General features: G+C 29.9%; 7 protein-coding genes and 1 pseudogene across 10 annotated transcripts; 5 read left to right on the top strand and 3 right to left on the bottom strand.

The window, feature by feature from the left end:
- Positions 1-23,519: 23,519 nt before the first annotated feature.
- LOC115695548 (floral homeotic protein DEFICIENS-like) lies at positions 23,520-24,401 on the bottom strand. The gene has a single exon (XM_030622606.1). It carries the CDS (start codon positions 24,399-24,401, stop codon positions 23,520-23,522), a length of 882 nt encoding a protein of 293 aa, XP_030478466.1.
- A 5,450-nt stretch (positions 24,402-29,851) lies between these two features.
- Positions 29,852-32,032, top strand: LOC133039425 (uncharacterized). The gene is made up of 4 exons (XM_061118327.1): positions 29,852-29,879; positions 29,921-30,015; positions 30,110-30,193; positions 30,685-32,032. Exons 1-4 carry the CDS (start codon positions 29,852-29,854, stop codon positions 30,988-30,990), a joined length of 513 nt encoding a protein of 170 aa, XP_060974310.1. The 3' UTR covers positions 30,991-32,032.
- LOC115695549 (pentatricopeptide repeat-containing protein At3g22670, mitochondrial-like) lies at positions 31,063-32,032 on the top strand (annotated as a pseudogene).
- Positions 32,033-33,063: 1,031 nt separating this feature from the next.
- LOC115695550 (homeobox-leucine zipper protein HAT14-like) lies at positions 33,064-33,634 on the top strand. Its single transcript, XM_030622607.2, has 2 exons — positions 33,064-33,307; positions 33,414-33,634. Exons 1-2 carry the CDS (start codon positions 33,110-33,112, stop codon positions 33,495-33,497), a joined length of 282 nt encoding a protein of 93 aa, XP_030478467.2. The 5' UTR covers positions 33,064-33,109; the 3' UTR covers positions 33,498-33,634.
- Positions 33,635-38,835: 5,201 nt separating this feature from the next.
- LOC115725283 (DUF724 domain-containing protein 6) lies at positions 38,836-41,829 on the top strand. Its single transcript, XM_030654742.2, has 6 exons — positions 38,836-39,363; positions 39,858-40,286; positions 40,378-40,561; positions 40,659-40,756; positions 40,950-41,025; positions 41,100-41,829. Exons 1-6 carry the CDS (start codon positions 38,983-38,985, stop codon positions 41,648-41,650), a joined length of 1,719 nt encoding a protein of 572 aa, XP_030510602.2. The 5' UTR covers positions 38,836-38,982; the 3' UTR covers positions 41,651-41,829.
- Positions 41,830-41,837: 8 nt separating this feature from the next.
- LOC115725284 (beta-fructofuranosidase, insoluble isoenzyme 1) lies at positions 41,838-47,514 on the bottom strand. Its single transcript, XM_030654743.2, has 8 exons — positions 47,328-47,514; positions 46,486-46,494; positions 46,177-46,398; positions 44,664-45,301; positions 43,888-44,046; positions 43,541-43,779; positions 43,135-43,225; positions 41,838-43,058 (listed from the first exon to the last, which is right to left on the bottom strand). The coding sequence occupies exons 1-8, from the start codon at positions 47,497-47,499 to the stop codon at positions 42,876-42,878; spliced, it is 1,713 nt and encodes a 570-aa protein (XP_030510603.2). The 5' UTR covers positions 47,500-47,514; the 3' UTR covers positions 41,838-42,875.
- Positions 47,515-48,487: 973 nt separating this feature from the next.
- LOC115725287 (uncharacterized) lies at positions 48,488-51,958 on the top strand. Of its 4 annotated transcripts, none has more exons than XM_061117630.1 (8): positions 48,488-48,763; positions 48,925-48,937; positions 49,714-49,907; positions 49,991-50,112; positions 50,268-50,409; positions 50,506-50,555; positions 50,642-50,840; positions 51,291-51,958. In XM_061117630.1, exons 3-8 carry the CDS (start codon positions 49,847-49,849, stop codon positions 51,395-51,397), a joined length of 681 nt encoding a protein of 226 aa, XP_060973613.1. In that variant the 5' UTR covers positions 48,488-48,763; positions 48,925-48,937; positions 49,714-49,846; the 3' UTR covers positions 51,398-51,958. The 4 variants fall into 4 exon arrangements, with proteins under 4 accessions (XP_060973613.1, XP_060973612.1, XP_030510608.2 ...); XM_061117629.1 differs by having other exon boundaries at positions 49,708-49,907; XM_030654748.2 differs by having other exon boundaries at positions 48,922-48,937.
- A 3,637-nt stretch (positions 51,959-55,595) lies between these two features.
- On the bottom strand, positions 55,596-56,377 carry LOC115725290 (protein CHLOROPLAST VESICULATION). Its single transcript, XM_030654755.2, has 2 exons — positions 56,203-56,377; positions 55,596-56,106 (listed from the first exon to the last, which is right to left on the bottom strand). Exons 1-2 carry the CDS (start codon positions 56,286-56,288, stop codon positions 55,725-55,727), a joined length of 468 nt encoding a protein of 155 aa, XP_030510615.2. The 5' UTR covers positions 56,289-56,377; the 3' UTR covers positions 55,596-55,724.
- Between the last annotated feature and the right edge of the window lie 15,712 nt (positions 56,378-72,089).

Below are 72,089 nucleotides of genomic sequence, written 5' to 3'. Positions count from 1 at the left end.
AAATTGACTTTTGTACAAAGTTACCTAATGCTTGAACAACCTCAAGCTTTGAGATCTAAACACATTTAGATCTCAAACACAAGAAACACACAGCTGATCTACCTTCAGCAAAGAATCTGAACTCCCTTCAGATCAAGCAGATTCAAACTCCATCTTCAACCTCAGGAAGATCTCTCAAATTTCAATCTGCACATACAAGAAACAAAAACAAAAAAATGTTGCCCTAGCAGAGCAAGAATCAAGAAGAAGATTCTAACAGAAGACAGTTAGTTAGCACAACGGTTCTGACCGAATTTATATACTAAAGATAATAAACCAGACTAACTAACCAACCAGCAAAGTACAGCTGGCACAACCTAACAAACTTGCAGAAAGCTGACATGGCACTAAAATGACATTAGTGAAAACAGATGCAACTAACTACAGAACAGATGTTAGAGAAAACAAATACTGAACAAAAGCAATATCTAATTTGCCACATAAAACATGACACTTACAGAGTCTTACCTGATCGATTTTGTGACAGGAAGCTCCAAATCGTTGTATCTCACCATTGTTGATAGTGGATATCAAGCTAGATCTCTGAGATGAGCTTGACAGAGACGTAGCCCAGTTTTTTGGGTGAACTCTGAAACAAATTCTCTGGTGTTTTCTCTCCCTCACTTTGTTTTTCATTTTGCTAAACCTAAATCTATGTGTGTGTGGGTTTGATTCTGGGTTTCAGACTTGGAATCGAGCAAGTTCTTGAAGAGAACTTGCTCTACTAGGGTTTCGACTTGTGAGATTGGGAGGTTGAGTGTTTGAGTGTTAGGGTTTCTAGACCCTAACTCTGAGAACGGAAGGACACAAGATTGAGTGTCGTGTTGGTCATACGGTGTCGTTTAAGTCTAAAGTATAAAGTAGACTTGTAAAGGTCGATTTTGACCTTTGATACTGATATTAATACTCTTGTTGGTGTAGGGCAATTTGGTAAAAATCCTACAAATACCAATATATATTCTTTTGTTGTATTTATTATATATGAAAATATATAAAAACAACAATTTGAGGGCCCTCATAATCTCCATGTGCCACCGTCACCAGTCTAAGGTGGCCAACCACCTTCATCTTTTTTTCGAATATCAAGCTCTTCTCCTTTGGCCACTCATTCGTGGATCATGTCGTTCGCTCATATCTATTTTTGATAGTATGATATTTATTTTTCTATATAAAAAAAAATTAAAATAATATTCAAAATATATTATTAAATATTTTTTTTAATTAAGGATCAAAACCAAAAACACATAACACTACTACAAAAATGGGTTTTCTCGACGTTTTTAAATAGTCGTTTAAAGTATTTCCGTCGGTTTCTATAACCGTCGCCTATACAATCGTCGTAAAACGGGCATAATAGGTAGGAACCGTCGCTAATGTGGGTTTCCCGACGGTTTAAAACGTCGCCTATAATTGGATATAGGCAACGGTTTATAACTGTGCCTTATACAATAGGCGACAGTTTAAAACCGTTGCCTATAATATAGGGCACGATTTAAAACCCTCGCCTATACCCTGTTATAGGCGACGGTTTTAAACCATCGGAAATGTAAAAAAAAAAAAAATACAGATTTTTCTGTCATAATGGTAGAAAAATCTATATTTTCTTCCATTAGCTTTATAATTTTACCTAAATTAAAATAGAACAACTAATTAATTTTGTTACAATAACAACTAACTTTAAAACACATTAAATTTATACAATAACAAAATAAATATATATAATAAATAAAAAAGTATATAAATAAATAAATGTATTTATACCGAGCTTGGAGAAAGAGAAAGAGAGAGAGGGAGATAGACGGGAGGTGGTGGTGGTCCGACGTATGAAACGAAGATGAGAGGGACATCGACGGGAGGTGGTGGTGGTCCGACGTACGCGACGAAGGGTAGAGGGAGACCGACGGGAGGTTGGGTGGGTGGAGATCGATGGACGAGAGAGACAAGAAGAAATAGAGATCGAGAGAGGGAGGAAGACGGCGAGAGAGGAGGGCGATGGTGCGAAGGCGTGGGTGGGGTTTTGGAGAGTTAAGATTTGTTGGGTTTTATGCCCTAAATAAAACTCATTTCAATATAATCAGATTTACTTATTAATATAGATCAGAAATAACATTTAATGTTGCATGGTTCACATGATTTATTTCATGATTATATGTACATAATGTATAAATTCATCTGAAACCCTTTTCACATACTTGATCCTGTTTATTGTGCCGTCAACACATTGGAAAGTAAACATGACTATGTGAATAAAGTTTCCTAGATTTATCAGACATAGGGTTTTACTGATATGATAATCTACAACAGAGTTTACTTGCATTTGGAGAAGTGCTATGTTCTTTCCAGAGCATTGGTTAAAGTAAAGCTCAGGTTGGATGCATGGAGTATGCATCGGAAGGGACCGATATTGAACTTTGACTTAGATTTATTAAACTTACCGTAATATCTATTCAAGTCAATATCGCCTAGTTGATCCTAGATCAAATGTTCTTAATCCTGTTATGATTAGGCTCAATCTTGAAAGGCTATTCGTGTTCTTTGATTTGTTAGTTAAGCCTACTTTTAGGTCAGGGTGATACGTACATTTTGGGAACACAGTAGTGCAATTGAGTGGGAGCGCTAGCATAAACATGGAATCTATAGCTTCTATCTGGCGAATAGTAAGCAAAGGATGATCTCCTTCGAGCTTGACCAAACGAACATAAATGGTGGAGTACTCATTTCACATAAGCTGAAATATCATTTATACGGGGTCAAGTGTTTTAAGGAATAAATACATTGTAGGGTGTAACGGTAATTTAATCCCTTTTACAGTGTAGATCATTCATATAGAGGATCATTGATCACATTAGGATTATAACAATGGATAACTAATGATGTGTCTATATGGTGGAACATATAGAGCATTCTATATACTGAGAGTGCAATTCTAAGTTCTATGCGTGGATTCAACGAAGAATTAATAAGTTAGTGAATTTTAGTGCTAAATTCTTGATCTACTTATTGGAAGCTCGGTTATATAGACCCATGGTCCCCCCACTAGTTGAGATAATATTGCTTGTAAGACTCATGTAATTGGTTTTGATTAATCAATTATAATTCTCAAATTAGACTATGTCTATTTGTGAATTTTTCACTAAGTAAGGGCAAAATTGTAAAGAAAGAGTTTATAGGGGCATATTTGTTAATTATGATACTTTGTATGGTTCAATTAATAAATATGATAAATGACAATATTATTTAATAATTATTTATAGTTATTAAATAGTTAGAATTGGCATTTAAATGGTTGAATTAGGAAATTGGCATTTTTGAGAAAATCAGATACAAAAGGTGTTAAAATTGCAAAATTGCAAAAGCAAGGCCCAATCCATTAAAGGTATGGTCGGCCACCTATTGAGTGTATTTTAAATTGATTTTTTCATTATTTTAATGTCATATAATTCAAATCTAACCCTAGTGGAATGCTATAAATAGATAGTAAAGGCTTCAGGAAAAAGAGACTTTCTTCTGACACTTCTTCTGATTCAGAAAAACTGAGCCTTCTCTCTCCCTATCTTTGGCTGACCCTTCTCTTTCTTCTTCCCTCTTCAATTTCGAAAATCTTAGTGTGAGAGTAGTGCCCACACACAGCAAGTGATACCTCAATCATAGTGAGGAAGATCGTGAAGAAAGACTTTCAGCAAGAAGGAGTTTCAGCGTCAAAGATTCAGAGAAAGAGATCCAGGTTCAGATATTGATAATGCTCTGCTACAGAAAGGAATCAAGGGCTAGGTATCTGAACGGAAGGAGTCATTATATTCCGCTGCACCCAATGTAAGGTTTCTTAAACTTTATATGTGTTTAATTTCATTGTTTTAGAAAGTTCATATTTAGGATGTTAATAAACATACTTGTGAGTAGATCTAAGATCCTGGTAAAATAATTTCCAACAACTGGCCTCAGAGCCATGGTAATTGATTTACTTGCAAGAAATTTGGACTTTAAAACGATTGTTTGTATGTTCTTTGGATGGTATCATGTTGTATTGAGTGTTATTTGATGATTGATTGATGTTTGTGAAATTTTCGTGAAAAATAATTGCGATTTTATCTCTGGAATTATTCTTATTGGATAGTATGGAAAAAATTAAGCAAGTTAGCCTTTTACAGAACTTAATTTGGATTTTATTTGAATTAGTTATGATTTTTTGAAGATTTGAAAAAATCGGGGCTGTGCTGATATTTTCCTGCGATCGCAAATCTGTCCGTACAGTTTCAAATTTTTTTGTTTTTCTTCGATTTTTCATGCTTTTTCATGGAATTAACTTCCAATTTTTTTGTATAGTTTTGTATTTATACTATTACTATTCCTAATTCAATTCTAATTATCATTTTGAATTAATTTAATATTTTTTAAATTTAATTCAAGATATTAGTGTAATTTGAATTTGAATGGAATTAGTATCTATCTTCTTGCTTAAAAAAATCTATCTTATTTTTAAATTTGATTATATCTTATTTTTTTTTAAATTTAAGGTCAGATTTTATAAGATATTTATAAAATCTTTTAAGATATTTTTAAGATATCTTATCTTTTAAGATATTTTTAATTATATCTTATCTTTTAAGATTTTTTTTAAATTAAATCTTTTTAGATATTTTGACCTTATTTAAGTTTAAAATAAGATATTTATAATCATGTAATTTTAAATAGATGTAAGATATTTTGCTAACTTTTAAATTTTGTTATTTTATTTATTTAAATTAAATTTAAAATCTGAAAAGATATTTCATTTATCTTTTCTAATTTTTATTTAATTTTTATTTTTAAAATAACATTTAATTTTTAAAAGTAGTTAGCAAATTTTGAAATGATATTTAGGTTGGTTGAAACCTAATTTTTCAAAAAGTGGGTTTAATTTTAAATATTTTTTTTTAAATTTTGAAATTTAAATTTTATTTCCGAAATTAAATTTTTTTTTAAAATTTATTTTATTTTTCGAATATTAAAATATATTTTTAATTATTTATTTTTCGAAATTATTTATTTAAAATTAAATAAATCCTACTTCCAACTATCCAGCTAACCTTGTTGCAGGAGTATGTGGTTTTAGCTTGTATGTAAGTTTTTAAAACCTATTATTACTTGATTGCAAATAGCCATGGTTACCAATTGCCAGATCTAATGATCTGATGGCTCCCTTGGTCAAGATAATAATTTGTAACAGGTATATTTACAATCTTCTTTCATCTGTGTATCACCTAGCAACATGATAGGACCCATCCAAAGTGTGCCTGTGTGAGCCTGTGTGTTTAATTTTATTATAGATGCATATAGGTTAATGTTGCTAAAATAAATTATCATAGTTCTTGATAGAATTTATTTAGGCCCATTTAGTTTTTGGGCCTATTCAATTAATAACAGTTGTTCTTATTAAGGTTAAATTCCTCTCTTTTGGGCCTTGTGTGAGAGTTGGGAGCCATAGAAGTGGGTACGACATACTGAACCCAGCACCCCCTCACATGAACCACCCCAATTGTGAAGGCCCATTTGCCTGATTTGAACAACTGTACTAGGTTAATTAAACTAGTTTAACCTAATAAAATTGATTAGCAACATAATTAATTTCATTTATTTTGAAATTAATTTAAGAAAATTATAGTTTAAAGAATTTTTTATTCTAAGCTAAACTATATGTATTTTCTTGTATTTAATTAAATATAGAATTATAACCATCTAGATTCTTTCTGGAACTTAATTTAAATTTTTTCATTAAATATTCTTATTTAAGTTGATATTTAGTTATCTACAACTAACCAACTTAAATCTGAATATCTTTTGAATTTTAAATTTCAAAATTAAGTTGAGGAATTTTAGGCATTGGTTATTAAGATTCTTTAGATATTTTTTAAGTTAATATCTTTTCGAATATTAACTTAAAATGGAATATTTTCAAATTAAGTGGTTACAACTTAATTTTTGATATTTAATTAAATTTAAATTTGAAAAATATTTAAGTTCTAGATTTTTTCTAATACAACTTAAATTAGATATTTTTTCAAATTTTTTTGGAAAAGATACTTAGTCAAATAAGATATTTTCTAGATAGTTATTTCTAGACTACTTATTATTTCTAATATTAAATAGGAAAATATTATACATTGTGAAATTAATTATTTATATATAATTAATTTTGGTACAATTTATTTTAAGTATATTTTTCCTAGTATTAAACTAGAAATTAATAATTAAGCCTTCTCTACACTTAATTATTTATTTCTTGAATTTAATACATTTAATTAATTTGAAAATTAAATATCTAAGTTGATTTTTATCATCATACTTAAATATTTCTTTTTCATGACATTTAATTAAATAGAAAATTATTTTTAGTTGAAATTTGTTTTTTCAACTAAATTTAAATAATTTTCAAAATATATTTTTTCTTTATTTTATTAATCAATTTTCGAAATTGCATTTCTTAAATGCTAGAATTTCGAATTTTATCTTGAAAAATAGATTAAGTTGTAAATTAATTATTTATTTTAATTAATTCTTGGATCAACTTAAATCAATGATTTTTTTCATTTATTGATTAATTTAAAATAAATTGAATTAAAGTATATTATTAGAAATTGAATTAATTAGTCAAAGGAAAATCTAGATAGGTGATATTTTTGCTTGAAGTATTTTTCTAGTGTATTTAATTAAATAGAAAATTAATATTTAAGTTGATTTTCATCATCATACTTAAATATTTAAATTTTTCTTATATATTTAATTAAATAGGAAAATTATATTTTTTGTTGTAAATTAATTTTATTAATTAATTTTGGGCCAACATTAAATTAGAATAATTTTTTCCAGGATTTATTTTTTATTTTAATATGCATTTTTCGAAAATTGTATTCTTATATGCTTTAATTTTTCGAAATGCAATATATATTTATAGAAAATTAAATTTGAGTTGTAAATTAATTTAAATTAATTTTGTAACAACTTAAATTGAATATTTTTCTAAATATTTATTGGAAATTATTACTAAGATGGAAATAATTCATATTATTTCATATCCACCTAAGTAAAATTTATAAATATTAAATTAAAATTTATATTTAGAATTTTTCATTCTAAATTGGAAATTTTAATCAAATGAATATATATTTAAAATAAATAGAATAAATAAAGAGAATAAAAGAAAATACAACTTTTTTTTAAATAATGAGCTTTATTATCAAGAGACATTCGATCTCCATTGTGGGTTTTACACCGCGTTTGCTTTAGTGAGTAATCCTCCCTAATGGAAGAACGTTCATTAGCAATTTCGCACCGTTTAACCTCGCATGATAAGTAGTTTGTAAGTGTTTTGTATGGTATGGATCACCCTAATGGTGGCGACCATACTTGACTTGCAAATTATGAAACAATGGTGGAAGCTCATAAGATAGAATTGCCTTGACTCTCGCCTAAACGGGACAACGCTGAATTCCAATCTTGATCGAATAAAAGGTTGCTAGAATGTTTAACATTTTAGACGAGCTGACAACTCTATTCAATGAATGGTAGCTTTGACTCTCGCCTAAACGGGACACTGATATCAGTTTGTTGAAAATCTTGGAAATTATTAAGGATTGTAAGTTTTAGTATTTTCACTTGTCATTCCTACTTGCTATATGTTTATAATTTCTGAATTGTGTATGAATTTATATTGAACCATGTTATTTTCTGTTATTAAATTGTAGTTTAATTTCGAATCTTCATTGTTGGTCTAACTTGGCTTGTTTATCTAATGAGATAAATCCCGAGTGGATTTTCACCATTAGACATACATAATAGTATTAGATCTCGAAAGATAAATATTGTATATGCGACATCTAGCTGTTCATCAATTGATGACACCTTAGACTAGTATGTTTACGATATGAAACAAGAAGATTGTATAAATAAGATTACTTTGACTTTCGCTAATCGAAGCATCGTTGGATTCTTATTTTAAACGAAATTATTCTAATTCCTCTTAGCTTATTCATTTCGAATTAGCTCAATAACATATCATTGGATGAATGGTCTATAAATCATTTCATGTCATTCTATATTTTCTCTTAAGAAATTAAATGACGCATATGATTATAATCCCAAAATTCTATTCCCAATTGATATAAATCCTCAACCTTAGAAATCTCCTACTTGTATGGGCAAATCTGACTTAGATTTTGTATTAGTAGTGCTGGTCCAAGATAGAATTACTCATTATTTTTTGTATAAATTTAAGTCTTTGACTTTAATTTTAGAATCCAAACAGAAATTTTCTTATATTTCTATTTCCAGAATACAATACAGTTACACTTTCTCAAGTGTTTAATATCCATCTTCTATTAATGGATTAAAACTGTATGGAATATGAGTTAGGTATTCTGTGACCAGGATCCACTTGCAGTATTCTAAGAACTCTTTGATGTAACTAAACCTATGTCATCAATAGACACTACCATTTTTTTTTATTTATGGCATTTGTATCTTGTTCATAGTGGATTTGACAAGATCAATCTCTGCAAAGAGTTAATATGCCTATATCCACTGAAAGTAGTTCATCTCATTCGCAGATGGATGTACATTCAGGGGTGGATATGAGTTTTTCGTTGTATTCTTAAAACGATAACTCTAGATTATACCTTTTAGCAAAGAAATTTGAAATGTTTGAAAAATTTCATTAATTTCTAGCAATGGTTAAAACCATTAAGGTAAGTGGTTAAAGATCTTGCGAACTGATAGGGGTGGAGAAATAGTTAGTAGATATGCAGTTCAAAGATCATTAAATTGATTTTTGAATTATATCCAAACTTACCTCCCCAAAAATTTCGAGTTGCATGTTGATGATTAGTTACTAGTCGTTGCCTAATTCCTTCTATGGTAATACAATTTCAGAATGATGTAATGGTTGTATACTTAATGTAAATCATTACTAGATTCATGGATGACGTAATCAAAATCTTAAGAAAAGCTAGAACTGTTAACCATGGTTTGTTAGCTATTCTAAGTGATTAGGGGTGGACCATCCCATTGTCAATAGATAAGAAAGTGTTTGTTCAAACAAATACTACTTTTTTAAGAAAATGACTAAGTCTGAAAACAAGTAGCAAATAAAGGAGATATTTAATTCTTGATTCCAAAAAGTGTTCTATCATCTTATATAACATATGATGATCCCACTGCCTCTGTTGTCTTGTCACAACCAAAGAGGTTAATACCATTTAGTTTTCTTCGACATAATTCACGGTACCTTGTCGTAGTGGGAGAGTTTCTAGGAACTCACCTTCTTATGACTTGGGAGACACTAGTGATTAAAATCCATTGTGAGTTTAAACAAGTAATGGATTGTCAAGATAAGAAACTAAGAAGAAAGCCAATAGAACTATGGTTTAATCCATTCACATGGAATAACCTAAAGTTTTCTACTACAAGGACATAAAAGGAAATTTTCGTTTATAAGTCTATTCAATAGACTTAACAAAACTTCCTGTTCCTAGTATTATAGGTTTGAGTTTATCTAAACCTATGGCTTGTGGTATACCTGGTAATTACTTACTCTAATGCAAGCAACTTACTTTAGTAAGATGCTGAAGCATTTTCTTTCTAATGGCAATCTATAGAAGCTTCACAACTTCTTAGGCATAGATTTTATTTATCTAAGGAAAAGTCTCAACTATTCCAGAAAAGATAAAGCCATGAAAGAATTTCTTATATCAACAGTGAGAGGTCTTAGATATGCTTTTGTATGCCTTAGACCAGACACCTGCTGTTGAGTGGGAGTAATGAGTAGGTATCAGATTAATCCAGGAGAAGAACATTGGAAGAAAATCAAGTAAATCTTAAGATAAAGAAGAGGAACTATATATTAGTCTATAAGGGTGTGTTTAAAACTCTTAGACTACACCATATCAGATTTCAAAATTTGCCTTTGTGCTAGTAAATCTTTCTGATAAGATGGTGGTTACTCTGGGGGTGGAATAGTGATTTTGGAGAAGTGTAAAAACCTATCTGAAGTCGCTAGGTCTACCAGAGAGAGACTGAATGTTAAAGTTGCAGGAAAGGTACTTATTCAGTCAAAGGAAAGTTCTATACATCTTTGGCACCATTCCAAATTGCCTTAAACTACTAGTGTTAATTTCCTGATTAACCAAAAGTAGTTGCCAAAGGTATAGAATCCAGTATCCCAAGAGAGTAGACATATAGAGAGGAATTTCACATTATCAATGATTTTGTGATTAAAGGAAGAGTAATGGTGGAGAAAAGGTTGTGTATAATTCAACCTTTCAGATCCTATTACGAGGAGTTTACTACTTGGGGCAAGGGGGCCCAACTTGGGTCTTGGGGGGGCCCCGCCCCCAAACTTGGGTCTTGGTGGGGGGGTCACCTAACGATGGTGGTTGTCACCCCCCTCTCAAGTTGGGTCTTGGGGGTCACCTAACTATGATGGTTGGGGTGACAACCACCCAAGTTGAGGGGCTCATATATTTTCAGGGCTGGCCCTGTTGATGCCCTTCTTTTCTAATGTCTTTATTTCTATCTTTTGTCTTCTTTATTGCGATTCTCTACTATTATTATTAGTAGCAGAAGTTTTTGTGTCTTACATAAAACTCATGATTGCATAGGGTAAGAGATAGGCTTTCTTATATAATGTATTAATTTTATTATTTTATTAATTTTATAGTAAAATCACAATAAATTAAGGTTGCGCATATAAATCTAATTGATTTTTTTAAGAAAAAAATAAATATGATTGATTTATTACTATAATTATTAAAAATGTAGTTATGAATAATAAATATATTATTTATATCTTATTATATACTATGACAGCATAAAAAAATTCGTATAACCATTGATATGTATCCTTTTTTTTTACATTAATGACACTATAATATATAATATTAAATAAGGTGTTTTATTGGAGTTTACTATTTTATTATTTTTTTTTTTGTCTTTTATAATAAATGTGGGTTAATCTGTAAAATAAAATAAATTATTTGGAGAAATGTCAAATATCTATATATATATCTATATATATATATCTCTTTACCTAAATTTTAACGACGATGACGTGTTAAGAGTAGCACCGCGTGGCACAAAAATACTCGGACTAAATTAATGAAGAAGGTGTAAAGTCATGGCTGTTGAGATGCCCCTCAATTTGGGTGGTTGTCCCCCGGGTTTAAGGAGGGCCCAACTTGGGTCTTGTACCCCCCCCAACAAACTTGGGTCTTGGGGGGGAACCAACTTGGGTGACACCCCCCAACTTAGGTCTTGCCCCCCCCCCCCCCCCAAAACTTGGGTGGTTGTCACCCCTCCCCCAAACTTGGGTCTTGGTGGGGGGGTCACCTAACGATGGTGGTTGTCACCCCCCTCTCAAGTTGGGTCTTGGGGGAGTCACCTAACTATGATGGTTAGGGGTGACAACCATCCAAGTTGAGGGGCTCATATATTTTCAGGGTCGGTCCTGTTGATGCCCTTCTTTTCTAATTTCTTTATTTCTGTCTTTTGTGTTCTTTATTGTGATTCTCTACTATTATTATTAGTAGCAGAAGTTTTTGTGTCTTATATAAAAGTCATAATTCTCCCATGTATATAAGCAATATTCTCAACTTTCTCATATCAATTTGAAAAAAGAAACATGAATAATAATAATAATAATAATAATAATAATAATAATAATAATAATAATATTAATAATAATATTGTTGAAGAAGATGAAGTATGTAACACAGAGCTTCATCCTAATGGACTCAAGGATTTTTTTTAAAAAAATAATAAGGAAATGGTCTTTGTTAAAACCAAAATAAATAAAGATTTTTTTTAAAAAAATAATAAATAAGGAAACTTGAATATTTGTTATTTGAGAGAATTTGAGTATAACAAATATGTAATTATTTGTAATATCGATTGTTAGTGTAATAAATATTATAATAAATTACATTTATTATATTCTATAAATAAAAAGATAGTAATTGATTAAAATTCAATCTCTTAATATTATTATATATTCTCCCATATATATATAAGCAATATACTCAACTTTCTCATATCAATTTAAAGAAAGAAGCATGAATAATAATAATAATATTGTTGAAGAAGATGAAGTATGTAACACAGAGCTTCAATTGGGCATTGGATTAGTGTACAGTGCCACACAGAAGAAGATGGAGAAAAAATCTTTAACTTGCTTTGACCTTTTTCCAAAAGAAAAAGATGATTTCTTTGAGGACCACAACCCACGAAACGACGACGTTTACAAGCCTAATAATAATAGTGGTAGTTGAAAAAGTTGAAGCTCACCAAAGACCAATTACAAGCCTAATAATAACAATTTCCTTAGTTAATGCACGAATACGCTTATTTAAGAAAAAAAAAAAAAAAGTCCCAAAGAAAAAATGAAAGAAATGGGTTAGGCTCAATATATTAAGGGAAATTTACAAAAATACTGAAATTTGGGGTAACTCTTACAAAAATACTGTCATATGGAAAAGTTTACAAAAATACTGTATTTTTATAAAACACCAGTAGAACACAAAATAGAATAACTCAAAACACCAGTAGAACAACAAAAAAATACCAGTAGAACACCAGTGAAAACTTAACACGGTATACTGCAATATGATACTTAGAAAAAAACACAGTAAAAAAGTAAAAAATACCGCCTGACAGTATTTTTGTAAAAAAAATAGCAAAAATTAGTATACCATGTAAATTTTCCTATATTAACTCACTTAAAATAAAATAAAATGAATTTACAAAAAAAAAACCATAAAATTGGCTCTCCCAAGCAAATAACAACTATCAAAATCCTTTAAATAACTCATAATTAAGCAAAGTTTCCAATACCATATTAAGAAAATATGGTCACTTATTACATCATAGAACATATCATAAACCAAAAGTAAAAAAAAAAAAAACTACATAATAAAGACTAATTAAACATAATTAAATTCCCTAATGAAGATCATCAATTATCACATAGGACCAAATCTCATATTAGAGTCAAATTGATTGTAAGACCATTCAGTACTGTCAACCACTGAGCTAGGCATCAATGGTTGCAATGGTTGGCTCATCACATTCTCATCATTTTGTTGTAGCTCCCCTACTCCTCCAAATTCCAACATATTGTTATTGTTACTACCATTAATTTTCAAATCATAATATTGACCATGTTGATCACCTTGATCTTCTTAAAAAAGATTAGTACCATTACCCTTATAGTACTTATCAAATACATAATCATTAGAGTTCAATAGACTAGTGAAAGAGCCATTGTTGTTATGATAATTCATGTCAAATAGAGGAGCTTTTGAAGAAGAAGAAGTCATCTGATGTTGTTGTAGTAGCATTTGAAGCTTGATATCATTGTGAGAAGAAAGCAAATGTCTCATTCTCAAATTCAATTGTTTCATTTTGTTATCCAATTCAGAAGCAAACTCACAAAGTTGGTCACCATTAAGTTTTTCTTGGTTACTACCATTACCAAGAACAATACCCTTTGATTTTCCTTGAGTTTGACATAATTTCTCAATCTCCTTGTTGACTTTGTTGATTCTTTCCTTTAAGAAATCAATCAAGTTTTGGAGTCTTTTTGAAGATGGTTTTTGAGTAGTTTTGGCAATTTTGTAATCATTGATTAGAGACCTTACTTTGTGAGGATCCTTAGGCCATGTGGCTATAGGATTATTTGAAGGTTGGTTGGTTGAATCTTTGATTATTAAGCAAACTTTAACATCACAAAGTGTGCTTAACTTTTAAGCCTTCTTGATTAGACTACTCTTTCTCTTTGAAAATGTTACTCTTCTTGCTCTCTCATTTGGTATCAATTTCAATGGTAATGTTCTACGTGTCATCTTTACTTATTTTTCTATAATGCTGAGACTAAATTAATGAAAAAGGTGTAAAGTCATGACTGTTGAGATGCCCCCTCAATTTAGGTGGTTGTTGTCCCCCCCCCCCCACAACACCCCCCAACTTGGGTTTTGGGGGGGGGGGGGGGGGGGGGTGCCCAAGACCCAAACTTGGGTCTTGCCCCCCCCCCACAAACTTAGGTCTTGGGAGGGGGGACCAACTTGGGCGGTTGTCACCCCCCCCCCCCCAACGTGGGTCTTGGGGGGGCCCCCCCAACTTGGGTGGTTGTCATCCCCCCCAACTGGGGTTTTAGGGGGGGCCCAACTTGGGTATTTGGGGGGCCCCGCCCCCAAACTTGGGTCTTGGTGGGGGGGTCACCTAACGATGGTGGTTGTCACTTGCCTCTGAATTTACGGGCGCTCTTGGAATTTCCGTCTCCGCATTCTCGGAAAGGTGCTTTTTTTTACTCTTAAAAAGACCTTTGAAGATCTTATTAAGAGCTCCTTTAATTTCTTTTAAAGCTCCTTTCTTCTTTTGGCCTCTTGGCCTTTGAACATCAGTAAACTCAAAGCTTGGTGATGTGGCTGCATATATATATGTATCTCTAAGAAAACCTAAAAAATAATTATATAAGAGCTAATATGATTTTTTTTTTAATTTATAACAACAGAAACATATGTATTAAGACATAATTTAAATGTGCTTAAATTTTATATATGATAGCAAACAGAAATTTATATATTACTCAGTTTGAAAATATCTAAGAAAATCTTTGTAATATAATATTAAGAAAATTTATAACAACAGAAACATATATATATATTATAATAAAATCTTTATTATTACATTTTTATCCAAAATGAATTTCTTCTATTTTGGTCATCATCTTCACTCTCAAGATTCCTAGGAATAACAAATTCAAAGATATTCCTAGGTGTAACAAATTCGAAACTCTCTTCTTCTTCTGTTATATTATCGGGGATAGGATGATTAGGTTCATTAGCAAAATGATCAGACTAATAATCGTGATCACTTGCCTCTGAATTTACGGGCGCTCCTGGATTTTCCGTCTCCGCATTCTCGGAAAGGTGCTTTTTTTTACTCTTAAAAAGACCTTTGAAGATCTTATTAAGAGCTCCTTTAATTTCTTTTAAAGCTCCTTTCTTCTTTTGGCCTCTTGGCCTTTGAACATCAGTAAACTCAAAGCTTGGTGATGTGGCTGCATATCTCACGCTTTGAGATCTTGGTATATCAGAAAAAGACGACCTCCTTGTACTCAAAGTTGTTGGTATATCAGAAAAAGACGACCTCCTTGTACTCAAAGTTCTTTTGGAGGGGGGCCCAAGACCCAAGTTTGGGTCTTGCCTCCCCCCCCCCCCCACAAACTTGGGTCTTGGGAGGGGGGGGACCAACTTGGGCGGTTGTCACCCCCCCCCCCCAACTTGGGTCTTGGGGGGGCCCCCCCAACTTGGGTGGTTGTCATCCCCCCCAACTGGGGTTTTAGGGGGGGCCCAACTTGGGTCTTGGGGGGGCCCCGCCCCCAAACTTGGGTCTTGGTGGGGGGGTCACCTAAAGACGACCTCCTTGTACTTACAGTTGTTGGTATATCAGAAAATGACGACCTCCTTGTACTTAGAGTCATCCTCCTTAGATCAGAAAATGAAGCTCTAGTCATGCTTAGACTTCTCTTTACATCAGAGAATGAAGATCGACTCATATTGGTGATCTGTAAATATTATTTGAAATTAGAAGTAGAAAAATTGAGATAAAAAAAAAATAGAGAGAGAGAGAAAGAGTGTGTTATTGCTCGGTTAGGGCAAAGGCAGAGGTTTGATTGTCTGAGAGTTTGTGTTGATCTATCTGTTCCAATCAGTCTTTAACGGCTTGGTATTCTCTCTCCTTCTTGGCCTTGGACACTTGGAGAAGGAAGGTTGTTGTGTGTTGCGTAGTGAACTTGTTGTCGAGGGCTTAATATCGTCGCGTTAGAGCTAGCTGTGGAGGTATGCAGTTACTGGTTCGAATGAGTTTGTGTTGATCTGTCCTCTCTCCTCTAAACTATATATGGGCCCCTCAACTTGGCTGCATATCTCACGTTTTGAGATCTTGGTATATCAGAAAAAGACGACCTCCTTGTACTCAAAGTTGTTGGTATATCAGAAAAAGACGACCTCCTTGTACTAAAAGTTCTTTTGGAGGGGGGGGGGGCCCAAGACCCAAGTTTGGGTCTTGCCCCCCCCCCCCCACAAACTTGGGTCTTGGGAGGGGGGGGGGACCAACTTGGGCGGTTGTCACCCCCCCCCCCCCAACTTGGGTCTTGGGGGGGCCCCCCCAACTTGGGTGGTTGTCATCCCCCCCAACTGGGTTTTAGGGGGGGCCCAACTTGGGTCTTGGGGGGGCCCCGCCCCCAAACTTGGGTCTTGGGGGGGCCCAACTGAGTAGAGGAGTGTAGGAGGCGAATGAGTTTGTAGAGTTTTGGAATGAGTAGAGGAGTGTAGGAGGCGAATGAGTTTGTAGAGTTTTGGAATGAGTAGAGGAGTGTAGGAGGCGAATGAGTTTGTAGAGTTTTGGAATGAGTAGAGGAGTGTAGGAGGCGAATGAGTTTGTAGAGTTTTGGAATGAGTAGAGGAGTGTAGGAGGCGAATGAGTTTGTAGAGTTTTGGAATGAGTAGAGGAGTGTAGGAGGCGAATGAGTTTGTAGAGTTTTGGAATGAGTAGAGGAGTGTAGGAGGCGAATGAATTTGTAGAGTTTGTATTTACTTCGAATGAGTTGTATATAAGTAGGTATATCATAATTTTTTTGAAATATTATTTTTTTTTTAGTTTTTTTTTAAAAGAAAAACAATAGTAAAAGTGAGCATTAATTAAAATGCTTTAAATGTATTCCTAATCAATTAGGAATTGACTAACATTGCTGGGTAGATATATAAATTAAAGACAACATATACAAAATATATAATATTAATTAATGCATCATTAATTAATTTTATATATAATAATTAAATACTTATTTTTTTTTATATATAAAAGTAATTAATTATTGAAGAACAAATAAAAAAAAAATAAAAAAATTTCTCTCGGTGGACAAAAGAAATATAAAAGCTCAGAGCATCATATATTTAATTTATAACTTAGGGTGATTTTACAATACACCCCCGAGATGTATTGATGCACCTTTAACTTATTTCGGCATTCAGAAAAAAAATTTAATCTAATTTTTTTTCATATTCACGTACGTTATAGCTATTTAAGATATCCTACAAATTTTTGGAAAATTCGGAATAATTTACAATATAGAAAATAATGTTCAAACAGTCGATTTTGAATGAGTTTGTATTTACTTCGAATGAGTTGTATATAAGTAGGCAGAGGTTTCTTTTCGTTTTCCCAATACAAACTCCTATAACTTATATACACTCCTCTCTCCTCTCTCCTCTCTACCTACTTTCATAAAGAGTGTATATATGTTTTTGCCATCTATAATTGTATGAAAACTCTTTCCTTGTTTCCTCGTTGTTGTTATTTTGCCCTTTAATTTAATTGTTCGTTTCTCCTCTTAGAGTTTCTTTGCTTACAATAAAGTTTAACTGATATATTACAGGTTTATAAAAAAACGACAGTTTTTCAAGAAAACAACAATTTTTCGTAATAAACGACATTTTTTAAAGAAAACGACATCATTTCGGAGAAATAACATGTTTTCGGAAAACGATAATTGAGGGGGGGGGGGACAACCACCTAAATTGAGGGGCATCTTAACAGTCATGACTTTACACATTCTTTATTAATTTAGTCCCGGTATTACTCTTCACACGTAATCGTCGTGAAAATTTTGGTAAAGAGATATATATATAGATAGATATTGGACATTTCTCCAAATAATTTATTTTATTTTACAGATTAACCCACATTTATTGTAAAAGACAAAAAAAAAAATAATAAAATAGTAAATAATAGGATATAAATAATATTTTTATTATTCATAACTACATTTTTAATAATTATAGTAATAAATCAATCATATTTATTTTTTTCTTAAAAAAATCAATTAGACATAAATGCGCAACCTTAATTTATTGTGATTTTACTATAGAATTAATAAAATAATAAAATCAATACATTATATAAGAAAGCATCTCTTCTTACCCTATGCAATCATGACTTCTATGTAAGACACAAAAACTTCTGCTACTAATAATAATAGTAGAGAATCACAACAAAGAAGACAAAAGATAGAAATAAAGAAATTAGAAAAGAAGGGCATCAACAGGGCCGGCCCTGAAAATATATGAGCCCCTCAACTTGGGTGGTTGTCACCCCCAACCATCATAGTTAGGTGACCCCCCAAGACCCAACTTGAGAGCGGGGTGACAACCACCATCGTTAGGTGACCCCCCCACCAAGACCCAAGTTTGGGGGCGGGGCCCCCCCAAGACCCAAGTTGGGCCCCCCCTAAAACCCCAGTTGGGGGGGATGACAACCACCCAAGTTGGGGGGGCCCCCCCAAGACCCAAGTTGGGGGGGGCCCCTCAAGACCCAAGTTGGGGGGGGGGTGACAACCGCCCAAGTTGCTTGGGTCTTGGGCCCCCCCCCCCCCCCAACCCCCAAAAGAACTTTGAGTACAAGGAGGTCGTCTTTTTCTGATATACCAACAACTTTGAGTACAAGGAGGTCGTCTTTTTCTGATATGATTGTAGTTTTGAGGACGGAGTTCGAGGTTGAATGGTTGATGAGTCGGTAATCGAGCTTTTTTGTTCATCAATGTTTTTTTTTTTTCTAAGAATGGTTTGGATGGTGAAAATCTTTTGAGTTATAGTTTTATAGGTTTCCTTGTTAGTCGATTACACACACGCGATTGAAAATGATGCAATTCCGTGGATAATAGAGGAGCACGGCGCGTGATGGGATGGTTTTGCAAGTTTCATGTTTGCAATTCTGTCATTGTTTTTTTTAAATTCTCGGTAGGGATGATGACGTGGAACGTTAATAAAAAGCTATTAAATTAATTAACGGTAATATTAATAATAGATTGTATTTTAGGTATATAAATGAAAATTTCCCTAAATGTTTTGTGGCCGGAAAAAATTTCGAAGGACCTAACCTCAATAAATGTTTTCTTTTCCTATGTATATTTATTATTAGACATTAAAGCATTTTGATAACTTTACATGCACCTATATATATATACAGGGCCGGCCCTGAAAATATATGGGCCCAAGACAGATTAAATTTTGGGGCCCTTAAAAATATATAAAAAAAAAAATCAAAAAAAGAGTGTTATGGGATTTGAACCCATGACCTTAAACATTATGCCATCCACCTCAACCAACTAAGCTATGAATTTTTGTTGCTTATATTACACTTAAATTTTACTTAAATAAAAGCCTAATAAATTTTTTTTTTTTTATTTTGGGCCCCCGAAAAGTGTGGGCCCTAGGCACGGGCCTAGCCCACCTATGCCTAGGGCCGGCCCTGTATATCAGAAAAATACGACCTCCTTGTACTTTGATATAACTATTGGACAATTTTTTCTTTTTCTTTGAAAAATTATATTACTTTGATATATATATATATATATATATATGTATCAAGTTCTTCTCTAATAATTTTTTTGCAACAAAGTTATTAATAATTTTTTCTACTTTGAAATTCTATATTAATTTTATTTTTATTTAGTTTTTAATTACAAAGTATATTAAAATGATAAATTTCTATCTCTTTCCATAAAATTTATATATATATATATATATATATTATAATAGACATATATATATGTATCTCTAAGAAAACCTAAAAAATAATTATATAAGAGCTAATATGATTTTTTTTAATTTTATTTTTATAAATTTTCATAATGAATAATTAAAATTTTATTATATTTCTCTCCTTCAATCATGAGCTTTAAATTTTTATTATGTTAACTGTTTTGTAATAAATTACATACATTTATATTAATTTTAGCGATGCCTTTTGATTTTTTTAATTTACACTGTATAATTAATATATTGAAGATAATATTTTAGCATTTTTTTTTATTAATTTTAATCATTTAACTTTATAAAAAAACATCACAATACATTTATATTAATTTTTTATAAATTACACCATATAATTAATATATTGAAAATGATATATGTAGTATGTATTTTTTAATTAATTTTAATTATTTAACTTTCTAAAAAATTATTAATTTAAAATTTTTTTTTGGTTATTGATAAACTAATTTTGAATTATTAATATTTAATTTTAAGTTGTCTTCTAATCGATCTATTTATCTGTATATTTTTTATATCTACATATAAATCTGAAAGAAAAATAAGTGTGGTGACTTCATCTCCTTCTAATTTTCTACTTTACCTAATTTACGGTTTTTTTATAATTTTTTTCATTTAATAATATTATAAAAAAGTATATAACAACCCGATTAAATATATACTCGGATCTTACTACTTCTTCATTTATACAATTAAATAAATCAATATCACCCTTACATATTGCACTTCCACTGAAATCAATGAGAAATTTATTAACTACTATTTATATTTCTTTGTCCATTAAATTCCTACAATTTTTTCTTTTTTTCAATTATTTATTTTCTAATAAATACTTTTCAACTTTTAATCATGTAAAGTAGTATGTATATAAATAGAGAACAACACAAATCAATCTCATATTAAAAGTAAATATTATTGATCACTATTTTTTATTTTTTATATATATAAACAATTCTCTCTTATATATTTTTTAAATAGATTTTCATTTTATTTGAAGGTCTGCTATAAAAATACACATAGAGATTCATTCAATTGTGGTGCTCCTTTAATAATGAAATAATATATATATATATAAAATTAGTGATTTTTTTGTTATATTTATGTACTTTTTATATTCAAAATATTTTTAGTATTAAGTTGTAATTCTATTATTTTTATGTGTAATAAAAAAAAGTTATATTTTGCTGTCCTAACAAAAAAAATATACTTTTAGTGTGAATAAATTTTTTTAAATTATTATACATGCTGCACGAAGTGCGGCTTTGTTCACTAGTTATAATATAATGTGGAGAATAGTTGATAATTAGATATTTTTCTTATATTTTTTTAAAAAATAAAAATAAATAAGTTGATAATTAATAAATAAATATAAAGAATTTAATAATTAATAAGAAAATAAGTTGACAATGAACAAAACTTGTGGAGAATAGTTAGAAAACATGTCATTTTCAATATAGCAATTCCTCTAAACTTATATAGTTATTATATATTTTACATATTTTACATATTTTCTATGTTTAACTGTATCTTGGAGGTTTATTTGCAACACTATATTGATATTTACTTTATTGTTGGGAGTTGGATTCTGAAATAGTGTGGCTTTTGTTAACTACGCAAGTTTAATTATAAATATATGTTACTAGTATGTCATAGAGTCATATTAACGACTGTGTCCAATTAAAATGTGATATTTAACTTTTATTAATCCAATACTACTATTTCCATCAAAACGTGGCTCATCCAAATAATCTCATTTGCTATACATGCATTAAGGAAACCAATGCATGTAGATCTTTACTTTTAGCATTTCAAAAATAACACATCTCACCGATTCAGACCTTTTTTCTCAATTCACTTTTTGTCAAATGTAGTTTATAACTATATCAAATGACTGAAAATCAATAGTTATTTTCTTACACCTCTTTATTTTTTTTTTTTACATTATTTTTAAAAACAAATGTTCGAATAAATATCCATTACCATTTTTATTTTTATTTAATATACAATAATCAAATATGCATATCTATAATTAAATCATGTGATATGACATTACCATTTTGAATCACAAGTAAGATCATCTTTAATACAAAATTTTAGATATTTTATTAATTTTGATAAAAAAAAAATAAATATTATATTTAATATAATATTTATAATTATACTCTACATAATAACAATTTAAGAGTAATTGTTATTATGTAGAGTATAATGTTCAGATGTCGCAAAATGTTCAGATGTCGACACAAGGACAGCAATATCAGAATACATCGCAGACGATGCCGACACAACCATGGGAGCAGACATCTCAAATGATGCCGACACATCTAGGACAACAGACTTCTCAAATGATGCCGACACAACAAGGGCAGCAGACATCTCAGATGTTGCCGACACAACAAGGGCACCAGACATCTCAAATGATGCCGACACTACATGGGCAACAGACATCTCAGATGATGACAAGTTCGCAAATGCCGCCATACTACCCACAGATGCCGGATGTTCCTGGGTCGGATGTTACTGGAGATGCTAGTGATGAGGACGATGCTACTACAAACTTCTTTTAGATTATTTATTTTAATTTTACGAACTATCGACCACTAATTTATATTTAGGTATGCAGTACTGTAATGTTTGTGACTCACTTTTTATTGCAATATTAGTGACTCTAAATATTTACTTTTAGTTAAATGATTTCATATCTTAATTAATTAAATAATTTTATATATTAATTAATTAATTAAATAATTTTTATATAATTAAAAAAATATAAATTTAAAATAATTATTTAATTTAATAATTTTAATATAATATTATATATTAATAATTAATGAGAAATAATTGTAATATAATTATTTATTTTTTAAAAAAAAAAGTTCTTCAATAACGACATTATCGTCATTGATAATAGTATCAATAACGACAATGTCGTTGCTGATGTACTCAGGTTTAAAAAAAAAAATATTATTCCCAACGACAATGTCGTTGTTGATAATTTTTATTCCCAACGACTTTAAAAGTCGTTGTTGATAATTATTTTTACCGACGAACTATTCCCAACGACTTTTTACCAACGAAATGTCCTCATTGATGAGGAATACTAACGAAAATAGGGGTTTTTACCAACGAAATTTGTCCTCATTAATACTCAATTTTTCTTGTAGTGTTGAAGAAAGAAGCATGAATAATAATAATAATAATAATAATAATAATAATAATAATAATAATAATAATAATAATAATAATATTGTTGAAGAAGATGAAGTATGTAACACAGAGCTTCAATTGGGCATTGGATTAGTATACAGTGCCACATAGAAGAAGATGGAGTAAAAGCTTTTAACTTGCTTTAACCTTTTTCCAAAAGAAAAAGATGATTTCTTTGAGGACCACAACCCACGAAACGACGACGTTTACAAGCCTAATAATAATAGTAGTAGTAGAAAAAAGTTGAAGCTCACCAAAGACCAATTACAAGCCTAATAATAACAATTTCCTTAGTTAATGCACGAATACGCTTATTTTCAAAAAAAGAAAAGAAAAAGTCCCAAAGAACACATGAAAGAAATGGTTTAGGCTCAATATAACTCACTTAAAATAAAATAAAATGAATTTTTTTTTTTAAAAAAAAAAAAACCATAAAATTGGCTTTCTCCCAAGCAAATAACAACTATCAAAATCCTTTAAATAACTCCTAATTAAACAAAGTTTCCAATACCATATTAAGAAAATATGATCACTTATTACATCATAGAACATATGATAAACTAAAAGTAAAAAAAAAACCCACATAATAAAAACTAATTAAACATAATTAAATTCCCTAATGAAGGTCATCAATTATCACATAGGGCCAAATCTCATATTAGAGTCAGCTTGATTGTAAGGCCATTCAGTATTGTCAACCACTGAGCTAGGCATCAATGGTTGCAATGGTTGGCTCATCACATTCTCATCATTTTGTTGTAGCTCCCCTACTCCTCCAAATTCCAACATATTGTTGTTGTTACTACCATTAATTTTCAAATCATAATATTGACCATGTTGACCACCTTGATCTTCTTGAAAAAGATTAGTACCATTACCATTATAGTACTTATCAAATACATAATCATTAGAGTTCAATAGACTAGTAAAAGAGCCATTGTTGTTATGATAATTCATGCCAAATAGAGGAGCTTTTGAAGAAGAAGAAGTCATCTGATGTTGTTGTAGTAGCATTTGAAGCTTGATATCATTGTGAGAAGAAAGCAAATGTCTCATTCTCAAATTCAATTGTTTCATTTTGTTATCCAATTCAGAAGCAAACTCACAAAGTTGGTCACCATTAAGTTTTTCTTGCTTGCTACCATTACCAAGAACAATACCCTTTGACTTTTCTTTACTTTGACATAATTTCTCAATCTCCTTGTTGACTTTGTTGATTCTTTCCTTTAAGAAATCAGTCAAGTTTTGGAGTCTTTTTGAAGATGGTTTTTGAGTAGTTTTGGCAATTTTGTAATCATTGATTAGAGACCTTACTTTGTGAGGATCCTTAGGCCATGTGGCTATAGGATTATTTGAAGGTTGGTTGGTTGAATCTTTGATTATTAAGCAAACTTTAACATCACAAAGTGTGCTTAACTCATAAGCCTTCTTGATTAGACCACTCTTTCTCTTTGAAAATGTTACTCTTCTTGCTCTCTCATTTGGTATCAATTTCAATAGTAATGTTCTACGTGTCATCTTTACTTTTTTTTCTATAATGCAAAAAAAAAAAAACTCAATAAACATTTTGATAAATATAAATATAACATGGTAAAAAGATGACCACCAATGTAGGAAAATGAAAAATGAGTATTTTAAAACAAATTTAAGAATAATGTAGAAAGATATATAAATATATCTTGATATATAAAAATAATTATATATACTTTAAATTAATTTTAATTACATTCATTTATTAATGGAAAATTTTAATTTATATCAAAACAATCAATGAAATTTTATTGGAATCCACCAATAAATCTAATTAAATTATAAAATGAATTTAAATAAAGAAAGAAAAGAAAACATTAATTAATGAATAACAGAAAAAGAAATAGAAATAGTAGTTTGATAGTATATTCTAACTCTCTACTCTTATTCTCAAATTTCAGTTTTTGAAAAAACTATGTGGATCTAATAAATCTATTTCTTTTATAAAATTAAAAAACAAAAACAAAAACAACAAACATAAATATTAAATCAAATATCATAAAAATGATGAAATAGAAATTATATATAAATATTTCATGGTACCTTTAAAATTAAAGATAAATAAGCATTCAATTTACAAAAGCATAAACATATTTATAAATAGATCTATATTTCTTTATTTTTCTAATTAAATATTAAAAACACTACAATATATATATCATATAAACATGGGTGAGAGAATATATTCATATTTTAAGTTAATAGATCTATATATTTTTTCTTTGATCATCATTTTTTGTATTGAGTATATTATATATAAACAACCAATAATCTTCAAAAGAAATATCCATGCTAAGCATGCTTTATTAATTAATATTAATAATCTCACCTATTTGATTTGGTATCAATGTATCATAATCTAAATTAATATTAATAATCTCACCTATTTAATTGGGTATCAATGTATCATAATCTAAATTAATATATAATCACTTAAGCTAAAATTTGGGTATCATGCATTTTTTGTGCAAAGGAAATGTCATGCCCTAAAATGTGTGAAGAGAGGCTTATAATAATATAAATTAGAAAAATATAAATATAAATATAAATAATGCAAAATTTAAGAGATTAAAGTATGATCATACATAATATTGATCTACATAAATAAGAAGACAAAAAAAAAAAGTAATACCTCAAATTATTCTCACAATTCTTCCTCTACGATCAAAGGTTAATTTTTCTATCATGAGTTAGTAATACAAGAAAGCAATATATAAATAAATCAAAATGTATAAAAAAAAGAAATAAATAGAATATTGAGAGCCTAGAGAGTAATTTTGTATTTAATGCTGTCGTGTATTAAATACTATACATATTGTTTTTAATTATTTTTTCAATCAACCAAATCTTTTTCAATTGAGTAATTAATTTATTCACATTTTATGGGATAGTGTTTTTTTTTTTATAAAAGATTCAATTAAATAATGCAATCTTAATTTGTCTTTTATTTTGTAATTATAAACAATTCAATTCACAAAGATATATTGACAAAGTTAATAGAAGATTTGTTCAAATGCTAAGATAGCGTTTGGTTGGAAGTAATAAAATAGAATAGAATGAAAAGGAAACAATTTTCTTTCCATTTTTTTGTTTGGTTACATTTAAAATTATAATTGGAATTTCTGATAGACTTTTCCATTATTTTAGTAGAATGATTATTCTATTTTAAAATGAAAAGAAAGACAATTCCAATGAACGATTTGAAATTATCAATTTTTTGTATGTATTTTAAATTTTATTTCATTCCATTCTTATTTCAATTTTTATTCTCATCCCTATTTTTATTTTTATATTTATATTTCTCTCAACCAAACGCCACCTAATAGTTGTTGTTATAGTTGGTATTATCATCATTTTAAGCCTTGATTCCATTATGGGATTTGGCCTTATATGGTGATCAAATTATGCTTTTTTGGAATTTAATTATGTTTAATTAGCTTTTACTTAATTTGGTTTTTTTTTTGTCATATATTCTACGATGTAATGAATAACCATATTTTCTTAATATGATATTGAAAACTACTTTTGCTTAATTATGATAATTATCTAGTAGTATCATAAAAAATAGTAATTACTCTTTATAATATAATCTCATTTCGATTCTATTTCTATGCCTCTTCTCTTTTCTTCCCAATTAATAATGAATCAATTTATTTAGTGTAATTAAATAATTTAGCATATTTATCTGGTAATATAATTACATTTACTTACGTGTAATTTGAGATGACTGATTTTACATTGTATATAATTATTAAAAACTTTCTATTATAAACATTAATTATTAAAAAAAAAATTCGTATAAATACTAGCTACACAAACTATTATCATAATTATTTAATTGGTGCCGAAATTATATAATATTAATTTAGAAAGTTTTTTTGTTTTATAGAACTGTTTTGGAAGGTTATATACTAGTAATATTAGTAGTAAAAAACCATCGAAAAAGTATTCATAATATAAAGAAAAATCATGTGATAAATATAGATTTCCATTTTTTACGATCCATCATTTATTTTTATTTTTTTCTCTCTTTTTGTTACATATAAATAATATAGAATTCTTCTGCACTTGGATGTTACACTCTTTATCTATTTGGACATGCAAAGAATTTTTAGTTTAATTTTTTTTCATATATGTTATAATTATTTAAAATATCTTACAAAATTTTAAAAAATTTAGAATAATTTACAATATAGAATATGGTATTCAAACAGTTTAATTTACATGCATATAAAATAAAATAGTCACCCGTACAACATACTTTTTGAACTCTATTTCGGTGTGTTAAATTTTTCTTTAAATAACAAAAATTTGACTAAAAAATTATTTTTGATAACAAAACTGATGGGAGTGCATAAGTTCAATATTCTTTATTGTAGAATTGTTTAATAATATATATATCGATTTAAATAAACTATAATTTAAAAAAAAAAAAAATCAATTAGACATAAACAGGCAACCTTAATTTATAATTATTGTACTATTGAATAAAATAATAAAATCAATTCATTATATAACAAAGTCTCTGCTTTTTATTCTTCTTCAATATTCAATCATGGCTTCCATGGAAAATACAAAAACTCCAACTAATAATAGTAATAGTAAAGAACCACCTAAGGAAGACAGAAGATAGAAATCAAGAAATTGGAAAAGAAAAGCAACAAACAAGTCAACATCTCCAAACGATGCTCCAATTTGTTCAAGAAAGTCGTCGAGCTCAGTTTCTTTTGTGTCTAAGACAGTGACTGAGGAAAAAATTGTGAAAAAATTAATTTCAGGGACCTATTATTATATATATATATATATTTGTTGCATTTATTATACATGAAAATATATAAAAACAACAATTTGAGGGCCCCCATATATAGTCTCCATGTGCCTCCATCACCGATCTAGGGTGGCCGACCACCTTCGTCTTTTCTCCGAATGTCAAACTCTTCTCCTTTTGGAGACGCATTCGTAGATCATGTCGTTTTTAATAGTATGATATTTTTTTCTGTCAAAAAAATTAAAATAATATTCAAAATATATTATTAAATATTCTTTATTAATTAATGATCAAAACTAAAAACACATAAATATATTGCATACTATTTTATTTTATATCATAATTACCAGTAAATTTATGAATAACCATTAGTAATAAATAAATAAGAAGAAAATTAAAAGTTCACCACCACAAAATAATACCGTCAGACGAAGGCGGCCACCTTAGACACGCCAAGAACGCTGGCCGACTTTCTTGATCAAATTAGAGCGTCGTTTGGAGAAGGTGACTTGTTTGATGCCCTTCTTTTCCAATTTCTTTATTTCTATCTTTTGTCTTCTTTATTGTGATTCTCTACTATTATTATTAGTAGTTGGAGTTTTTGTGTCTTACATAAAAGTCATGATTGAATATTGAAGAAGGGTAAGAAGAGAGACTTTCTTATATTTTTTTTTGAGAATAGGCTTTCTTATATAATGTATTGATTTGATTGTTTTTTTTCTTTGACGCGGTATTTTATTATTTTATTCTATAGTAAAATTACAATAAATTAAGGTTGGGCATTTATGTCTAATTGATTTGTTTTAAGAAAAAAATAAATATGATTGACTTATTACTATAATTATTAAAAATATAGTTATAAATAATAGATATATTATTTATCGTTTAATTATTTTTTCAATCAATTAAATCTTTTTCAATTGAGTAATTAATTAATTCACATTTTATGGGATAGTATTTTTTTTATAAAAGATTTAATTGAATAATGCAATCTTAATTTTTCCATGAGAAGTGGAGTTCATCTTTTATTTTGTAATTTCAAACAATTCAAATCACAAATATTGACAGAGTTAATAGAAGATTTGTTCAAACCCTAATAGTTGTTATAGTTGGTATTATCATCATGTTAAGTCTTGTGCATATGTAGTCTTTATAATATTTATGAAAAAAACCCCTTTCCTTAATAACTTTGATCATGTTTTTGTTTATATCAATTAAAAATACTTTTATATTATATTTTATTAAAATCTACCAATTATTACGAGTGAGTTACCTAATATACTCTTGTCCATCTAAGCGTAGCACATGATTTATATTAATCTAAAAGGTATAATAGAGACATCATCTATAAAAAGTGGGTGTATGTTAAAGAATATGAAAATAAAAATTAAAATAGGTATACAACTTTTTACAATATACCAAATTAATTAGGCCCAATTAGTCCAAGCCCAAGGTCGTTGGTGTAGCCAATGCCAATTGCAAATGTTTACAAAAATATTATATTTTGAGCAAAAGTTTACAGTTTTACTGTCATACGGAAATTTTTATAAAAATACTGTCTTTTTATAAAACATCTGTAAAACAACAAAATAGAACAATACAAATAACAGTGGAACAACTAAAAAATAATTGTGGAACAACAAAAACTTAACACTGTACACAGTATAAAACTTGAACAGTATTTTTGAAAAAAAAAAAATTACCCCACATTAAAAAAGAAAAAAAAAATGGGAAATTTCAATGTGGTATAAAAACCCCCAATTACAAGTATTTACAAAAATATTATATTTTTAGCAAAAGTTTACAATTTTAAATTACATAATTACATAATCCACTATTTTTAAAAAATTTATATTGTTATGTTCAAAGATTTTTTTTTTTTTTTGCATTTTAAGTTTTTCTATAAATACAACACCCAACTATTAAAAATAAATAAATAAATAAATACAATACCCAAACAACAAGAAAACTACATACAAGTAACAAGAAATCAACAACAAAAAATAACATACAAATAACAAAAAATCTACAACAAATTAACAAGAGTACAACATAAAAATACATTAAAAGACCGTATTTTCTGTAAATAAAATCGTAAAAATCGTAAAAATATTTAAAATTCTATAAAACCATATTTTGTAATTTTTTGTTATTTTTGTGTATTTGTGAAATGATCCCCAAAAAGTTGTCCTTTTTTGGTATAATCCTTAAATTGAGCCCAAACCCAAATCCAATTCAGCCCAAATTGCAAACCCAAGACTCAATCGTCTTCTCCTCCTTCCCGAACGGAACCCTACCCCTCCGCCACCCACCGCCGCTTATATTCTCTCTCCGGTATTCTCACTTACCTGTCTCCCTCTCTCTCTCTCTCCCTAAGGTACGGTACATATGTGATATGTAGTTCTTTTCTGAAATTTGGTGCTTACAGAAGCAGAAGCAGAAGATTGCTGGAAGAGATGTATACCTGAAATTTCTCCCTCAAGTGATTGCTCTGCTCTCGCTGGAGCAATTGGTAAGCTATTTTGATGATAATTCTCAGCAATTGGTTCAATCTATTTTGATTTTCTAATGTCTAAAGCTGATTGCATATAGATCTAACTTCGGTACAGAGAAAAATACTATCAATGTTTAGAGGGAATTAGTGAAATTTGGCTGAAATATTTGAGTATACTATTCATCTTTGAACGTTTGATTTGGTTATCTTGTCATCAGAAAAGCACAAGGATTGAATGAATTTTGAGCAAGTTGATACACATTAGAGAATATGAGATAACAAATGTCGTTTAAGCTCTGTATAATGAATCCTTGTAATGATTCCTATCATGCTGTAAGTAACCTGTAATGATTAGGAGATTGAACAACAATAGTCCTAAGCTTGCTTTCTTGTAAATATAAACATTCCTTGTCACTAAAGGTAACAACTTGTAGCAATTTTGAATGACTTGTTTAACTTGCTATGCTCTGTGTTCAGAATCTGACAATTGGTTTTTGCTTGCTGAACAGAGTTATAGTGCAGAGAAGATGCTCTCAAACCCAATACCAATGCTTTGTGCCGTTACCTCTTCCTTAACTCGCTATGCACCAACTCTGATTCAACTCAACTCTCTGAATCACTTGAGCTTCCGAGTTGGGTCAAAGCCGTTCCCTCGAAAACTTCCACTGATGAAGATGTCAATGAAGAAGATGATGATTTTGTTATTCCTTCTCTCGCTCATTGGGTCGAATCTCCAAGTCGAAAGCTTGTTGTTGAACTTGAAGCCCGTGAACAACTTTTCAACAAGACTATCGAGTCAGATATCGATAAGTTGAGCAATGTTCTTAACAAAAGGTACGCTTCTCCTAAAAAAGTAGCTCAAGAACTTGATGGGTGTGGTGATTTAAATTTATCAGGAAGTTTCGACTTGGGTAGGAACACAAACAGGTTATAGGCATTCCCCAGAATCATATAATCTAATGGTTGATATCCTGGGAAAAGCTGATGAGTTCCAGCATATGTGGGAATTGATTGAGGTAATGAGCTCTTTGGATGGTCACAATGGCTAAAGTCATTAGGAGACTTGCAAGAGCTCATTTGTATGAGGAAGCCATAGCTGCTTTTAAAGGAATGGAGAGACTTGGTATAAGCAAGGACGTTTCAGGTTTGAACATACTTCTAGACACACTAGTTAAGGAGAATAGTGTTGAGCATGCCCAGGAAGTTTTTCTTGAGTTTAGGGACTGTGAATACCACAAGTTTCAACATTTTAGTACATGGGTGGTGCAAAGTTAGGAAGTTTGATACTGCTAGGAAGGTTATGGAGGATATGGAGAAAAATGGGTATCAACTCAATGCATTTACTTATACTTGTTTCGTCGAATCATACTGTTGCGAAAAGGATTTTCAAAATGTAGATGCCATTCTTGATGAAATGAAGGCCAAAGATTGTGCCCCAACTGTTGTAACATACACTATAATAATGCATGCTTTTTAGGGAAGGCAAAACAGATAAATGAAATTGCTATTGTGACCATTCACAAGAAGAGAAAGCTCTGAAATTGCTTAAGAAAATGGACCTCAAAACTTATGCTGCCTTGTTAAAGATGTGTTGCAAGAAGAGGAGGATGAAGGTGCTTCACTTTCTGCTCAACCATATGTTTAACAACTGATTAGTGGGCTTTGCAAGAGTGGGAGAGTTGAACATGCTTATTATTCTTTCTTTAAGGAAATGATTTCAAAGGATATGGTAAAGGAAAAACAAGATATTGAGAAGTTGTTTTTGAGGTTGTCTATCAGGTATAATGTGTGAGGAGATGAAATTGTGTATTGTTTTGTTTTGCCATTAGGAAGTACCAAGATTTTACTATTATTTCATGAGGTGATTCTTGGGGAGTAATTGCTATGGAAATAGGTGAAAAACTTGAATCTTTGACCTTGACAGAGTAAACCACATAATTGATCCTTTTAATTGTTGATTACAATATGTAATTACATTGAACAGAAATTAATGAAATGAAATCCTTAACACTCTGTCTCTACTAAAAAAACTAAAGAGATATCTAACCCAAACAGCTTTATTTTTTTAGAGAATACCATCCATAACAAATAACCCTTCAAAACAAATGTACTTCACTTCCAAACTTCTATTAAATAAACAAGAAAAAGGGGATTCTCATTTAGTTATTTGTAAAATTTAATTCAAGTAAAAAAAAAAATTGATAAAATTTAGTTACAACTCTAAATAACTAGCCAAACAAAATTAACTTTTAATATTATTAAGACTAGTAATATTATTAACTTACACTGTTGTTAATGATTTAATTAATTAAAAAATTAACATATATACACAACACAACCACCAATGTCTCTTTCACTAAAATACATAATTAATCAATGATAATTTTCTACTTGGTCAAAACTGAAATCGAAATTGTATTATTTTGTCTTTTTTAATTTTCAAAATCATACATAGAAAGAATATTTCTTTATCTTATTAGAAAGATTTTGTGTCCTTAAAATGATAATCCTAATGGACTCAAGGATTTTTTTTTTTTTTAAATAAGGAAAATATAATGGTCTTTGTTAAAACCAAAATAAATAAAGAATTTTTTATTAAAATAAGGAAACTTCAATATTTGTTATTTGAGAGAATTTGAGTATAACAAATATGTAATTATTTGTAATATCGATTGTTGGTGTAATAAATATTATAATAAATTACATTTATTATATTCTATAAATAAAAAGATATTAATTGATTAAAATTCAATCTCTTAATATTATTATATATTCTCCTATATATATATATAAGCAATATACTCAACTTTCTCATATCAATTTGAAGAAAGAAGCATGAATAATAATAATAATAATATTGTTGAAGAAGATGAAGTATGTAACACAGAGCTTCAATTGGGCATTGGATTAGTCTACAGTGCCACACAGAAGAAGATGGAGAAAAAACCTTTAACTTGCTTTGACCTTTTTCCAGAAGAAAAAGATGATTTCTTTGAGGACCACAACTCACGAAACGACGACGTTTACAAGCCTAATAATAATAGTGGTAGTAGGAAAAAGTTGAAGCTCACCAAAGACCAATTTTCTATCTTGGAAAATCATTTCAACTTGAGTAATTCTAATCTTGATCGGGTATGATATATTATTACTATTAATTCAATTGTTATAATTTCATGTTATAATTATGGTTTTATTTTTTGAAAAATGATACAATCCCATTTATTGTTATTAAATGCAGACCACAAAATATGCACTTGCAAATGAATTGAATCTAACTCCACAACAGGTTTCAGTTTGGTTTCAGAATAAAAGAGCCAGGTAAATTCAAAAATAAATAGCGACATAAGTACTTAAAATTTCAAGTTTATAAGTGACATAAATTTAATGTTTATTTTTAATGATATAAGTATCTAATATTTGTAAAATAGTAATATTCCTTTAATTTCGTCAATAGAAATTTTATTATTGTCTTAAACATGGTACATATAAGACCCTAATTCTAGATCATCGAGTCTAGCAGGACCGACCCTGAGTTAATTTGGGCCTTAAAAAAATAATTTTTGAGACTATTTTTATAACAATAAATTATATTTTTAAAAATTATTAAAAAAATATGTATATTTATTAAAAGTTTTTTTTATGTGGGCCTCTAATAGGGTGGGCCCTAAGCGTCGGGCCTAACTCACCTTAGCCTAGGGCCGGTCCTGGGGTCTAAACGGAGTCTGTACTGACAAAATTGGATGAAAATCTCAATTTTACAAATATTAGCTACTTATTTCGCTAAAAATAAACACTAAATTTATGCCGCTTACAAATTTAAAAATTTAAATTCTTATGTCACTATTTATACTAAAAATTTTTAAATTATTGAACTGTTAGCAAATTTAGTGTGTCATATCCAGTTAACTGCTGAAATAAGCTACTTATGTATACATCTTTGTACGCGTTTATATTGGTACACCTAATATTTTTATTTCAAAATTTATTTTAAAATTAAAAAATATATATATAAATAAAAAATAACTTATAGGGTAATAATATTTAAAATGTCAAATTAATGTAACAGATAAATAAGTAAGAAATGATCTCTTACCCATGCAAATCTTATGAAATATTTCATAACTTAATAATTTGAATTAGTGGTACTTTAATTATTAGGTATTAATTATATTTGTGTGTGATAATTAATTTGAATGAATGTGCATGCAGAACTAAATCGAAGCAACTATTGGAGACTGAGAAAGGAATTTGAGGAGCTGAGTTTTCTTAAAGCAAAAGATTAATTTTTATTAATGATCACTTTTTTTTCTTTAATTTTGTTTTTCTATGTTAAGAGATGACTCGTATTGAAATTTCCACTATTATATTATAATAGCATTTCAATTTTTCAGATGCATTATGCATATTGTGTGGTAAATACATGTTCAAATAAATAACCATAAAATTATATAATATACATGAAAATACAGAAGAAATTATGTAGTTATTAATCATGTCACTATAACACATGACTAATTAATTTGCTGGTTAATATTAAAACACAGATTATGATTACCATGATAATTATAATTATTAACATTTAATAAAAATTAATATAATTTTATGAAACAGTTATTAATAAAAATTTGTAATATTTGTGGTAAAGAAGAAGAAATAATAATAGAACATCTTTTTCTCTACTACAACTTTATTTTTATTTTTGGAGGTTCTTCTCTTGGGGTCATGCCAGTTTTGAATTCTGGGGCTCGAATATGAGATTGGGTCAAATTCTTATGGAGCCTAAAGGATAAGTGAGTGGATGTCTAAGAGTTGTTATCGTATGTTTCAATTGTAGTGGATATGATTTGAAAAACTCGTAATGATAAGGTTCACAATTCTATATGTAACATTAAGCACTGTATTGACTCTATTTCTATGTGTTACGCAAATTATGCTTCTTGCCTGTTTCCCTCGCCAGTGACAATTGAGTCTCCTATTTGGTCTCCCCCCAAGAGATTGAGTCAAGATCAAGTGTGACGTTAAAGTTTGTAGTGACTCAATGTGCGTGGTACCACAAGGAGGCAGTTTTGTGGGTGGCTACCAAAATTCTCAACTTCTCTGACCCGCCTATTGGAGAAGTTGTGGCCTATTTATTAGCCTTGGAGTCAGTGGTCCTATGGAAGCATTGCGTGATGATTGAGAGTAATTTTGAGACGGTTATTAACACACTCAAGGGAACTTATTCTGTTTAGGGTATTGGTAACTATATGCTTCAATGTAAACATCTCTTAAATCTTTTGATTAGTTGTAATTTTTTATTTAATGTAACTTTGCGGCCCATAGTGTGGCTAAGTAAGCTTTTGCCAAAGATGTAGCATGGTAAATTCGCCTTCCATACCAGATAACTTATTATTTAATTTCTTTTTTAATTTTCTTAATCATTCAAAATAATTTTTTAAGATCTAAATTAATTTTTTTAAGATTTACTAAAATAATAATATATTGAATCTTTTTTATTTTTATTTTGAGGGGATACGATTTGATAGTTGTCAAAGTTTAAGGGGTAAAATTATTAATTAACAAAGATATGTCAACGTTTAAACGAAATAATAAAACAGAACTTAACAGAAGGACTAAATTTCTGAAATTTAAAAGTTCAGGAGGAATTCTTAACAAGTTGTATATTTTAAGGAGCAAAATCAATATTATCGAAAGTTTAAGGGGCTAATTATTCTTTTTTTTTAAAAAAAAAAATATGACAAATCTTATGTAGATGAAAGAGAAAAAAAATATTTTATGTTAATGTGTATTGTTTACCAAGTTTTTCGGCAACCTAATATTTATAAAGCTTAAGACAGCAATGAAGGCGTAAATAGCAAGATTATAGACAATAGATTTTTACGTGGTTCGGGTGTTAATTATCCTTAGTCCACGAGTCCATTTCATTAAGCTCTTTGGCCGATGACTGTTTATACATATAAAAAAAGGATGGACTTTTACTCCTATCCACTGTGTTTCTCTTGAAAAAAAGGAAGCTTAGTAGGAATATTCTGGAGTTAATAATGGGGTTACAGTATTGTGTTTTACAAAGAATCGATCTTCAGTTTCAAGGTGAAGAGCCAAAGAAGGAGAAGGGAAGAGATCGGTCTTGGAATCCCCTACCTTGTGTGTCTTCGGGGGTATTTATAAGTTGATCCCCTCTCATGGGCCACTTTTGATGGATCTTCATAAGGATGAACCCCACCGTTAGATTGGTAGGTAGCATATTTTCCATGTGAACTTTTACTGATGTCGGATTGTACTGGCTGTACTAGCAGTGCTTTGGACGCGTGTCATTCCAGGGTCGTTCTTATTTGAATTACCCTTATTCTTAGTCGTTGGATCGTTTGATACAGTACACAAGGACAGGCGTGCTCTGCATGGTAGCGTGACATGGGAGACAACCTCTGACATCGTACAAGCAAAAGCCTCACCATTGGGCCCGTAGCCTGACATGCGTGGGCTGAGCTTCCGCAGGTCAATGGCGTACCCCGAACTGGTGCGTCTCGGTGGAGGGCCTGTATCCTTCGCGGAAGCATAAGGTCCCATCTTCTATAATGGAAAGAGTTGTTGGCTCGCGGGCATCTCTCTCGTGGCCTGGGAAGATTTCTCTCGTGGAGGTTAGCTCCGTGAAATTGGGGCCTCTCTCCTCCGGGAGCATGGAGCAAGGCACTTTGGCGGCTTAATGACTCCTTGACCTTTCCCGATTGATTCCCACGTGTCATGTTTGCGAAGATGCAGATAACATGTATATCTTGGCAAATATAAATAGAGGATTGCTAAAAGATATCACTGGTGCCTAACACTTAGGGATGCATATTTCTTCTATGGAGATGGGTCCCGCTCCTAATGGGGCGGGGATTCTCTGTTTAAATGAGAAACGAGGCGGGGATGAAGATTACTTTTTGTCCCCGAATGTTAAATGGGGCAGGAACAGGGATCACACTCCCTACTCCGACAGAGACCCGTTTAGTATTTTATTTTATATTTCTAGTAATATTTTATAGTTTATAATTTATGTTTGTATTTTTCAGTATATTAGTATTCTTTTTGTGAAATTTAAGTTATGTTTTGGATAATAATTAGTGTGTAATATTTTATTTTTTATGTAATTTAATATTTTATATATTCAAAATTTTATTATAAATTTTATTTTTTTATTAGGAGATTTCTGAGTCTGTTCCTGCCCTCTTAAGGGATTCTCCATCTCATTCCCAATGATAAATAAAAGAAGACATGGATTAAAATTCTTAACAAGAATGGAGACAGGACGAGTATTTCCTGCTAATTTGTCGTCCCATGTACATTCCTATTAGTTCTTTTCAGAGTCTACTCGATATATAATTAAATATTAAGTCTCACATAATTTAAAAAGGGGTTTTTTCAATATTATACCAAAAATTAATTTTATTTACAAAAATACCTTCAACAAATTAATTTGCACAAATACCGATGTGCCACGTCAGCATAAATACCGAAATTCAAAATTATTACCGAAAATAGAAAAAACTAAAAAATTCTCGCTTCTACAAATTTCAGTGTTTTGCAAGTTTTTAAAAAAGTAACATTTTGGTTGCTTTTGATGCAAATAATATATCAATTAGTTACTTTTTATTAAAAAAATTTGTTTCAAGATAATATTTTCCCATACACATTTAGTTGCTTATTTTGATCAGATAACTTTAAAACTATAATTTTATTTTTTAATTTTTAGCCTGTATTATATGTTACTTTATTATTTAAGATATCTTAAGGTTACTTTTTCTTTTTAACAATTATAAACCATATTTTAAGTTGTGGGAAACATATATATTTTTTCCAATATAAAAAAAAAATGAAGAAGATAAAAGTAACATTTCTTTTTCTTTTAAAAATTATTAACAAAGAAGTAACTAAATATTATATTTGAACAAAACAAGTATATACCATCTAACTTTTATGTGTTACTACAATAAATATTATAATATTTCATATTTAAAAAATTTCTAGTATCTAAATAAATTTACTTTAAATATGTAACACCAACACATCCTATATATACAGCAGAGAAGATGTCATGTTTAAAAATTTAGTTTCTTATAACTTATTTTAGAAACTAGTTCATATTTGAAATTTAATTTTCTAGTAAAGAAACTAAAAGGTTACTTTTGATTTTAATTATTTTTCCGACAAGGGTAAAAAACATATGCTTCCCATATGTTAAAACGATTCCCTTAAAAAGCAGATTGCGGTGATATAATTTTTGAACTCAAATAATTATCGGTGTAACCAAATTTTTTTTTTAAAAAAAAAAAAACAAAAAGGAAAAAGAGTTATTTTTTAATATTAAATAAAATTATGAACATAGTGGAAGCTTCATATAAAACATGCAGTAAAAAACAAAAAAAAAAAAAAAAAATAAAAGGGAGAGACTCTGAGATTGAATTGATTATGGGCTCTCAAATCTCCATTCACTACCGCTGACAAAATAATTCAAGTGCACAACGGTATTTAGCATAATAAAATACTGAATCACATATTTACAATTAAAATGAAATTGTAGTCACCCTACGTAAATAACCCATTTAAAAATATATCTTTTAAAGAATAATACTAATTAATTCACTAAATATTTTAGTGAGTCGACTCCTCCTTCCTTTCAGAGTCAAAACAATCAATAATCAATAAATAGCAAAACTGTTCTTCTCCATTTCACTTCTTCTTCTTCTTCCTCTTCTTCTTTTTCTTCCACAACTTCAACTGAAATTAAAGCACTTACAAGCTTCAAAAACACCAGCAAGAAACAAAAAATGGTAGATAGCAACAAAGATTACAGATCAGTCGAAGTTGGGAGGAAAACCCATGATGAAACAGGCTTCTTCACCAACGCATGGTATCCAACCACAATCATTACTCCTTGTACTAACAACCCATTAAAGAAGAGAAAATGCAACCATAACAAAGAAGAAGAACAAGACCGGTCTTTGATAGGACCTTTCACAATACCACCTGAACCTAACGACGTCGTTGATGCTTGGAATGAAGAGGAGAGTGTATGGTCTACTGGTGTTGTACTCTCTGTTCAGAATGATTACTGCTCTGTTTTCTTTAAGGAAGCTCCTGATATTAAGGATTTTCATTGTTCTAAGCTCAGACCTCATTGGGAACAATGGCTTATTTCCCCAAAGCAGGTACCCAAACACAAAGTTTCATTTTTTTTTTTTTTGGGGGGGTTTTCTTCATCGATCAAAAATGGGTTTTGCATTTCTTTTTTAGTGTCATTTGGGTAAATAATATTGGGAATAATTGGACTGAAAAAAGCTCAATTTGAAGGGTGTGCTAGCTATACATTTTTACAATAATATAATATATCATTTTGTTTTAAAGATTCTAGCTTTATTTCTATATTAATTATTAGTATTAATGGGTTTTGCACACATGCATTATGCATATTGTAGTTTAATGATCCTAAATAGTTTGTATTTAGGTATTTGTTTCAACTTGTTCTTGGCATTTGGGTAAATAATATAATATCATTTTGTTTTAAAGATGCTAGCTTTTAATCTTTATTGTTAGTATTTTTATTTGAATTTGAAAGTGTTTTAAAGTGTATAATTATAGTATAAAGATCCCAACTTTATTTAGTTAAAAATTCATTCTGGTATTTTGATATGAGTACTTGCAGGAAATACAATACTCAAAATTCAAACCAGGAACATCAGTAGAACTAAAAGATGATATGCTTGGATTTGCATGGATCCCAGCTACTGTTATTGGTGAAAAGGGTACAAATTCTGTTGTGGTGAGGTATAATAATAAGAATAATCAAGCTGTGAAAATTACTGTACAACTAGATATGATTAGGCCTAAGCCTCCTCAATTGAGCAATGATGAAGATTTTAAGTTGAAGGAAAAGGTTGATGCTTTCTGTGAATCTAGTTATTGGTTAGTTGGAACAATCACTTCAGTTGGAAAAATCACTTCAACTCTGGTACAAAGAAAGTATGCTGTTAATTTTGGTACTTATCCTAAGAGAAATGAGATTGTATTTGATCACTCTCAATTGAGAAGTCACTTGGATTGGGTAAATGAACAGTGGATTACCAACTCAGGGGTATTTATTTCTATACTTTATTATGTTGTTTTGTTCTGAATTATTTATCCAAGTCTTGTAAGGATTTTATGGTGTTTTTCTTTCCTTTTAGGAGGTTATATCCACACCCACTCAACAAATTCAAACTCAACAAGTATGTGATACAGCCGCAAAAGACATTGAATCATCTTGTTCGGGTTCGGAATTCAACAATGATGAAAATGAAACACCTTGTTCAACGAACCAAGATGACACTCAAAATAAAGAGCTGCTATTTTCAGCTACTTCTATGAATGGTCTCAAGCTTCTTTTTTTCTTCATGTTATTTCATTATATTAATAATGATAATTATGATGATGATGATGGTGAAGTTGTATGGATATGGTTTTGCAGATGAAGAAGCCAATTCGCCGAAAGTAAATGGTAGCTCTAACATGTTAGTGAAGCTTCATTATGATGAGTTTGACAATTCTGGTTTGCTGTCTTTTAAGGTAGAATCTTAACATGTTTCTCAATAGTAGAGTTGTTTGACATTTTGGTCTGTTTTCGAAATCAGATAGTTTTAAAAAAACCAAAAAGTATTTGGTTGATGTTTCTAAGCATGATTAAGAATGAAAACTCCATAAAACATGTTTGGTTTTTTTTTTTTTGTTCTCAAAATTTGCTATAAAATTTTTCTTTTAGGAGGATGATCAAAAACAAAATAGTAAAAGAAAGAAGAGTAAAGAACAATATGAATTGCAAGCTCCAAATTCTCAAGGTACAATCATATGGTTCTTCTTTTTATACTTGAATTACATCATTTTATTACAATTTTATAATTGGGTTTGACAGGTAACACTAATGAGGAAAGAAAGAATACTCCTTTTGTGAAAAGATCAAATCTTTGGGCATTACTTGAATCATTGGAAGTGTGTCAAAAACTACCACAGAACCCTCATTTTCATCCATTGTTGAATGAGGAAGATGATGAAATCGAATTCGAAGCATTAGCTTTGAGTCATATGGTCAAGTTTGCTTTATTGATTGAGAAGGTTTTCAATTTAAGAGAAGATGGTAGTATGGCTGAGATTGATTATTTAATAGCGGAATTGACTGAAATGGGAAAATTGGGATTTGATGTGAAGGTGGTAAAGAATAATCTGAATGAGTGGAGAATGAAGAAAGTCGAGTTGGAAGAATTGAAAATTCAGATCACATTGCATAATGAGAAAAAGGAGAAAATTGATGAGGAGTTGAAGATACTTGAAAAGAAGCAATCTTTGCTTATGTCTCAAAGTGCTTATGAAGCTTCACAAGTGAGTAAGTTAATTGCAGAAGCAACTAGGATTAATGAAGCTTTTTCTGTTATAATGGGAAGCTCCAAATGCCAACATAATCAATGAAGCCATTTTCGATATCATCTTCAATCAAGACCGGTAAATATCTTGTGTGTTTTATTTCAACTATGTAGACAGACTGGTTGAGTTTTGTTTATAGATCTGATGATGATGAACAAGTTCTAACTTATGTTACTTTTTTTTTCTTCTTGGTTAATAAATATCCTTTTAAGTTTGTTTTTTTACCCAATGGTTATGATGATTGAGTTTCATGGACACTGATAGTTTAATTAAACAAATCACTTGTCTATGACAAAATCAATGAATTAATTAATTCCATTAAAATACACTAATCATTCATTCAAATGATGTATGATATTGATTCTTGTAGTGGAACTTGATATTGGATTCATGGATTTTCTTCCCCTTCACATTTATAATAGTACAAGTTGTTAGTGAGTTACAAAAGTGAAGAAGCTGAGAAAATTACTCTTACCATTATTATAATCCAAGAATGGGATATTATTAGCAAATTGTGCTCTTAAGAAACAGTGCTTCACATTCTGGTTTCTTGCCTGTTGGCATCTCAGTGTTGGGAAAAGGCTGGTATCAATACAAGTATCTCGGCCGGTATGACCTTTTTAGACTGGTGTGTAAATACTTTTTCGGGTACTCAATAATGACAGACGCAGCCTTGTTTCGACCCTTTACTGGGCCATTTCGGGAGCAAGGAATGACAAAGTTTGGAAAAACAAATCTACCAATGCCTCGTTTATTTTTGCATTTGCTGTAAGCTACCTCGAGCAATGGAAAACTGTTCAAACTTCAGATTTGGAGTCATCTCAGATTGGTCTACTTGTCGGGGATGGTGCTGAGCGGTGTTGCGTGCCTAGGACTAACAAAATCAAGGGCATCAACAGGCTAGATATCTAGAAATGAGCATTGGTTTTTTATTGGAAGGAGTCACTAGGCTCTGTGGTGAGGCTGTTCGTCCAGAAGTTGTGGATTTGAAATTTGTTTTCATTTCTTTTGTTGTTTAATCGTCAGCAGATTTAGTAGTTCATTCGTTTATTAGAGCTTCTAATTTATATCCTAATCGAAAATAAAATATTAGACTCCAATTCTGCAATTATAAATTCAGCAAATATTTCTAAACTTGAAGCTCCAAAAAGCTTATTTATTATTATAAACCAGTTAAAAATCTAAAACCAGAAAATTATAAACATCTGAAACTAAAATAGAAATCTAAAAAAAAACTAAAACTAAATCTTCTAATAAAAGAGTGGTAAGTTCAGTTCATAACCGTAGGTGATTTCATACTCCAAGCTTGAAGATTCTGTACAGTCACAGTTTCACTTCCATTATTAAACACATACAAATGTGCATTATCTCCAATTGCCAAACTTGGATAAACTCTTGATGTAATGCATGTTTTGCCTTCTTCTCCAAAATTTTCAATAATAGAATGATCAATCTGTACAAATTTTCAAAATACATAAGCTAATTAATTAAAACACACATTATCAATAATTTGTATAGTTAAAACTTACCAAACTTCTAAGAGAAAGCTTATTATCAGTTATGTCTGCATCTACGAATCCAGCAAATGATGGTTTATACAAGTCAGGTGACAAAGAAGATCTGCACCAAAATTTATGAACCAGCAAAATATATTAATAAAAATTATGTATGTATAAATATAATTAAAGGGTAATACTATTTTAGAGTCTTGTGTTTTACAAAAGTTACATTTTCTAAAATAGTACAATAAAACCGTGAACTAATTTCCTGTCGAAATAAAACTTAATGATAATTCGATTTAGAGGTTCAAAATTGTTAAAAATTGAATGTCCTATTTTTACAAGTCTAATCATTAACTTTTGTAAAATATAAAGTTCAAAATAGTATTTAGTATTTACTCATAATTAATGTAGATATGAATTCGAAAAAACAAACCTTGAAGCATCAGAACACATAAGAACTACATTCTTTTTTGGTGCCTTAAATATTCTGAAGAATACTGGTGTATATTCCTCTAGATTTTCAGAAGCTAATGTGAGTAATCCAAATGGTCCAATACCACCTTCAATATGGGAAGGTTTTTGTGCACAAAGATTTTCTGCATTATCCCAACTTGAATCAAATTCTTCAGCTTTTTCCAAACTTGGAAATGAAAAGACAACATCTACATCAGCCTGTAACAAAAAATAAAACCATATAATTAAATAAAATAAAATGAAAATTTCCTATTTTTTTTTTTTGGAAATTATTAAAATGGTATTTTATAATTTTTGTGATAATACCTGAGCAGCTGTTATTCCTTTAATCTCAGAAAAATCACCCTTTTCAAGTTTAAGATTGTTTACTTCAACCTTTTGATCTCTTAAGGTTTCAATCTCTTCAATAGGCCATTGTAGCAATTGTTTTCCATTAGGATCAAGCCAAACTGTCCTTGGAATTGTCTAATTTTATTAAAAGAACAAGAAAAAAAAAACATAATTAATTACATAATTAAAAAAAATGGAAATTCAATAAATACATATAAATAAAGAGTTACTATAACTGATTGAAATTTTTTGTGATAGAAATGTGTGTACATATCATTACTCATAATTAAATAAAAACGAAATTATAAATTTTTATTGATTTTTATATATTTTTTTTGTTAAGAATAAAAATAATTACATAAAACATCAATTTCTGTAAAAATTTTACATTTTTAAGTTCAATTTCTATAAAAACACAAGAAAATAATATTTAAATAACATAAAAAATAATATACAAATAACAAAAGAACGGAGCACAACATAAAAATACATTAGAAGATCATATTTAATATAAATAAAATTTAAAAATATGAGTTTTTTTCAATAAAATTATTTTATAAAAAAAGATAGGAAAAAATCAAGTAAAAGAGTAACCAGTTACTTTATACTAAATACATTAGAAGATCATATTTAATGTAAATAAAATTTAAAAATATGAGTTTTTTTAATAAAATTATTTTATAAAAAAAATTAAAAAATAGGAGAAAATGAAGTAAAAGAGTAACCAGTTACTTTATACTAAATGTATGTACCTGAACACCAGCCCATCCTTTAGCTACATCATCATCCTCAGTATCAGACTCATTAGCCCAACCCCACAAAACCCTTCTCATCTTAGAAGGATCAAAAAATGTTTTTGAAGCATAATAATTTCCATAATCATATCTCAAACCAGCCCAACCATCAATGGAAGTATTATCAGGTACATACCTATCTTTATTAGGTAAATAAGTACCAATAGTATAGTACTCATACCTAGTAATATCAAGACTAGCTTTGAAAACATGTTTGATATTTTTTCCAAGTGAAGAAGTGTCCAAACCATTTTTGGTACCAGAAATTGAAACAGGGTAAAAATCAGGACACTCCCACATCCCAGTGTGTGGCACTGAGTGTAAAGGGTGTTTGGCTTTGATCCAAGTCTTGAAATCTTTGCTTCTATACAAATGTGCCATGCCTCGGCGGTTTCTTTTGCCTCCAACCACCATTCTCCAGTGACCATCTTCGCCTTTCCATGCAGTCGTTGGGTCGCGAAATGCGCTGGCGTTTTCGCTTTTGTCTGGTATTGCTATTGGATTGTTCTTTGGTTTGATCCATTCTCTTAGGTATGGATCAGATGCATTTTTTGGTATGGCATAGTTTTGGATTTGTCTAATGCTTTTATCAATACCTACAATAACAAAGTTATAAGGAAGTGCATATTTGATGATTTATGACCAATTTATTCTAAGAATAATTACATCAAATACTAATTTTTGTAAAAAAAATATATTTTTATTTTCATTTTTTTTTATATTTTTACGGTATTTTATAAAAATACAAGAAAATAACAAGAAACTAAGTAACAAAAAAATAATATTTAAATAACAACAAAGCAACATAAAAAAATAATATACAAATAACAAAAATACAACGTAAAAATACACTAAAAACCCATATTTTATTAAAAAACCGTAAAAATATTAAAAACTCTATATAAACCGTATTTTTGTATATTTTTTTTATTATTTTTGTATTCTTTTTGAAATTATCCGTTTGTTCTAATAATATGCAATATAGGTAGGTAGGGATGGGGATGGCCCGTGGGCCCGCTCCTAATAAGGAGTGTTTTAGATAATAATTAGCTTATTGAATAATAATTTATGTGTAACATTATAATTTTTATGTAGTTTAATATTTTTATATATTGAATTTTTATTATAAATTTTATTTTTTTATTAGGGAATCCCCACCCTATTTCTAATAAAGAATAAATGAGAATGAGGATTAAAATCCATAACAAAATGGAAATGGAGAGCACTCACCGCTAATTTCCATGCCAGAACTATTCATAGTAATTTTTTTTGAAGGCATGTACAAAGAAAGATACTAATTGATCTGTAAAAGTATAAATTTTTCTAATATTTTAGAGGGATCAATGTATATATTTTAAAGGGCTACACTATGTGTAAACTTTTTTATTCTTTTTTCATGCTAATTACTAGTCTATAATCATATCAACATTAAAAAATTAGAGTGTTATGGCCATGATGGATGAATTAATACCTGTATACATAATCACAGGCTTGTTACCAGGAAGAACAGTAGCAGATCCCGACCAGCAACCGTTTATGTCGTAATCTTCGGAAGGGAATATGGCTGGTTCAAGAGATTCCCAGTTAACCATGTCTTCTGAAACTGAATGTGCCCACACAATATTTCCCCATACAGCTCCCCATGGATTGTATTGATAAAATAAATGGTAAATTCCTTTGAAGTACATAGGTCCTTTAAAAAAATTAAAACTAAATTCAATAGGAAAATTCATAAATAAATGAATAAATAAAATTATTGTTGATTAGAGAGAATACTTACCATTTGGGTCTTGTTAATTTTGCCCAATTACATAACAATGGAAACACAAAATAAAACAAAGTTAGAACTCATAATCAAATAATCTAACTTATGAAGAAAAATAAGATAATTGCATAAAATATATGATTCAAATTTTTTGAAGAATCTGTTAATAATAATAAAAAAAAAGAAATTAAAATTTGATCAATTATACAATAATAATGATAATATTATCTTATTGAAAAATATAAATATTCACAAACAGATGTTAGTTTTAATGAATTTTATAAAATGAAATATTGTTATTAATATTAAGGTAAATAAAAAGATAGCTCTTCACATCTAAATCTGAATCGTAGATCGATCTTTTGATCAAATTTCCACTCAAACAAATAGATAATCTGTTAATTAATTTTATCAAAAAAAAAACTAATTGACTACAAACCTGGTTAAACTATTATTTCATAGCATTAGCAAAATGCTTTAATTTTTATTAATCAATATCAAAATATATATAATACTAATAAACCTTGTCCTTTATTTTTATTTTTATTTTTATTTTTATTTAAAAAAAAATACGAAACTACATTTCCACATGAATATAACAACTCTTCAGAGAAAAACGATTAAAACTAATATAGGTATACATATAATATTGCATTGATTAATTAAATAACCTTAAATAATATTTATATTAATAACAATTTCAAAGAAACTTACACACTAATAATAAAATAATAATCTTCTAAGGATAGAATTATTAGTTTGTGCAAATTGAGTTATTAATTATTGTTTCATTGTGATCACTACGATTATGATCCAAAATAAAAGAATAAGTGTTGAATATATATATATAGAAATACCATTGATCCAATGCTTTTGGGGTTGGAAATGAAATCCAGTTCTGTGAATGGGATTGACTTCATTAATATCCAAAGATTGATATTCTGGAATTATTTTATGAGAACCTTCCACAACATTATCAAAACAGAAACAAAATAGTATTAAAAATGATAAAAACCTTAATAACCCCATAATTATGAAAATGATTAGAAATGGTTTTAGATGTGAGAGTATTTATAAAGGAGAGTGATAAAATCTATAACTACTTTGTCAAAATATTTGGGTATACGATATATTTTTCAGCACTAATAATATTATCCTTTTAATCTTAATTTTATGTTGTTGTTATTATTGTTATGTTTGTTACATTTTTCAGGACTAATAAAATATATTTTATAAAAAAAAAAAATTGTTATAAAAAATATTAGTTAAAATTTTCAACTGAAATTGTTGTTTATTAAGGTTATTATTATTATTTTGTTACTTTGTCTCAATCGATTTTTCCATCAAGGGTTTTACTAACTTTTCATTGTTTTTAATTATAGTATTAAAAGTATAATCTGATCATAATGTTACCAATATCAATACCACATATATTCATTTTGTAAGGATTTTGAAATGACAATTAAAATTGTCCTACACTAATTAACAAACACTTACTAATTTTAAGCAAGGTCAAGACTGACCTTTTATTCCCTTTTACAAGTTACTGAGTTTAAACAACCCTAAAACAAATTTCGAAAGGAAAATTTGATTTTCTAACTTACATATACTTAATATTAACTAATACATATCACCATTAAAAATATATGACCACTTTATCTAAAATCCAAAAATACCTCTCTCAAATTTCCCATACTTTTTTTTAGTAAAAAAAAAAAAATGGGGTCCGATGGTGATCCGATAGTCGCGATCTTCTTTTTGTATGTACAAAAACATAAAAAAAAAAAAAAAATTGGTAGCATATCTGGTCCGATGGGTGGCCCGATGGATGGTCTGATGGGTGGTCCAATGAGTGACCCGATGGGTGGTCCGGTGGTGTAAATAGGATGATGTAAATGGGAGTATTTTACAAATATCATAAAAATTATCGTATCCTACAAATATTAATTATTATTTGTTTAAAAAAAAATTTAACCAAATATAAACATAAAAAAAAATCAAATTTCCCTTCCCAAATCAAAAAACATTCTCGATCATTACTCATCTTTTGGTTTAGCCCTAATCTCTGCTGAAACACAATTCAATTTCACGCACATGCACACAACCAGATCTAGATTGATTTGGTCTCCAACATAAAAAAGTAAGAGAAAGGTAAGAAAACACCAGAGAATTTTTTCCAGAGGTTCACCCAAAATTTGGGTTACGTCCCAGTTGAGCTGCTCCTTAGATTGGTAGCTCGATTCCACTAGTAATCAACATATCAAAGTTACAAGATGGAGATTCTAAGTTACAGGTATGCATTTTAACTGGTAGTCTCAATTTTATTACAAGTTTTGATATTTTTATTCTCTCTCTATTTACTAACTCAATCTCTCTTTTTGTGCATGTATGCCTCTCTCTTTGTCTTTCTTTCCTCTCAATCTTGGAAAATCTTCTTAATCAATCTGCTAGAAGAGGCTGAAGGCAGGTATATATAATAGAAATTTGTCACAATCCACTCTAACTAATTTCTATTAGGAATTCATACTTTTAATAAGGCTTAAGGCCACTATAATTTTGTCTTGTAATTTCCTTGTACAGATTTAATTAAAGGATACCAATTTAAGTGGAGGTTTATCAAAAAATTTCCACTTAAACTTTCACTAAGCTGATATCTAAGTAGTAAAGTCCAATCTGAGGGTCTTTGCTCTATAATTCTAAGATCACTTATCCTTGATCCAACCTTATTAGGTTTAAACAATGTTTAAACTTAGATAGGGTGATCACTTTAGTTCCCATATCTGCAAGATTTTCTTTTGTAGGTATTTTGTCTTTGTTGATGTGTCCTTGTGTCACTTTGTTGCTGATAAAGTGATTCTTCATTTCAATGTATGTCATAAAACAGAGTTTTACATAAGTGCACATAGCTCTAGCTATCAGAGTATATCACAGGTATACTGTCTAAAAGTTTAATTAGTTCCTCTAAGACCCCTTTTACCCATATGCTTTCCTTTATGGCTTCAGTTGTAGCAATGTATTCAGATTTAGTTGTGGCTGGCTTCAGTTGCACCTTCTAGCTTACACAGTTTCCTCCCATTATAAATATGTATGCGGTTGTAGATTTTTTAATGTCCCTGTCCCCAGCATTGTCAGCATCATTTTAGCATTCTATAGCTCTTCCCTTGTTGTTGTCTGTACTTGACTCCCATTTTAGTTATTCCAATTAGATACCAATTAACTGAATGGAAGTTGTAATAGATTTAGGGTCTTAATTTATTGGACAAAGGCTGCCCCGGCGTGCTTGCAAACGGAGGTCAGGTGGATGTCCATTCCGTACTCCGCCGTGGTCTTAAAGCCCTGTACTCGTCCAATCCTTTAATCGTTTCAAGAAGCACAAATGCTGGGCATTTCTTACGGAGAGCTATTCCTATTGATTGGAGCCACCGCTGCACTTGTTGGTAAGGTAACCTCTCTTTCTATCTTTTTTCCTAACTTTAAAAGACCAAAGCTGAATTGGGTTTGTGTTTATTTTTTGTTTTAGGGCCAAAGGATCTTCCAATTATTGCCAGAACTCTTGGGAGATTTGCGGGTCGTTCAATTGGATATGTACAATTAGCTCGTGGGCAATTTGAAAATGTCATGTACCAGTCCCAAGCTCGTCAGGTACCAATGGCATGAAGAAATTTCATGATTGGATAGTAGTAATTTTTGTTATGAAATTAGAGATGAGTTTGAGTTTGTCTTCACTTGTGTTGTAGAATTTGATTGTTTGGACTAGCAAAAAGTTCGAATTTTTCATATATTTTGATTTTGTTTAGGTTCACAAAGAACTTCAAGAAACAATGTCTCAACTTGAGGCGATTCGCCATGAAATCCGAAGCATATCTTTTATGAATCCTAGTCCTTTGACTAGGAATTTGATGGACACTGCACTTGATCCCAATAATCATGTTAATGCTGGTAAATTTTCAAGTCTCCAAAGAAAAATATGAATCATTGTTTGTTTCTCACTATACTCTTATGAATAAGCAATGTTTATCTACTTCATATTTATAGGTGAGACTTTGGTTGAGAAGAGTGTGGAAGAGCAGAAGCCAATAGTGAAGGTGTTGAAAATTTTGTCCCTTTTTGGTTTTGTGGATTCTTAATACTGCATAGAGAGTAATCAGATTCTCATATTTCATTTTATCAGGATAATAGTTTCAAAACCTCATCTTCAGTCGATTTGCATTCTCAAGCAACTTCCTTTGCAAAATTGGCCGAATCTGAAGCTGTTCAGAACATTTCTCTAAAAGGGAATTTAGAGAAAGTGAAGTTTGATTATGAGGTTGGTCATTTTGCAGTTTTGCCTGTTTCAGCTGAGTCTGCTGGATTGCTTCCGAATCGAAAGGGTAAATTTCTTTTGCTTACTAATAAGCTTAAACTTTATTGTTATCATCTTTGTCCTTGTGGTTTCAATTTTAGCAGAGTCCTTTTGCTAAGTGTAAATTTCAACTTTGGTATGGAGAAGGATAGGACATAATACTCTGAAATTTCTATAGTGTTTCCTCCAATATCTGCTCTAGCCTCATTTAGTTATAAATACATTTTGGTTTTTGTTTTGAAACAATGACATTGTTTTCATATGCTTGCTTTTGTTTTTATTGAAAAAATTTCTCATTTAGTTATAGTTTGTCTACCTTTTCTGCTTCTGCTTTTAGCTCTTTATAGAGTTATTCAATTCAAAAATTTAAAAGCCTAAATAAATAGTTAGTTAAATTTAGTATGAAGTACACATGAATTGATTTCATCTTGTATTTATCTTAATTAAATTTTGTAATGCTGTAAATTTGTTCACTCAGAGAATAATATAAAAGGATCAGACATTATGTTGGAAGCAGAGCTTGAAGCAGAAGTTGCTCATAATGCCAAAGACTTCTTTTCCCAGCCACAAAATCAACTACCCTAAATTCAATCAGCTACAACTCAGTACTCGCAAAAAAGATGAAAGAAACTAAGAGCATGTTTGGTATTGTTTTCTGTTTTTTGTTTTAAAAAATTATTTTTAGAAATGAGAACAAAAAATAGTTTTTGAAGTTTTTAAAACACAAGTCACGTTTGGTTAGTGATTTTTAAAAACAATATAGACCAAAAGTGAATTGGTTTTTAAAACAGAAAACAACATTTTGTTATTTTTAAAATTCTTATTTTTTGTAACTTTGTTTTCTGAAAACTGTTTTTAAAAAACAAGGCCAAACAAGCCAAATTGTTTTTAAAAATAATTTTCTGTTTTTAAAAACAAAAAATATTTTTTTAGTTATGATGCCAAACATGCACTAAAATGTTTGCCTTCATTTTTGTCGAATGTGTGCATATTAAACAGACTTTGTCCTTTGTCTTCATGATTGACTTTATATTTAGGATCCATTTGGTTAGAAGAGGAATGAGAATGAGAATGTAATTAATTTTAATATGTCTCCAATACAATACCATACAAAAAAATAACAAATTATGTTTCTTTGTTGTAAAATTATTAAGTAAGTGTAAAGAGAGCTGTAAAATCATAAAATATCATTTTGAAAGATTGAATGTTGAAGTTGATGCTTAAACTAAGATAGAAGAAAAATAAAATTGTTGAAAATTGAGTTTGGTGTCTTATTTTTATTATTTTGAAAAATATAAAGTACATTTTATCTTTTAATAAAATAAATCGTCTAATTGGTAATTTTTGTAAAGTATAGGGTTTAAAATGTTATTTACCAATGTTTAATTATAAAAATTGTTAAAAGGTATTACTGGTGCATATCGTTATTGGTATAATTATGTAGTGGATTTTATATAATTTAAGAAAATAACTTTTAGAGAATATCGTTAATCAATCGTAGAGTGTTATATGTAAGGTGAGGTAAAGTTGGGTACTAATGATACCTAATAGTAATGCTATTTAATTATATAAAATAGGTGAGGTAAAGTTGTAAAATTGGACAGTAAGAACTGAAAAAATGATAAAAAAGATTAAAAAAAGACAATGAGTAACCTTTTCAAAATCTGATAATTGATATATAGTGTGAGAGTGATAGAAGAAGAATAGGTGAAGTGAACTAAAGAAAATTGTATTGTATATTCATTTTATTTTACTTGTTTTTTTTTATTTGTTTTTAAGATTTATCTATTTTTATAATGATGTCCTCGTTATATCTGTTAGGTTAATGAAATATAATATGAGAGTATTTTTATTAGAGTAATTTGCGACATAAATACTTAAGTTTAACTCCAGTTGCAAATAAATATCTAAGTTTAATTTCTGGCGGTATTAATACCTAAGTCGTAATTCTGAAATTTTGGTGGGTACCTGACTGTTAATTGTTAAGTAAATTGCCACGTAGCAATTCTTGATTGGTCAAAATCATTAAATTTGTATTTTTAAAAAAAAAATAATTTAAATATACCAATAAGAAAATGACACATGGATAATGACATAATATTTAATGGTGAGGTACCTACAGAGTTCCAAAAATATAACTTAGGTATTATTAGTGCCAAAAATTAAACTTAAGTATTTATTTGCAACTGAAAGTTAAACTTAAGTATTTATGCCGCAAATTACTCTTTTGATTAATAGATTAACTTATCTCTAAAAATTTACAATTTTACAAACTAATCAATATATATAGGGAAACTTACAAAAATATTGGAATTTGGGTTAATTTTTACAAAAATACTGTCACACGGAAATTTTTACAAAAATACTGTGTTTTATAAAACACTAGTAAAACACAAAGCAGAACAGCTCAAAACAACAGTAGAACACTAGTAAAATACCAGTAGAACACCAGTGAAAACTTAGCACAATATACTGCAGTATGAAACTTATAAAAAAACACAGTAAAAAAGTAAAAAATACCGCCTGACATTATTTTTGTAAAAAAAATGGCAAAAGTTAGTACACCATGTAAATTTCCCTATATATTTGATCTCTCTCTTTTTTTTTTCAATTTTATTTTGAATTATTTCTTACTTATACCCATATTCCAATTTATGGTATAAATTATAGTGAACCTTGTTCAGTTTTCTTTTACCAAAAAATAATGGTCACTTGATATATCTATTTTTCATTAAAGGAAATGCAGTTAAAATATAAAATTAAGAAGATTAATTTCAAAGTTTAAGGAAATACTATTTCAAAGGAAATGCAATATGGATCAAAGTTAATTGTTTACTGTGAGTATTGTTTGAAATGTGAATAAAATAATTTGAGGTTTGTCCCACCTTAGTTAGGAATAAAAAATTTCTTAGTTAAAAGCTATATAATTATAAGCCTTGGTTAATCAAAATTAAATATTTACAAATATAGTAACAAAAGAGTAGACGAAATTCCATTCTTATTTATAAAGTAGAGAGTGATAAAATATTAAACTATTTTTTATTATTATTGTAGTATAATAATTGTTTAAAAAATATATAACTGTTGCTTATTTGATTTTATGACATGTTTTGTAGCATTGTATATTGTGAGATTCAAAGCTAGATTAGTTGTTAAGAGATTCGTACAAAAGAAAGAAATTAACTACATTGAGATTTTCCCTCCAATAGTCAAATACAAAACTATAAGGCTTATGTTAAAATTAGCTAATCAATTTAATTGAAAGAGGATATTTACATGGAACAGCCTAAAGGTTATGTGGAGAAAGGAAAATGGCACTTGGTTTGCAAATTTGTTAAGTCATTGTATAGACTTAAACAATCTCCAACAAGAGATTTGATACTTCTATGACTAAACAGGGTTTAACTAAGAGCTACTATGACACTTGCTTATATTTTCATAAAAGTAATATCAAAAATGTCATCTACTTGCTGTTATATGTAGATGACATGCTAATAATCAGAAAGGAAAGCTCTAGAGTAAATTTGGTTAAAGAAATGCTAAAATATGAGTTTGAAATGAGCTACGTATCCTGCTCTAATGCAATTGGTTCTATAGTATATCTAATGGTGAGTACTAGACCTGATATTGCTTATGTTATAAGTGTCCTAAGCAAGTATATGGCTAATCTTGGAAAGATACATTGGCTAGCTATTAAATAAATTTCAGGTACTTAACAGGGACTACAGACACTGGATTGGTGTTTAGACAATCACAAAATCCAATTTTGGTGGAAGATTTTTGTGACTCAGATTATGTAGGCGATAGGGATACAAGGAGATCTACTTCAGCTTATTACTTTCTAATTAGGGGTAATTGTGTGAGCTAAAAAGTCCAACTACAACCGGCAGTGGCTCTATCAATTACTGAAGCAGAGTATATCTTAGCAACAAAAGCTATAAAAGAGGCAATGTGGATTAAAGGAGAAATAAATGAGCTAAATTTGCTGAGTAGTGTGCCTATAATATACTCTGATAATCAGATTTGTGTTCATCTTTGCAAGAATCCTATCTTGCATGACAAAACCAAGCATGTTGAGATTAAATACCATTTCATTCGAGACAAAGTAACACAGGGAGAAGTCATAGTGGAAAAGGTTCCCATTGAACATAACTTAACTATAAATAAATGAAAAAATCCCTATAATATTTTAGAGAAACTTTCAAAAATATTTTAATATTTTATTTATAATTTACGATCTAAAGTTTTTATTAATAAAAATACGTTTGTATAATTTTAAAATTATAAAAATACACTTTTCTCAGTATAAAGTAAGAAAATAATTAAAAAAAACAACGAGAAATCAACATCACGACAACTGTAAATAAATTATAAAATAACAAAAAACAACTTCATGAAAATTATTTTACAACTATAAATAAATTATAAAACCAAAAAAAAATTATTTATTAATTTTACGAAATATATTTTTGTAAATAAAAAAATTCCAAGAGTAAAAATGAAATCTTTTTCATGTTAACGTAATTTTTTAATTTTTTTCAATTTTTAGTATAAATTTTTCAATATTTTATATATATGTGCAGATAACATACTCATCTCATCAATGAATACAAAAAAATTACTATCTTGATATGATAAAAAAATATCTTCTAATGCAAGAATAATAGTGCAATTATTCATTTAAAAATCAAATATTATATGCTATAAAAGAAAAGGTCAAATATTATATGTACTACACGTACTAAACTTTTGAAGAAACGCCAACATATATGTACTACACAAATTTGAAACTCTTTTAGGAGAGAGTAACACATTTGTACACTTATAAAAATATCTAAAAATAAATAAAATGAAGTCCAAATTGAATTTTCATTTTACAATTAATTCTATTTTTTATACATAAAAAAAAAAATTACATAGTGAAGCAATCTATGGTGTTTCCTTCTCTAACATAAGCACGATCAAACTTGATCGGCGGAGCATGTGGCACGTGGCCTAAAACTTTGGATCCCCGGCGAGCTGATGGCCGGGGAAGATTTTCAGGGACTATGGACTCGAGCGAATTGAGATGCCATGGCGGACACATTCTAATTCGCTCGCTCCATTTGATTGCCTTAGCTTCTTCTCTTCTTGTTGTTGTAGTAATGCTTATTAGAGGCACTTGATCATGATTAGCATAATAATAATCATAGGATTGGTCATTAGTGATTCCCATTATCACTAAACTCACAATTACCATACCTTTTTTAATTGGTATAGCTTTTGTACTAGTCTCCTCTTTATTTCTTCCCATGCTATAAAAAAAAAATTATATATTATTGGAAAATATGTTAAAATTGAAAAGATAAATTAATGAAATAGTATTTGAAGATATTTAATTTATTACATACCATGAATAATGTTGAGAAGTAGTTTTTGATGGAGAAAAAAATGGTGGTAGAAGTTGGTTGAGGCAACAGCTAGTTCTAATGGCCATCTTCTTTCTTTTTTCTTTTTCTTTAATATTTGTAAAGAATATTAATATATATATTTTTTTTTCTTTTGATATAATCTTAAATTTGAGAAGTAGTATTATATGTGATTTGTGTATATATATATATATATCTTTATATATTAAAAGTGTCTATCTAACGACATTTCTTGGTTTAACAGAATATACTTAAAAGTAAAAGAATATTCTGTTAAATTTAACGATTAGTTTGATCTCACGTTAACAAATAAACCCAATAATTAAACCAAAAAATTAAACAATATTTTAAATATTAATAATCTCTTTTTAAATTAAAAAAATCATCTTAGCCACATATCTCTCTAACAAACCTATCTTGGGAGAATATTAATAAATTTTTTTTTTATTTTTAAAAAAGAAAAATCTTTATATATTAAAGTTAACCTCACATTATCTAATGTTTTCTCTGGATAAGCATAGGAAGCAGAAATACCACTTCTATCTTTGTGTGATTGCAGATATACCACTTCTATCATTGAGCCACTTTTTAGCTTTATAAATGGAGATGTTCATATAATATTAACACTTTACAGAATATTTATAGATATAAACTTACATTATAATGCTATGTTAAAAAAAGAACTAAATAGAATAATCTACTACTCCAATAATAAATTTATTTACAATTTTATAATTACACTAATATTATTTTTAATACATTATTAAATAATATTTCAAATATAAATATTTAATTTTTTCAAACAAAAAATTTGTAATCTTTAAAAATAAAATACATTCACAATCTTAAAAAAACCAAAATCTTAAATGAAACTAGCAATACGTGGCTCGGCACGTACATTCACCTAGTATATATATATATTTATATATGGAATTAACGTGAATGAGTTCTTCTTCTCAATTTGTCAAAACAATATTTGCATCCCAATAAAAAATTTTAAAAAATAAATAAGAAAAAAAAAAGGAAAAATCTTATGTTGGTTTTGGTGTTATTTGAGAAAATGTTAGTTTGGGTAGTCCAAAAGTATCACCATTTATTAATATATCACTTTTATAAACTATCTTTCAATTAGCATATTTTTAACAAATAAGTGTGTTAAATTTCAAAAATATTAAACAATATGTCAAATTTGAAAATTACAAATTTTGTTATATATTCTTATTCGCTTCTTCCCTCATTTAATCAATGTTATTGTTAATTTGTAAAGTTCACACTACAATAAATATATGTATTAGGAGCGACAAAAGTCACCTCTAAAACTATAGAAAATTGCTCTTAATGATTATTAGAGGCAACAAGTCGCTCTTAAAAAGTCGCCTCTAATAATTTGCTCCTAAAAATACTATTAGGGTGACAAAAAGGTCGCCTGTAATATAGTCGCTACTAATACCTAAGTTTCTTGTAGTGTCACGCTTTTCGGCTCTACTCATAATTATTCAAGAACATGTGTTTCACAACGAGATCCACTCATACAGTAAGGGCCCGTTTGGTACGCATGACTGGATTGGATTAGACAGGCTAATTTGTCCAATCCAGTGTTTGGGCATGTTAGAAGTCTTGATAACTAATCCAGTTAACCTCATATGTCTGGTATTATTTATCCCATCCAGCAGGGTGGGATAAATAATCCCATGCAGATGAGATTTTTTTTTATCGTTTTTTAATTTAAATTTTATTAATATATTTTAAATTTAATTAGAATTTAAAGGAAATAATTATCACACATTTATTTATACATTTTTTTATCAAAAACTTATTCATTAAAATTAGTGAAAATGTATAATTTTGAATATTATACATAAATTTTTAAAATTTAGAATATTATTAATTAAATAATAGTTACTTAAATTAATTCTAAGAAGAAAAAAAATATGACAATAAAATTATATATTATTTTTAAATTACGAAAAAATTTATATAAATATTTTAAAAAATTAATATTTATATTAAATTAGTGTTTAAGATAAATAATTTTATATTATTCAAGTATTTTTATTTTATTATTTTAATTATTTATTAAATAAAAAATATGACAAAATATTTTATTATATATTTATGATATATTCTTAATTATATATGATATATTATTTTTTTTTGCTACGAATTATTTATTTATATTTATTTATTATTATATATTTTAATTTTAATTTATTATTATATGTTTTTATTTAATTTAAGTTTTTTTTTTCTAAAAGGAAATAAATAAAATAGTCCAGTCCATTCTTAAACCAAACACAGGATTACTTTCAGCATAATCCATTCTTGTTCAGTCCAGTCCAATCCTTTTCAGTCCAATCCAGTCCAATCCTGCGTACCAAACGAGCCCTAATAGTATTTAATTAGCTGAGTTTGTATGAGTCATAATATTTCTACTTTTTAAATAGAATTTTCCTACTTAATAAATATTATTTGCTACTTATTTAGGAAAATGTTAATTTGGGTAGTCCAAAAGTATCTCCATTAATGTCTCACTTTTAAAAACTATTTTTCAATTAGCATATTTTAACAAAAATAGAGTGTTACATTTCAAAAATACTAAATATTATGTCAAATTTGAAAACTACAAAATTTGTTATATATATTCTTTATTTTGTAATTGTAGTTGTAGTTGTAGTAGTAATCAAAGATACTTGCCGTCTTCAATATGCAACTATTCAATTTAGTGGGGTTGGAAAAGAGTCTCTACTTCTTCTCTTATATATATAATATATTTTCTTTCTTGGCCAACCATAACGATGTCGTTTTCACTTGTTCTTGGCTTGCACTACTCACCTACCTTCTACAACTTTGACCTATCATCATAAAATTGAAAATTATGTAGTCATTTTTTAAAAAGTAAATTTTAATAAAAAATATTGTTATTGGATGCTAATAATGTTGAATATCTTTTATAGGTGACACTCTATAATTAATTAACGATTTAATATTTTAAATCATATGAGACTCGTTATTTAATTATATTAATACCGATAGACACTGCAAAGAATGCTAGATACTAATAATACTTTTTAGTAATTTTTTTTTAATTAAATGTAGAAAAATATGAATAGATAGAAAAACATATTGGATTTTACACAAAGTACTTATTTAATGAAAAAAAAATTAACTAATTAAAATAAAACTTGTAAAAGTCATAAAGATCCCATTTTTACAAAACTATATCTCCTAACTTTTTAGGTCCTATCCTATTTGATCATAAAAAATGACTCTCAACCCTTTACCAAATATTCTACAATGAACCAAAACTCTTGAAAATTTTGTTACTTAAACGTGTATAAATGGACCAGATAAATTCTACTAAAATGTTTCAGTTCGCCAAGTTGTCTCTTGCTTGTCCATGGATTCAGCAGCAATTTGAAAGGTTTAGGTTTCTTTTGAGAAGTATGCTCTTTAAGAAGTTAAAAATTTCGTAAGTTTCCAAGCCCGCGGTAATTCTAGCTTAAAATATGGGAAACTTAGAAAAATACTAGAATTTAGATTAACTTTTATAAAAATATTACTACACAAAATTTTTTTCAAAAATAATGTATTTTTATAAAACAACAGTGGAACACAAAATAGAACAACTAAAAACAACAGTTTAACAACTAAAAAACAACCGTAAAATAACAGTAAAAACTTAACACAGTATACAGTATTTTTGATTAAAAAAAAACACAGTATTTTTAAAAAATAATTCGCCCCAAAATAAAAAAATAAAAAGATTAAAAATTTCATTATATGGTGTAAATAATTCTAAAACATTCATAATGAATGAATGAAACAAAACCCATCCAAAACATGTTTATAGAAGAGAAATTTATACAATATACCTAAAACCAGATTTTTTTTTTTTTTACATTCTTTACGGGCTTTTTGTTTACTTTTTTTATAGACCTTTTTTTTATTTACATTTTTATATTTATTTGTTTTACAGATTTTCACTTTTTTTATATAGAAAAATGTTGATTTTACATTGCTTTCTTGTTGCGGCAAAGTCAAAATAACATTTGTCTGAAACAACAGAAAAACAATATTTTGTGTATTTGTAAAAATAAATTACGTTACTTTTATGTAGTAGCAATGTTAAAATAGTATTTTTTTTTCGAAACAGCGAAAAAATCACACTTTATTTTTGTAAAAAACAAAAATCATAAAAATACAAGAAAAAACAGCATATCTGTAAAAATATAAAATTTTTGTCATTTATTTATGAAATAATCCCTTATTTGAATTAGGAATAATTGCATAAGGCACTATTTTTTTGTAAAATATTTACATTTTTACGTTTAAAGAATGTTTTTTTTACATTTTTACGGTTTTTAAAAAAATAATACAAAAATAACATAAAATCAACAAGAAAACTACAAAAAAGTATCATGAAAATAACATCAAATAACAACAAAAAATAGCATACATATAACAATAAATTAACAATATTACAACATAAAAAGACCGTATTTTCTGCAAATAAAATCAAAAAATATTTAAAATTCCGTGAAACCGTATTTTTGTAATTTTTTTGTTGTTTTTATATTTTTGTGAAATAATCCCTTTGAATTACTACCTCCATTGAGGCCCAAATCACTCTCACTAGCTTTATATTATAATATATAGGCTCATCTCCACTTCCCTTCTTTCCTTAACCCTGTCATTATCTTCATTCAGGCCCACTTCCATCACATTACCCTCACTTAGGCCCATTTCTACCTCATTTTCCACAACAAGCCCATCATCATTTTTAGCCTCTAAAATTAGGAGACTATTATTTGAATATATATCAGTTGGAGCCAAAAAAAAAATCATAGATGACTTTCTACTAGTTTTCTCCATGACAGCCCCTACCATGTAATTGAATCTAGAAATGTAATTTATTCAGCACAACTATACAAGGGTTTTCCCCAATTTTCAGTTGTTCGAAAACCACATGGGCTACTTATAAAATTGATATTAGTATCGATTTTGATCTAATTCTTTCACGTATGGTCTCTGACCTAGTTTCTGTAAATAATACGATACGTATCTATTAAATTTAGGACTAACAAACTTACAAAAAAAATAACTTTGAGGACTATTATTGTTATTTTTTTGAAGTTTGAGACTAATTTGCATGAAAGTAGATTTTTTGGAGACTTTGCTGTAAAAGGCTATGGGCTACCTTCCAACACTCGTTTTGTGTGTCAACTTCGTGATAAAATTGATATAAGTACCGATTTTGATCTAGCCCTTTCACGTACAGTCTCCAACCTAGTCTCTATAAATAATACTTCGACATGTGGTAGTTTTAAATAAATAAACGGATCAGTTAAATTTAGGATTATTGAACTTACAAAAAACATAATCTTGGGGACTATTACTGTTATTTTTTTGAGGATAGAAATTAATCAGCATCAGAGTAAAATTTTTAGAAACTTTCGACGCAAAAGTCCATAGGCTACCTTCCAATACTCATTATGTGTCAACTTGATAAAATTGATATAAGTACCAATTTTGATCTAGTTCTTTTACATGCATTCTCCGACCTAGTCTCCATAAATAATACTTCGACACGTGGCAATTTCAAATAAGTAAACGGATCAGTTAAATTTAGGACTAACGAACTTACAAAAAATACGACCTTGGAAACTATTACTGCTATTTTTTCGAGATTAGAGATTAATCTGCATCAAAGTAAATTTTTTGGAGACTTTTGCCGTAATAGTCCACGGGCTACCTTCTAACACTCGTTCTGTGTGTCAACTTCGTGATAAAACTAATATAAACACTGATTTTGATCTAGTTCTTTCACGTACAGTCTCTAACTCAGTCTTCATAAATAATGCTTCGACACTTAAATAAGTAAACGAATCAGTTATATTTAGGTTAATGGACTTAAAAAAAATATAACCTTAAAGATTATTATTGCTATTTTTTCGAAATTATAGACTAATTTACATTAAAGTAAAAAAATTTGAAGAAATTTTTTTCAATAAACATAAGAGGGAAGATTGCATGTGAATTGACAACTATATTGTGAATGTTTAACCTTTGTTGGTCTAACACCCGGCATAGATATACAACACACCATTATATACACAGCCCCACCTTTGGGATTTAATTATTTCTTTATTATATAATATCAATTGGATTTGGATTATTAGCTTGTCAAATATTTATATATATATATTTAATTATTTGGATTTATTAGCATGTCAAGTATGTTATATATTAATAATATAAAACATACTTAAAAATTAAATTTTTATCTTAACAGAAATTTATATGCTTACATCTGCTGATCTCTCATGATGAAAAATTCCATTTGTGATCATATCTATAAATTAATGATTAAAAAATAAGTAAACAGAAGTTTAAAAATTAATTAGTTTGGATTAACAACACAAATGTTCAATTTTTAAAGCATTTTTCTTATGTTAATTAATATATCCATTAATTATGCTATAATAATAAAAATTAATAAAAATCTTATAAGTAGATCTATATATGCCTTCAAAGAAATGAGTGATCATTGCTTTTAATTAATTTAGTCATTTATCTAAGTAACAAATTAATTCTCATTCTCACTTCATTATTTTTGATAATAATATAATTTTTTTAATTTAATATTTTCTTCTATTTTATTATTTTGTTGCTTCTATTATAAAACAAATGGCTGGCTTCTACATGCATATCTACATGCAATAATCACTTTTGATTATATATATTTTCTTATTTTATTATTTGATTCATTAATAATTATAATATAATAAAAGTTCCATAATGACTATTAAAATATTTCAAAATCATTATTCATTAGTCCTTCAATAAATTAAAAAAAAAAAACAAATAATCAGCATTCATCATTAGTTTATTTGATACTTTTTTTTGTTCTTATATTATAAACTTGTATGATTGATCGATTTTCTTCTTTTTTTTTCTATTTCTTTCTATTAATGACTTGAGCATATATATGGTCTTTTTTTTATGATCATCAAGTGTACTTTCATATTCACACAAAAAAAAAGTGTATGATATTATCAAGTTATTTAAAGAATAATGATAATAACAAGGAAAAAAAAAAAACCTTTTATTATATTAATTTTTTTTTTCTCTCTCTAAAATTGTATCCAACAATATAGATTTTTTTTTTCAACAAAATATGGAATTTTTTTCAACTATTTATTGTGAGCTTTTTTTTTTTTTTGGATGGAACTAATTAAAGTTATTGTAAACTAATTTTCTAAATGTGGTGTTTCAAGTAAATTCGAACAAATATCAAGTAGTATAGAATGAAAGTCTACCTAGCTTTGAAAAAAATATTAATTTATAAAATAATGTTGAGAATATTTTGTAGAACATTCTGTATAATATGCAACACTAATCTAGAGTTATTGAGCAGTTATTTTCTTTTTAATTCAACTATTTGATAAATACATTTTTGAGTTAGACAAAGTAAGATTCAACTACAGAATTCTTATATAGGCACCCTAATAATCTTTTATTGCCACTTGAGCTAGCGTGAAGTGGTGAGTGTTGAAATACTTTGAATTAAATTTAACCTTAACTAATTTATGAGAATCAAATAATAAAATTAAAGATTAGCAGAAGCGTATCGAAGTCCATCGAATTAAAAATGTATAATGTTTTAATTTTACATCAAAAATTTCTCTAGAACCTTATATTGTCCTGATGATGGTGATTCAAGAGTATGAAATGATATGATACGATGCAAAATGATGACCAATACTTATTTATAATAACTGTAAAAATAATAATTAATCTTTTTTGATAATTTTTAATTTGGCACTTCATCAAATCAAAAAATTATCTTAATGGTATTTACATATTAAAATCATGATAATTATGCCCTTAAGTTATAAATTTTATTCTAAATTAGACTACACATATTTCACTCATTTATATGATGATCCAACACATATTTTATATGTACAATTATAATCCCAAATAATTATGCCGTCTATGTTCTCACTAGTCAAGATATATTATAGGGTAAATACTATTTTGGACCATGTATTTTGCAAAAGTTACCGATTAAATCCTCTGTTTTGTTAAATGACAAAATGGACCCTGTATTTTTTAAAATGATACAAATAAGAACCTGAACTGATTTTTTGTCAAAATAAAATTTAATAATAATTCGATCTAAATGTGTTGTGACAAAACTGTTTATATTTTTTGTATCTGTTTGTGTTACAAATTATTTTCAAGTTGGTTATATTAAAAAAAAATTATGGAAAACTAAGCTTAACGTCCTACTTTTACTATTTTAGAAAAATATAGGGTTAATTTGGTCCTTTAATAAAATAGATGGTTTAATTAGCAATTTTTGCAAAATATAAAATCTAAAATAGTATTTATCGTACACTATATATACACATAAATATTTTTTTGAAATAAAAATAAATAATAAAAGATATATATAAATATGAGATGACTCAAAAATATATAAAAGGTGAATTTAAGTGAAAGACATAATTAAGGCTAGTGAGGCCCCCCATTGATGTGTGTGTGACTCCACCCATATATGAAAATGACATATTTTTTTTTGAAAGAACTACTTGTTCATTAGTTAAGAAAATTGATGGGAATCACAGGGGGATTTTCTTCCCCTTGATACAAAACAGCCATCTCACTAGAAGTTCTAGCGGTTTTAGCTACACCATCCGTAAAGGAATTAAAATTACGACTAATAAAGAAAAAGCGAACAAACGAAAGGTCTTTCATTACATTAAAAATACTGTAAAATAAACTTGATAGCTTCCAATCAGGGATCTTCTTGGTATCAGTTAGGGAGTCAACTGCAATCTTTGAATCGGATAGTAAAACAACTTCTTTCCAGTCACTTTCCACAGCCCAACTCAGACCTAAATTGATAGCTCTAAGTTCAGCATCAAGGGCTGAGTTAACCTTAATATTCTGAGCTTTGACAAACCAGCAACCCGAGAGCCGGTTAACTGCTATTGCTGCAATTCCAGCAGACCCGTTCACCCAGGCAGCATCTGTAAAAATCACAAAGTTCACCTGATCGACACTGGGAAAGGAGAGAGGAGCAGCAACTAGACCACCTTGAGACTCAGGGGAATTCTGGATATCAGAAATGGTGGGGAGATTCTTGAATTGAAAATCCTGAACACACTTAGCAATTTCGACTAGAGCAGACATAGGATTGACAGGAGTATCACAAAGAAGCAAGGCATTCCTTTGGCGCCATATTTCAGAGAATAAGCAGCCAATGTACGAAAGCACCTCAATCCTGCTTGCTTCAGAAGACAATAAGGGTAAAACATTTTCCAAACAACAGAACAAATTACTTCCTGGAATCTCCTCAATTCTGATAGGGAACTTTCCACCAAACCAGAGGGATTTTGCATAGCTACACTTACAGAAAAGATGCAGTCTCGATTCCTCTTCGACATCACAGAATAAACAAGTTTTATCAGTTAAGAAATGAAGTCTATTTTTAGTTGGGATAGCCTCATTCAAAACTCGCCATAGCATAATTGAAACTCTTGGGTGGATACCAGCATCCCAAATCCATTTCCAAAGGTCCTTAGTAGGGCCAAACTTCCACAGATTCTCCACAAGATAGGCTGACTTGACTGAAAACTTTCCATGTCTAGCATTCTTCCAAAAAATCTGGTCTTTGAAAGGAAGAGGAATCCTTGGAATACTGAGGATTCGGTTACCCAACTCACTACCAAATATCTGTAAAATGATCTCCCCATTCCAGCAATGATCAATGGAAACATCTGCCAAGGTTTTGATGGTGTACCCTCTCCCTCCAAGGCTAGCCATAAGATCAGAGAATTGATTGTAATCAAGCCAGGGAATCCACGGTTGTTTCCAGAAATTAATGGAATCACCCGAAGCAGCAAGAGAGACCGATCCTTTGAGGATCGTAATTCTTGATTGAAGAATGCTTTTCCATTGATACGAATCATTACTTTTCTGCTTCACACACCAGAAATCTTCAAACTTACAATATTTCTTCAGTAAGCAGGAAACCCAGAACTTCTCCTTATCAGTAGCAAGACTCCACGCAAGCTTAGACATTAGTGCTTTATTCATATCTTCACACTTCCTTAACCCCAGCCCACCCGAAGCTTTCGGTTGGCAAATCTGGTCCCAAGCTATTGGTGTTAAGAATCTATTCTTCTCCACGTTTCCCAACCACCAATACTTTCTCATCAATGCATCAAGGTCTCGGCAGCTTGAGAGAGGAATTTTAGAGGACGACATAGCATAGAGTGGCATTGAGGCAGCCACTGATTTAATTAAGGTCAGACGACCAGCATAGGACAATAGCTTCATCCTCCATCCTTCTAATTTCCTTTGCATACTCTCCCTAAGTCTTTGATATTCTTCTCTTTTCCTTCTCTTGAAAATGAAGGGATTACCGAGATGTCTCTCACTCCCATTAACTTGTGCAATGTTTAAGATGCCCAAGATGTTATCCTTCCTACCATTATTCAGGTTCCTGGAGAACAATATACTTGATTTTGGTCTACTACAAGATTGCCCAGACCACTTCTCATAGGTAGAGAGGCAATCACTCATACTCTTGGCCTCTTTCTCATTTGCACGGGCAAAGAGAATGGTATCATCGGCAAACATTAGGTGAGACACAGGGGGGGCTGAGATAGCAATCTTGATACCATGAATTGTGCCTTGAGCCTCCGATTTAGCAATGAGCTTAGAGAGAACCTCCTGACAGAGCAGAAATAAGAAAGGGGAGATGGGATCTCCTTGGCGAAGCCCTCTCTGGGGAAAGATTTTTTTGAGGGGGCTCCCATTCAAGAGAACCGAGTAAGATACACTTGTTACACATGCCATTATGAGTTTGCGAGACTTCTCGTTAAAACCATTGGCATTAAGGACCTTGTCGAGAAAACTCCATTCCATTTTATCATATGCTTTATGCATATCAAGTTTCATTGCCATAAGGCCCCCAAGACCTTTCTTATGACGAATTCTATGAATGATTTCCTGGGTGAGAATAGAAGACTCGGCTATCCATCTTCCAGGGATAAAGGCTGATTGGAAGGGAGAGACTAGGTCGTCCATAAGTGGTCTCAGTCTATTTGATAAAATCTTAGCAATTACCTTATAAGAAAAATTGCAAAGGCTTATCGGTCTAAACTGATCCACACTTAGAGGAAACTCAACCTTAGGAATCAGGCAAATATAAGCCATATTGATCTTCGGATCCATAGATCCATACGAGAAGAAATCTTTGACAGTAGCACAGAGACTTACACCCACCACATCCCAGAATTTACGGAAGAAGCAGCCTGAAAAACCATCGGGCCCAGGGGCCTTGAGAGGATGCAAACTGAACACAACCTCCTTAATTTCCTCAACAGAGGGAATTCTTGAGAATTCATCATTCTCGGCAGTAGAGAGGTTTTTTGCAAATAACTCCTGGAGTCCATCTTCAATACACGGATTAGATGAGGAAAATAGCTCTGAAAAATGATCATTAATGATCTTAGCAATATGTCTCTTTTCTCTCCATATTTTTCCTTCTTTATCCTTTAACGCCCAGATACCATTTCTTCTTTTCCTTATGATTGTAGCCGCATGAAAGAATCGAGTATTTCTGTCCCCCAGAGATAACCAGGTTTCTCTAGACTTTTGTCTCCACATACTCTCTAGTTTGGACCAAGAGATCGAAAGCTGAGCTTGAATATTGGATTCCTCCAATTTAAGGGCATCTGTGATAGGTTGACCTTGAATCCAGGAAAGTTTTTTCTCCAAGTCTCTGATTTCACCATTGTTAGTTTCCTGAATTCTTTTTTTCCAAACTTGCAAGACTTTCTTCAGGTTACTAATATTCTTAGTGAAAACATCAGTAGCCGATTCACCAGTACACGTCCAAGCACTTATAACTTCTGACTTACACGAAGCCTCCCAAGACCACGCTTCAAAGAAGCGAAAAGGTATATAACCTTTGGTAACAAACAGGTGAGTATCAAGGATTATGGGAGCATGGTCTGAGATGGTAATTGGCAAATTTACAGTACCCGCAGCTGAGTAATTAAGCAACCAATCAGAGGAACATAAGACTCTATCAAGTCTCTCCCTTATGAGGTTTCCTTGATATCTTTTGTTTTGCCAAGTAAATTTGTTACCAATAAAGTGTAAATCAATACCTCCTGAATTATCCATGAAGCTTCGAAGCCATTTAGTATCGGAAAAGGTGACTTTACGGCCCCCAATCTTCTCTTCTTGACTACGAACACAATTTAAATCCCCCACTAGCATCCATGGGAGTTGGCATTGAGAGAATTCAGCTTCCATACTATTCCAAAAATTTTCTTTTTGGCAATAATAAGGAGTTCCATACACAGCAAAGAGTTTCCAGTGAGATTGAAGTTGAAAATCCCAGACGGTGGCTTCATAAAAACCATCAGCATAGTAATCCACCACTAAATCAATATTTTTGTTCCACATGAGGCATGAGCCCCCAGCCAGACCAGCCGCACCAACGCCAACTGAACTTGAAAAACCCAAAAAACGAGCCATCTCTTTCATCTTACAATAACTGACTTTTGTTTCCATTAAATAAATACAATCCACCTTGTATTTATTAACCCAAGCCTTGAGAGCTTGGGGTGTCGGGTCTCTCGCGAGGCCCCGACAATTCCACGATAAACACTTCATGGGGCTGGGGGGGGCTTGATAAGGGCCGCCTCCTCGCCCATGATCAGATTTTGAGAACATTCAACTTGAACTTCAACCAAATTGAGGGAATCAATGAGGTTCTTGTGTGTTTCATCAGTCGCCACTATACCAACCTCCGAATTGTTACCAGTTTGTGAAGCAGAGAGTTTCGATCGAGAGCCCTTCCTTCTACGTTTATCTTTAATGGTAGAAGAAGAAGAAGCTCCCGATCCAAGTTTAAAGGAAGAGTCGGGTGCTGGAGAAAATTCAGGGAGGATAGGAATCTCTTGGGAAAACTCCCTAGAGTTGTCAGGTGTGTGTTGGACATATGGAATTAGAGTAAGGCTGGCCTTTCTTTTCTTTGGTTGGGGACATTTATGCACTAACTCAGATACATCAAGTGGGTCGTGGAAAAGGGTTGGTATTGGCTCAAATTTATCAACCTGGACAGGGCCCATGAGTTCCTCAGCCAGCCCAATTTCTTCTGCATAGATGGGCCAAGGAAAATGGGTGGGCTCAGGGTGTTTATGGGGTTGTCTAGATTGGCACAATTCAGCATGTGGTTTATCAACCATTTGATTATAAGTGGGCCCTATATTGGCCATGATGGTAGTGAGGATACCGTTATCAGCACTATTAGGAGGGGGCCTTGAAGAGAACTTTTTTAAAATATCATTTTCAGAGAAAGGAACAATATTACCTTTTCCATGTCTTCGTAGAGTCCTAGGAGATACTGATCTGGTCCTTCTTCCCCTTTCAGAGCTCCTGGGGTTTGATGCATCCATGCCTTTTCGACTAGCAAAATCCTTTGGGCAAGGTATGGTTTTATTAACCACTTTCAAATGCTTTCCTATTATGGATCCTGATCCTGGACTATACGATCTGATAACTTTCCTTATAGGTCTGCTGCAAGCTGGCTGCTTCAGAGCTGGGTCTCTGCACTCGTCTTCGATCGGTCCTTTTCCTTTCAGCTTGGAACCCGAGGTAGCCGTTGGAGGAGGAGCTTTTGCTTGAAAGGCCGAGGGAGTTGGAGCTTTGGCCTGAAAAGAACTCCGGCCACTATCATCTCTGAAATACTCTAGCTGGTTTCTAGTATTAAAACAGCTGAAAACTGCGGATTCCGCCCTCATCCAAGGGCCATATGCTGGTACCGCGTTTCCTTCAGGAGGATAGGCATAGGCTGTTTGTCGAAAGCAAGCCTTTCTATCATGTCCAAGATGCCCACAATTGTAACATAGTTTAGGTAACTTAAAATACCTGAACTGGATCCACTCCTTCCTTCCTCTCTTAATATCAAGAAAGAATCCTGAGACTAGATGGTGGGAGGTATCAATTTCAACTTGGAACTTTAAAAAACCTCTTCTCAGAACTGTTTTCCTATCGGCTAAATCACTGGTTATGAACCTACCCGCTTTTGCAGCCAAGGTACGAGTGTTGACTCCATTTAGGTATGGGGTTGGCAAGCCAGAAGCCAAGACCCAAAACACTGCCTTCCCCATATCAGTGTTATACCAATCTCCATCGTCAGGCCACTCTCGAATGACTAAGAGTTTCCCATTAATGATCCATGGTCTGCTGCGAAGAACCATTGTACAGTCTTCAGCCAAGTCAAAAAATATGCCCCATAGTCCCGGCTTCATTGTTTTAAACTTCCAATGCCCTTTAAGTTTCCAAATCTGGTTCAAGATGTCTTTGAGACGAGACCTAGATACACCTTTACCATCAAAGAAGCTTGCTAGGACCCCCGAGCTGACCACTTCTGCCGTAAGTTCAAAATCGGGCTCCAGTTCAAGAGTCATAGACTCAAGGAAGTTGTTACGCAGGAGTTCAAGTTCTTCATTAGCCTTTTCAGGAACATCAGAGGAGGGTAGTTCAGTCGACCCTACATCTGTTGTAGAATCATTTACTTCCATATTAATGTCTGGTGGTTGAGGCAGTTGAGTTGAGTCAACTTGAACAGTAATATCAGGGGCCCCATTCAAGGAGCTAACATCTCCTTCTGCACGTGGGTTATCCATGTTGTCCCCCATGATAGAACCGAGTGAATGGTAAAAAAAAACAAAAGTAAGGATGCACTAAGTGAATGGCACAGAACAGAAGAGAAAAGATTCAAAGGTTAATAATGGGAGGAACAAGGAAAAGCAGAGCAAACGGGAGTGTTTTCTGAGTTTGACATATGACATATGGGGCTTCCTAAAAGAACACTACATAATCATCATCATCATGGAGAAAATTCACATAAAAATGGCATTTATTTATAACTTATAATAATAATAATGTCAATGGCTATGAATAACCTCCATATACATTCCACCATATATACTTCTAATTGCTATTATTGTTATAGCTTATTAATTGCATGTCCATTAACTAATAATAATACCATTAATTAAATATAGACATATTATTCATAATTCATTTAAAGCTTCATAATCAATATCATCCACAAGATAAATATCTTGGTGGTGTCAACTACTTTTAATTTTCTTTGAAAAATTTGGTAGATTTTTTTTTTTTTTGAGAAATGGTAGCTTTAATTCTTATTATCTTAATTTGTATATAATATATATTTTATGGATATATATCTATTCTATATAAAGTGTGCCTATATAACCGAATTCTTGGTTTATGAGAAATTTATGGGTGCTTTTTTATTTATATTAAAAATAAAATGATTTATTATTAAAAATAAAATAATTTATGATAAATTCATGGGTCACTTTTTATTTATATATAATAAAATAAATTCCATTACATCCAAAAAAAAATAGGGTTCTAGAACCCTAAGAATTCAAAGTCCAGTATTGTATAAATCTTCAATTTATTCTATTTCTTATATTAACTAAAATTTTGCTACTTTTTTTTAATTTACAACTTTATTGTTTATATCTTATTAGGAACATTCATGGAAATTTGAGTTTCTTTGAAATATACAATTAATGAGCTTCAATTTATTCTATTTCTTATATTAACTGAAATTTTGCTACTTTTTTTTTAATTTACAACTTTATTGTTTATATCTTATTAGGGACATTCATGGAAATTTGAGTTTCTTTGAAATATACTATTAATGAGCATTACTTTTTGATCATAGTGTGTAATCCATGGCTGAAAACATCAATAATCTTTATCATTTGATATCAAATATAATAAAATTATCATGATGT

The sequence above is a fragment of the Cannabis sativa genome, chromosome 6, assembly GCF_029168945.1.
Source record: "Cannabis sativa cultivar Pink pepper isolate KNU-18-1 chromosome 6, ASM2916894v1, whole genome shotgun sequence".
Taxonomy (NCBI): domain Eukaryota; kingdom Viridiplantae; phylum Streptophyta; class Magnoliopsida; order Rosales; family Cannabaceae; genus Cannabis; species Cannabis sativa.
Note: the sequence above shows the minus strand (reverse complement) of the source record. Positions and strands in the feature narration are given on the sequence as shown.

Bases quoted from the DNA above. Each gene is read 5' to 3' on its own strand.
- LOC133039425 (XM_061118327.1), top strand. From the start codon at position 29,852: ATGATCCCCAAAAAGTTGTCCTTTTTTG. The intron at 30,016-30,109 runs GTATTCTCACTT...TGGTGCTTACAG, and splicing joins CCGCTTATATTCTCTCTCCG to AAGCAGAAGCAGAAGATTGC. The intron at 30,194-30,684 runs GTAAGCTATTTT...CTTGCTGAACAG, and splicing joins TGCTCTCGCTGGAGCAATTG to AGTTATAGTGCAGAGAAGAT.
- LOC115725290 (XM_030654755.2), bottom strand. From the start codon at position 56,288: ATGGCCATTAGAACTAGCTGTTGCCTCAACCAACTTCTACCACCATTT. The intron at 56,107-56,202 runs GTATGTAATAAA...TTTTTTTTATAG, and splicing joins ACTTCTCAACATTATTCATG to CATGGGAAGAAATAAAGAGG.
- LOC115725287 (XM_061117630.1), top strand. From the start codon at position 49,847: ATGCTGGGCATTTCTTACGGAGAGCTATTCCTATTGATTGGAGCCACC. The intron at 50,113-50,267 runs GTACCAATGGCA...GATTTTGTTTAG, and splicing joins ACCAGTCCCAAGCTCGTCAG to GTTCACAAAGAACTTCAAGA. The intron at 50,556-50,641 runs GTGTTGAAAATT...TCATTTTATCAG, and splicing joins AGCAGAAGCCAATAGTGAAG to GATAATAGTTTCAAAACCTC.
- LOC115695548 (XM_030622606.1), bottom strand. From the start codon at position 24,401: ATGACACGTAGAACATTACTATTGAAATTGATACCAAATGAGAGAGCA.
- LOC115695550 (XM_030622607.2), top strand. From the start codon at position 33,110: ATGGAGAAAAAACCTTTAACTTGCTTTGACCTTTTTCCAGAAGAAAAA. The intron at 33,308-33,413 runs GTATGATATATT...TATTAAATGCAG, and splicing joins GTAATTCTAATCTTGATCGG to ACCACAAAATATGCACTTGC.
- LOC115725284 (XM_030654743.2), bottom strand. From the start codon at position 47,499: ATGGGGTTATTAAGGTTTTTATCATTTTTAATACTATTTTGTTTCTGT. The intron at 44,047-44,663 runs GTACATACATTT...TAATAAAATTAG, and splicing joins AAGGATGGGCTGGTGTTCAG to ACAATTCCAAGGACAGTTTG. The intron at 43,226-43,540 runs GTTTGTTTTTTC...ATTTTGGTGCAG, and splicing joins ATGTGTTCTGATGCTTCAAG to ATCTTCTTTGTCACCTGACT.
- LOC115725283 (XM_030654742.2), top strand. From the start codon at position 38,983: ATGGTAGATAGCAACAAAGATTACAGATCAGTCGAAGTTGGGAGGAAA. The intron at 40,287-40,377 runs GTATTTATTTCT...CTTTCCTTTTAG, and splicing joins AGTGGATTACCAACTCAGGG to GAGGTTATATCCACACCCAC. The intron at 40,562-40,658 runs GTCTCAAGCTTC...ATGGTTTTGCAG, and splicing joins TTCAGCTACTTCTATGAATG to ATGAAGAAGCCAATTCGCCG.